The sequence below is a fragment of the Podarcis cretensis genome, assembly GCF_951804945.1.
Source record: "Podarcis cretensis genome assembly, chromosome: 6".
Taxonomy (NCBI): Eukaryota; Metazoa; Chordata; class Lepidosauria; order Squamata; family Lacertidae; genus Podarcis; species Podarcis cretensis.
Window position 1 is genome coordinate 7,424,313 of NC_137175.1, and position 72,089 is coordinate 7,496,401.

The following is a 72,089-nucleotide window of genomic DNA, read 5'->3' on the forward strand; positions in this document are numbered from 1 at the left end:
TTAGATGAACTCATGAAGGATGAGACTATCAGTGGCTTCTGTATCCAAGTTAGTGTGTTTTACCTTACTTTTGGATGCAGTATGCTTCTGAATACCAGTTGCTAGAAACCGCAGGAGGGGAGAGTTCTGTTGCACTCAGATCAAAGAATCATAGAATTGTAGATTTGGAAGAGACCGTCCAATTCCCTGCAATGCAAGAAACCTTTGCCCAATGTGGGGTTCGAACCCACAAGATCCTGCTTGCTAGTTTCCCACACACATGTGGTTGACCACTGTGAGAACTGATGGAATAAGGTTAGCAAAAACACACCTAAGAAGCTTAAATTGCATATATGACTGACACCCTTCTTTGGAAATTAAACCAATGTCCAGACTTTAACATTCAAAAACTTTTCTTGCAGAAACTCAGTGATAAATTAAAACATGTTTACAGTCACATGCTTCTCCAAACATGGGCTTACAGTCTGTTCTTCTAACTTCCAAACAGCTGTTGTTTGCTTTCCAGAGCTCAGCACTCAGGCTTCTGTATCTCAATTAGGCCATGTCTTGCAGCTCCTAGGCGATAATTTCACTTTTACCTTCTCCTACAGCTTTGCTCTCTTTCTTTCAAGCAAAGAAGCACTCCAGCACTCTATTCAGCCTAGCAGTGTTCACAGTGGATTCTAAAATACAGTCATCTTGCTTCACATAAAAAGGAACCTCTCCTTCACTAGTTACCTCCCATGTGACCAACATTAGCCAATCACATGAGAACTACTTTCTAGAATTCAGTTACCAACCAATCAAATTTAAACACATGGTAATGCATACAATGGGACGCAGGTGGCACTGTGGGTTAAACCACAGAGCCTAGGACTTGCCGATCAGAAGGTCAGCGGTTCGAATCCCTGCAACGGGGTGAGCTCCCATTGTTCGGTCCCTGCTCCTGCCAACCTAGAAGTTCGAAAGCACGTCAAAGTGCAAGTAGATAAATAGGTACTGCTCCAGCGGGAAGGTAAACAACGTTTCCATGCGCTGCTCTGGTTCGCCAGAAGCGGCTTAGCCATGCTGGCCACATGACCCGGAAGCTGTACGCTGGCTCCCTTGGCCAATAAAGCGAGATGAGCGCCACAACCCCAGAGTTGGTCACAACTGGACCTAATGGTCAGGGGTCCCTTTACCTTTAGCTTTAATGCATACAAGCATTTACAATTTCAGTGAATCAAATCACTACACTTAACAAGAGCAAGATGTTGGCCTGATCTAGCAAGTTCTTCGTTGTGGGATAATCTCAATTAAGGATGGGCCCTAAACTGGCAGTGGCCAACTAGGGAAGATACTTTGTAGTAGTGATGGATAGCATCAACTCAGTGAATGGTAGCAATAGAAAATGCCACACTCTGCACTAGAGATTATTAGGATTTGAAAATTAGATTGTCAGTATTGTCATAAAAAATATATGGTGCAGCCGCATATGGAATATTGTGTGCAGTGTTTTTCATTTGCAGATAAATGATTTGCTGTCTGATTTTCAACTGGAATTCTCAGAACAGAAATTTAAAAAAATGCAAACTGAAATAATAAAATACAGTGATAAAATGCAAAACACACACAGAAGGGCAGGTTCAAAGGCATGAGAGCCAGTACTGCTCCCAATAATATAACTTTAATTGTAAAATATCTGTCCATAAAAATTGTCTTAACTGCTTGAATAAAACTGCAATGGCAAGCTGTATCATAAATCCAGGAGGTTGTGTAATCTCAAAAGGGATACTGTAGATCTAGAAAAGTAGAAAGGGACAAAAATAAATAGGGTGCTGGAACACGCCAGAAAGGATAAAGCATATGTGATTCCTCTGAACATTGCTGGACTATAACTCTCAATGACTATGCTGGCTGGACTTGACAGGATTTGTAGGCCCAGAACGCCACTGCGGCAGTGCCGACACAACGCGACATCACGTTATGTCACGGGTGCCATCAGGCACTCATAATCTGTGGCCCAGGTCAGTGCCCCCGCCCTTCCGCCACCACTTTACCAAGGTGACCACTGTGTGTTATATTTACTCTTTGTAAGCAATGCTTACAGTGAGAGCTGGACCATAAAGAAGGCTGATTGCCGAAGAATTGATGCTTTTGAATTATGGTGCTGGAGGAGACTCTTGAGAGTCTCATGGACTGCAAGAAGATCAAACCTCTCCATTGTGAAGGAAATCAGCCCTGAGTGCTCACTGGAAGGACAGATCCTGAAGCTGAGGCTCCAAGACTTTGGCCACCTCATGAGAAGAGAAGGCTCCCTGGAGAAGACCCTGATGTTGGGAAAGATGGAGGGCACAAGGAGAAGGGGGCGACAGAGGACGAGATGGTTGGATAGTGTTTTCGAGGTTACCAGCATGAGTCTGACCAAGCTGCGGGGGGCAGTGGAGGACAGGAGTGCCTGGCGTGCTCTGGTCTAGGGGGTCACGAAGAGGGGGACACGACTAAACAACAACAACAAAGCAATGCTAGCAATGTGTGAGCAAGACAGAATGTGTGGTTGAGGGACTGGATAGATTCGTCTTCCGAGCTACTAACTCTGCTATCATCTACCTGTATAAACCAATCCAATTTTATTTTTTTAAATAAATAAATGATCTCCAAAATGATTTCCTTTTGCAAAGAAAAAGAGGTGGCAGCAGACACCCACAAGCCCTTGTGGGCTCTCCATTGCTCCCTTCCACTGCTCACCTTTCTATCCATCTGGTCCATGCTGATTAGCCCATTTCCCCCCATTGTTTGTTTGTTTACCTCCCCTATTATCCATCCAAACATTTGAATTTACTAGTCCTCCCCCCCATATGTCTCCCCTCTTCATCCTGCTCTGGCAGCCATTCTGCAGATCTTGCTCTCCGGGAACAGGCCTGTCACCATAGCCTGAAAGTGCCTTTCAGTGGGCGCTAATAGTGTAGATGCCTCTTGCAACCAGTTGCACTGACAACCAATGGGAGCAGGGGAAAACAAACATTCAGATGCAGGATTTTAACCATTCCTTTCAGGCACAGGTAGGGTGGAGGTGGGAATTGTGTGGGGAACAAGGTGGGAAGACCTCTCATGTTGCAAATCAGTGTACAGTTGCAGTAGTAGATTATCTCACATGTCAAAGTCACTGATGTGAATAAAATAAGTGAAATATATATACATGCATGACTAAAGTCGCTTTGGGGGCCCCTTTGGGATTAGGAGCCCTGAAGCTTAAGCTTCATTAATTCCACGGTAGATCCACCCCAGATCTTATGCTCTTATGCCCTATGGCACTACGTTTCCAAGCACACTTCAAAGTGTTGGTGATGACCTTTAAAGCCCTAAATGGCCTCGGTCCAATATATCTGAAGGAGCGTCTCCACCTCCATCGTTCTACCTGGAGGTCCGGCGCCAAGGGGCTTTTGGCAGTTCCCTCACTGTGAGAAGCCAAGTTACAGGGAACCAGGCAGAGGGCCTTCTCGGTAGTGGCACCCATCCTGTGGAACGCCCTCCCACCAGATGTCAAAGAGAAAAACAATTACCAGACTTTTAGAAGACATCTGAAGGCAGCCCTGTTTAGGGAATCTTTTAATGTTTAACAGGCCACTGTATTTTAATACTTTGTTGGAAGCTGCCCAGAGTGGCTGTGGAAACCCAGCCAGATGGGTGGGATATAAATAATAAATTATTATTATTATTATTATTATTATTATTATTATTATTATTCCTGCCCTGCAAAGCAGAAAATCTTGCGGTGTTAACCCTGTTTCATTGTGGGCTTAGTAAGCACCCAAAGTCCTGCTCCAATGTCCATATTCCCCATAGCTCACAGTTAGGGTTGCCAGATCAGGAGTATCCCAGACCCCGAGACATAGGGGCGATTCCTGATGAAGTCATGGGACTGAGCCTTGGAGATGCAGATTAATTGGGAGAGGCAAGAGGAAGAGGGCAGACCCCCCCACACACCAGGGGGTCTGTGCTATAGTTTGCAGGCAGCTCCTGCCAGGCTGAAACTTTCAAGCTATATGCACAGTCTTCTATATACATGTGTATGTGTATGTGTATGTATGTAATTAAATACATACTTTCACCCACCTGGATATTCAAGCGCTCCACCTGCCAACTGTAAGGGGTCCAGGCAAACATGGAGACTTCAGGCCAGACCTGGAGGTCTGGAAACCCCACCCAGAATGCTCTGTGTATTGTTGTCATTTAGTCGTTTAGTTGTGTCCGACTCTTTGTGACCCCATGGACCAGAGCACACCAGGCACTCCTGGCCACCACCAGTTAGCATAGCTATTGTTAGGGGAAGTGTCTTCAAATTTGAAAGTTTATTGTTATACCTTTCAACAGCTGCGTTAATTCTTGCTGGAGAAACATCCCTCAGTCTCAGCATCCAATATTATTGCATCTGTAGAAGACTACAAAGACTCCCCAGACAGTATTCATCTATTCACATAAGGATTACCAAGGCAGAATTGGTGAATAAATCAGAACCCCAGAACATATCTCCCAGGCAATTGTATTTTGTGGTCTTCTATTCTCCACTTCTACGCAGCTCCATAGAATCCAAATTTCAACAACATTCATGTACTTTAAGATTGCAAAGAGTGTTCCATCAGAAGTCTATTAATTTCTGCCACAAGTGACATTTCCTTTAATAAGTAGGTACAGGAGACCCTGGATAGACATGCTGAATAGCTTTTTATTTTTAATGTCACTGAATGTATAAGCATCCTCCTTTCTTAACCTAGAATCCTTTTCAAATATCATCAGTCAAGGAAGCAGGCTTCAAAACCATCACACTGAGTAGAAATGCTGACCTTTGCACCCACACCTCCTTATCAAAATGAAGACGTCGGGCATGTGAATGGAATTAGAGTCAGGTTATTAAGTACAATGCAGTATTTAGTACAAAGCAGTGAGAAACTTCAGAATAACACAAATAGCAGGCGGCCTCACTGAAGAAGATGGTAGGAAATGGTCCTCTTGACTTTCCCATAGGGCAGATCAACCCTGGCTTCCTTTCACTGGGTCCATGGAGTCATAGATCTGTGCTTCTCATAGCCTGCATCAATATACAATATATACAAGCACTTCTTCTCAGCTTCACCCCTCTGCACTGGTGACAAATCGGTGGGGCAAAGCATCAAGTACCTGAGGAAATCTTCCTTCCCTCGACTCTATTTCCACTGCCAGAATGCCTCCGAAAGCCAGTTGCCAGGAATCACAAGCCAAGAGGGCGTTGCTGTTGCACTCAGGCATCTGGCTGGCCACTGTGAAAATAGGATGAATACATGAAGAGTTTGGATTTGATATCCCGCTTTATCACTACCCGAAGGAGTCTCAAAGCGGCTAACATTCTCCTTTCCCTTCCTTCCCCACAACAAACACTCTGTGAAGTGAGTGAGGCTGAGAGACTTCAGAGAAGTGTGACTGGCCCAAGGTCACCCAGCAGCTGCATTTGGAGGAGCGGGGAAGCGAATCCGGTTCACCATATTATGAGTCCACCGCTCTTAACCACTACACCACACTGACTCCAAAGATGTGGCTTTGGTCTGATGTAGCAGGCTCTTCTTAGGTTATTTGGGCCAACCAGCAGTGACAAGTAGGTCAAGAAACTGTCCCCTCACCCGTACCCTCCAACATTTCTCCGATGAGGATAGGGATGTCCCATTCCATAATGATAATTTTACTATTTATACCCCACACATCTTACCGGGTTGCCCCAGCCACTCTGGGCAGCTTCCAACATATATAAAAACATAATAAAACATTAAACTTTTTTTTTTAAAAAAACACCTTCCCTATACAAAATTGCCTTCAGGTGGCTAGGGGGTCAGATAACTCCATACCCTCCAACATTTTGCCAATAAAAATAATAATTTATTATTTATACCCCGCCCAACTGGTTGGGTTTCCCCAGCCACTCTGGGCGGCTTCCAACAGAACACTAAAATACAACAACCTATTAAACATTAAAAGCTTCCCTAGACAAGCCTGCCTTCAGATGTCTTCTAAGAGTCTGGTAGTTGTTTTTCTCTTTGACATCTGGTGGGAGGGCGTTCCACAGGGTGGGTGCCACTGCCGAGAAGGCCCTCTGCCTGGTTCCCTGTAACTTGGCTTCTCGCAGCGAGGGAACTGCCAGAAGGCCCTCGGAGCTGGATCTCAGTGTCCGGGCAGAACGATGGAATGAAAATAGGGACATCCTAAGGAAAAGTGGGACATTCCGGGATCGAATCAGAAACTAGGATGGCTTCTCTAAAAGAGAGATGTTCCTGGAAAATAGGGACACCTGGAGGGTTTGTTCACCAAGCAGGTGCCTCTACCATATGAAGCAGGCAAAAAATTCCTGCTTGACCCCCAAGAAAGAGTGACAATTTTAAAGCACCAAGATAACTCGAGGTCTCTTGTCTTGTTCTGGTGCTATGAAAAAAACCATGATCTCAGCAAAAGTACCTGTGACAGGTGGCTCCCCTGCATTGGTCTGGCTCATGAACCAAATTAACTGGGACACGATTCCTCTCTGTTGGGCAGTGGACTCCTTGGAGTTGAACTGTTTGGCCAGAGATCGTCTCCCCAATCACATTTTCAGAATGGCAGCTTTGGGCAAACACTCTGGCTTCCAGAGCAGTAATGCTGGCAAGATAATGTGCTCTCATCCAACTGCTGTGGCCTTTAATACATTCAGATGCATTTCTCGTCTCTTTGTGCACAACCTTCAAGGGAGCTGCAGAGGATAGCCACACAAAAATGGGGCTTTTCCGTGTTGGCTCCCTGATTGTGGAGCACTGTCTCCAGAGACGTGGTGCCTGGCCATAGCTGTCAGCTTACAGATTTGAAAATAAGGGACCAGCAGCCTCAAAAATAAGGAATCAGCAGCCAAAATAAGGGATTTTCAGAGCACAGGGAGGTTCAACTTCTGAGCCCCTCCGAGCCAAAGGCAGAAAGCCCAGCCAGCAGCCAAACGAAGCCTCAAGCAGTGGTTCCCAGAGCGCAGCAACCCAGCAAAGGGGATGCAGCAAGGAAAACCACTGTCACCTCTCCGCTGGGAAGCGCTGAGCAAAGGCAAGTCCCCAGGCAATGCGGCCGATTTGATCAGCACAAGGCATGCAAGCTCCACCCCCCAGTTGTTCTTAGAATTCTTATTGGGTGAGCAACGCAGCCAAGCAACACAGCTGGAGCCTCCCTCCTCCCTGGCCGGCAGGGAGGGAGGGAGAGGAACTGCTTCCTTTGAAACCCGGGAAATTTAAGGGACATCATCAATAAGGGACAGCAGCGGGACACGGCGCTGGGATAAGGGACTGTCCCGCCAAATAAAGGACGCTTGACAGCTATGTGCCTGGAACCATCTTTAGCAGCTTTTGGGGGGCACCATGAGGTCACGGGATATGAAGACAGCCAAGCCTTTTAATAGGATAGGATTTGTCCTTTCATATTATTGCAGGATGGGCACTTTTAGTTAGGGGTGTGGGGGTGTGTGGGGGTGGGGGTGTTTTAAATTTTGCTTCATTTATGCATTTGTAATTGTAAGTGGCTTTGACACATTTAGTAATAAATGATGGATAAATGCTATTATTCCCCCCCCCAAAAAAAAACAACAATAACCAATATCCTGCAGAATTGAGGGGTAACCTATCTCCTTCCAGAGGTAGGACTGCCGTCATCCTCAGCCAGTGTCAAGACAACATCTGCAGGGCTCCAGGTTATCCACTGCAAAACAAACAATGCAAAGTCCTTGTGATTGCATTTTGCATCACCTAGCTACTAATGTTTGCTCATCTCTGGGAGCACCTAGATGAGGCAGGGATAACGATCACAATAGGCAAAATGAGAGGAGAGAAAAAGATTCGGGCATAGGATTATATACTCCTTCTATTGCATACCCCTGTCAGTTACTTTACAGTTCTTTATTTAAGCAGGTGTGTTGCGCAAGAGAACTGATCCGCTTTAACAGCGTGACCTGAACTTCCTGGTACCCAATGGGCATCCCATTTGGCAAATAGTGACAGTCTGGAAAAGGCCTTCTTAAACAGACACTGATTTGTCACTTATTTGTTTCCATCAGCATGGTAGAGAAATGCTGTGGGATTTTCTTTTTAGGCCATTGCTGAGACTGAGTTGTTGAAAGGAGTGGCCTGATTGCTGAGTGAGGCAAATCTGAAGATTGCTGCTCTGTCAAGCAAGCAGTATCCTAAAATTATATGGTAGAATTCAGTGTTACATTAGGGGATCATTCCACCGGTTCAAGCATTCCTACTTTCCAGACTGAACAATCTCCCTCTCTTCCCCTGTGGCTTTGGGAGTTCTCCCAACTCACCTGGCCAATTTTGGTGGGTGGGGGCAGGGGAAGGAGAGTGGGGGAGCTCAAGTGTGGTGGAGTCTCCTTCTTTGGAGGTCTTTAAGCAGAGGCTTGACAACCATATGTCAGGAGTGCTCTGATGGTGTTTCCTGCTTGGCAGGGGGTTGGACTCGATGGCCCTTGTGGTCTCTTCCAACTCTATGATTCTATGATTCTATAAGCCATATGCATTGTGCTGGCTCCCATCAGCACAACCATTTAGTCAAGTTATCTGGCCCGTTGGCAGAAGTGCCAAAGCTGTATTGCTTTCAGTGAATAAGCTGCCAACGCATTTCAGGAATTTCAATGCCATACATGTGCCATATTCCAGAAGCAACTTCATTCTCAGAGTTCTTAAACACATTAATCCCTAGTCCATCTGGGGGGGGAAAGAGCTAGAATGGGATGAGGCTGTAGCAGGAGTGGCTCACCTGGAGGGATTGGGGCCGCCCCCTGGTGGCAGCATCCTGATGGCAGCATCACTAACACTTCCTGAGAGAGTGTTGTGGAATGGATGTGTCAGGATGAAGAGGATGGAGGATTGGCTGAGGCCCCAGGGGAAGACTCCAGTGTGAAATGGGGGGCGGGTCTCTGCTGGGATTGGGGTAGCCCAATAGGAAGGGGGGGCTTCCTGAATCTGCTCTCTCTTCTACATCCCCTTGATGGGAGCTGCAAGCTCCTCTTCCCTCTCCAAACTTGGCAGAGGCTTTCTTGAACATGTCCACTCTGTTGCTGTCATATGCTGGGTGGAACTCTGTCTTCCCAGAGACCAAGGCAGATTTAGGGCAGCACAACCAGTTCTGCTGCACTGGGAGCTGAGCCTAGGGGGCGCTGTAGGGTGTCGTAACTATGACGTAGTGAATTGAGCTGAGTGAATGGAATACAAGAGACAGGGAGCTCAGAATTTTGGTCTCACACAGGGTGCTGCTGAAATTTGAAAGATCAAAGTCTGCCCTTGCCAAAGAGCAATGTTTCACCAGACTCAGCCACCTCTCAGGAGGAGTCAAAAGTGAAGAGAACAAGGGTTCTGCCTACAGAGACTGCAGAAACGCTTTCAGCCTTAAGATCATCCTGCCCCAAATATAGGATAGTGAATGGGTGTGACAGCATTAGATCAGCTTCCAATACTTTTGGCAGCTAGAGCACCAGACTTTGTTGTAGCTGCAATTTAGGATTAGCAGCATTTTCATACATTTGTCCTAGTGTGTCAGGGAACTGCCATCGGAGCCAGAGGCGGAGGGAAGGCTCCAGAGGGATGCTGGAGAGGGTCCCAGTAGGGAGAGAGGCAGCCCATCTGGTGGGGAAGGAAATCAGCGTAGCACCAGTGGAGAAGGGGGACAGATGGGGGAATCGGAGAGAAGGCTCCTGGAGACCAGAGACCAGTGGGGAGAGCACGGGTCCTCCGCTGCCCACACCCTCCCTGCGCAGAAGACTTCCGCGCAGGGAGAGTAGGAGGCGACTGGGCGTCAAAGAACTTCTTTGCTGGAAGAAGTTCAAGAAACACCCACTGATGGATTCTGCCAGCGTTTGAGACAGCCATGGATGGGTGGCTGTCCGGACAGAAAGGGTTCACCCAGGTGACTCAGCCAGGTGTGGCAACGACTTACGCACGAGCAACCCCCGAGAACCAATTCCCCCAGATTTGGGTCAGATTTGTACTGGCAATCATGAGCATAAATAGAGGATGCCGGGGTTGGAGTTGTAGACTCATAATTTGGTAAACCGGGTTTGCTTCCCCGCTCTTCCACATGCAGCTGCTGGGTGACCTTGGGCTAGTCACACTTCTCTGAAGTCTCTCAGCCTCACTCACCTCACAGAGTGTTTGTTGTGGGGGAAGAAGGGAAAGGAGATTGTTAGCTGCTTTGAGACTCCTTCGGGTAGTGATAAAGCAGGATATCAAATCCAGACTCTTCTTCTTCCCATCTGTTTTGCTTTCCCCATTATCGTGTTTTAAGAATTTGAGGAATTGCATCTGGCAAAATTCCTCATTCGTGTAATTATTAGGGTTCCGTAATGCTAGGGCAGAGCGAGGGAGAGAGAAATGAACTGGCAAAGCATGGATACCAAACTTGACTACAAACATCAGCAGATGACAGGCCTGATCCATGATCTCCTCAGCCTTCTTAACCCTTCTCATCTACAGCAGTGATCTTTCTCCCCACTGCAACCTACTACCCTGGTTGCATGGGAACCCAGGACAAAAAAAAGCAAATATTTGCAAAAAACGGGCTTCCAAAGAAAATCTTTCTTCCCCCACTGAAGCTGCCACAGTCAAGTTGGAACCTGGATTAGCACAGGCCCATAGATTCTCCTTTTGCAGCATCCTTTGATGACAGAGCCAAGCCTTCCCTCCCCATATCTTTGTTAGCAAGCTTGCTCTGTTCTTGTAAATCTTTGCTGGCATTATTATTTTGTTTGCAGGATGCGTGTTGCTTCTGAGTGCGAAAAGAAGGTGCCATCTTGCTCGAGGGGAAAGGACCGACAGGAGCAGCAGGCCTGGCCTTACCAGCTGGCAGTTTCCTACACATCCACGTGTAGCCACTGGTTCCAGGGCCAGCCAGGTGATGCATGATGCAAATAACACCTCAGCCTTGGGCATCCCATTTGACTGGCCTGTGTGGATGATGCCACTGTGAGCAGGGGAAATGAACTGAGAGCAAGAGCAAGAGCGAGAGAGATGCTAATGAGTGGATGGCCACTTTTGCAGGTCAAAGAGGCTATTTATTTATTTATTTATTTATTTATTTATTTATTTTGCAACCCCTTAAAACACATTAGAAGAGGCTGCAAGTCATCCCGAAGGAATTCACAATTCTGGTTCTCTGTCACCTGTGAGATTCTCTTTCTCCCCTCGAGGACCCAGGAAAAGCTGGGAAAACAACAACAGCCCACCCACCCTTCCTTATTTTGTCATATTTCAGAAGGTTCCAAAAGAATATTTCGGGGCATCCCTTGACACAACTTTGCCATGGGGGCGCACCCCTCCCTCGCTGGCTCCCTGCATCTCGGGGAGCCGAGCGCCAGTGATGTGACTCACCCCCTCCCTCGGCAAACATGAATTAACCAGGAATGTTCGAGAATTATCCCTGAATAATGCATGAACCTGAATTAATCATGCATTTTCCCCCCACACCACACCCCAGCCATGAATTATTCATGAATAACTCATGGAAATGCAAGGTTTATTCATGCTTTGCCGAAAGGGGGGAGGAGGAGGAGGAGGTGGAGAAGAAGCCCCTCTTCTCAGCCAAGATTTCATCCCCCCCTCTCTTTTTTTTTTTTGTCTTTTGCCAGGTTTTTCTGTTGTTTCTTCCCATAACGGAAGTGTTTGGGGTTTGGTGGGGGGGGGCTGGTTTGTAATAAAGCAAAAGACCTGTTTGTTTTGCAGCTGTGGGGGTGGAGGTCTGAGGAGGGCAGTGGGGCTGTAACTATATCTCAGGGTGGTGGGGTGGGATTTTGCTTGGGGCGGGCAGGGGGTTGCAAACAAAAGGAAGCCCATCAAAGAAAGGTGGTGATGAAAGGAGAAGGAGACCTGGAAGGCAACCTCCACTTCTACCCTCAGCGGACATTTTGAGAGAAGAAGACTCCGAAGGAAAGCAGGCAAGGACTTTGTATTTCTTACTTTTTTGATGGCCGTGGGACTTCTCCTCTCAATTCCCTCTCATCCCCCACCCACCCACCCACCCCTTCTCTCTCTCTCTCTCTCTCTCTCTCTCTCTCTCTCTCTCTTGGGTGTTGGGTGCATGACTTGGTTGGCTCATTGCTATCCTGAAACTAAAAACTGAACGGGGGGGGGGGGGGGGAAACTCCTCTGAGGGACTAGCACTCCAAACCACCTGATACCATCAAGAGATGGTTTTGTGGGAGCTGCCTGCCTGCTTCCTCACCCTCACCCCAACCCCACCGAAAGAAACCTTCTGGAAACAACTTCATTTCTGAAATTAGGGGCACCCAAGCTCAAACAACACTTATAGCCCGGGGGGCAGGAAAAGCTGGTTATGGCTTCTCAAGGCTGTGCAGTATCAACACACACACACACACACACACACACACACACACACACACGGCTGCCCTGGCATTCAATTCATAGACTTGTTCCTCCTCCCACCCAGCTCTTGTTTCTCATTTTGCCCAAAATAAAACCTGAAGCTTTCTACTTGGGCAGGTCATCTTCTAAGGCATAACTGAAAGGCAAGTTTGGATAACTCAAGAAAAGTAGTAGAGTGCAAAGGTCTGTCTGATCCAGTATTCTGTTCCCAGCAGTGGTCAGCCAGATGTCTCTAGGAAGCCCACAGGCAGGGCATAAAGGCAATAGTCCTCCTTTGGCATTTCCCCCTTGCAGCTGGTATTTGGTGGTACCCTACCTCTGAATTTGGAAGTTCCATTTAGCCACCATGACAAATAGACCTATCCTGAGAACTTGAGGACTTGAGAGGATCAGAGGCTCAATTTAGAAGTTTCCCCACATGTAACTAGGTGGCCTTCCTGAACATGGCGCCCTCTAGATGTTCCTAGACTAGAAATCCCATCATTCTGACCTTGGCCATGTTGCTTTGGTCTATTGAGCATTGTAGTCCAGCAACATGTGGTGGGACCTCCAGATGTTCCTGGACTACAACTCCCATTATCCTTGACCATTTGGCTCAAGGGAGTTGGAGTCCAGGAACATCTGGAAGGGAGCAGGGCTCCACCCATCCTGACCTTTGGACATCCAATGATGGTCTGAAAATAAAGTCTACAGGTGCCTGATAGTGTGACAGTCACACTGGGGGCAGGACCACAGGACATCCCCCTTCCATCTCCCTCCCTGTTTTAGCCGTAAGTATGAAATGCAACTTATGAAGGAGGACCAGAACATTTCAATGAGAATCACGTTTCTCAAGAGGGTGGGATTCTGCACATCCTGTTGTAAATATTTAGTGGGGCAGGGTTCTTTCCCTGCAACTAATGCATGATAGTCAAGACACCATTTGTATCATAAAATGCATGCAGTGTCTGGCAGGAAGAAAAAATCTCTCCCAGACTTGAAAAGCAAATGATGTCTCTGTTTATGGTAAATGTTGTGGCCTTGGGAAATGACTACACTCTTGGGAGCAAGGGACAGTTTGCAACCATCTGCTGAATGACCCCAACCAACTTTCTTAGGAAACATTTGCAAGCTCCAGCGCTGGCCTGGCGATATTTCTGCATCCTACAGAAAAGAACATGTGGGACGTGGTTGCCTAGCAACTGCCACTGTGGTGCTCTCCCTTCTCCTGGACCATTAATGAAGCATGGCTGCTGTCAGGAGGTAGCTGAGCACATCGGAAACATATGCTGTGGGCATCAGTTTACTTGTGTTTTTGATAGGTTCTGAGCTTGCTTTCTGATGGGCCCTGGTGAATCTAGGGCCCATTTCTGACCTTGAATTTGAGGGTTGGAGCATTCCACAGAATCCAAATCCTGCCTGGTGGAATTCTGAAATTGTTTTCTCCCCTACCCACCCACTCCAGGGCCAGGTTTGACAGGTGGGCAAGGGCACTCATCTGCCAATCCACTGATGTCACAATGAAGTGACAAGAAGGGCCAGAAGTTCAGAATTGAGCAGAAGCAACAAAGATGTCCCAACCAGTTTCCACACCCCATTTACCAAGCTTTTAAAGATGAGGTGTGGTGTGCTCGCTCACGAGGCTCACTCATCCTGCAAGAATGTAGGGGGCTGCAAAAGTGTGCTTCTTTGGGCTGGGTGGATCTGCTCCCTTATGCAAAGGTAGTGTCTGGTTTTAGGTGGCAAGACTGTCCTCTTCTGTTGAGGTTCCTCTTCAGTCATTGCCACCTCTGGTTCTGGCTCACCCCTTGGCTGCACAGAACCCTCCTGAGTCCCCCACTGAGGTTGTCCACTTTGCAGAAAAGCAAGGGAGGGAGAGCAAGCACCCTTGATTCCTCCTCGCAAGCAACTAAAGTCTGAGTAGAAAGTAGGAGTGCTCCCTTCTGCAGCTCAGCTCCTCACCATCCAGGCCTTCCCGCTGTTTTCCCCAGCTTCCACTCCTCTTGCATCAGGGCTTGTCAGCCCAAGCCTGACCCTAGTGTTGTTGTTGTTTAGTCGTTTAGTCGTGTCCGACTCTTCGTGACCCCATGGACCAGAGAACGCCAGGCACTCCTGTCCTCCACTGCCCCCCGCAGCTTGGTCAGACTCATGCTGGTAACCTCGAAAACACTATCCAACCATCTCGTCCTCTGTCGCCCCCTTCTCCTTGTGCCCTCCATCTTTCCCAACATCAGGGTCTTCTCCAGGGAGTCTTCTCTTCTCATGAGGTGGCCAAAGTACTGGAGCCTCAGCTTCACAATCTGTCCTTCCAGTGAGCACTCAGGGCTGGTTTCCTTCAGAATGGAGAGGTTTGATCTTCTTGCAGTCCATGGGACTCTCAAGAGTCTCCTCCAGCACCAGAATTCAAAAGCATCAATTCTTCGGCGATCAGCCTTCTTTATGGTCCAGCTCTCACTTCCATACATCACTACTGGGAAAACCATAGCTTTAACTATACGGACCTTTGTTGGCAAGGTGCTGACCCTAGTAGTACTGCAGAATTCGTGGCAAGAGTGCAGTGCAGTAATGCAGTCTTGAGGTTACTAATGCATGGACCATATTTATCCTGATCTAGATATGGACGGACATAGCTGGTATATCAGGTGAAACTGGCAAAAGACACTCATAGCTACTGAGGTCTTCTAATGGGAAGGGTGTGCCCAGGAGTTACATACCTGCTCCTTTGAAGGGTGTGCAATCCCACTCAGAACAAGCAAATGGCCCATCTTCCAGATATAGGAATTACCTACCCCAAAAACCTCCATATAAAATAGTTTCCTATGTTTCTAAGACAGCATCCCGGAGAGGCAAGAGCAGCCAGTGTAAAAGGAAATTGGGAAGAGAAAAAAAGTTCATAAAATCCTTTTAATTTGAATTCAGTCAGGATGGTGATGGGTCTGTCTCTGGAGGAGCAGGTGAAAGAGCTGGGTACGTTTAGCCTGGAGGAGAGAAGATTAAGTGGAGAACTGATAGCTGCCTTCAAATATCTGGAGAGCTGTCATGCAGAAGATGGAGTGGGCTTGATCTCTGTTGTTCCAGAAGGCAGGCTAGAAGAGATGGTTGAAACTGCAGGGAATCTGTTTTCAGCTGAGCATTTGGAGAAGATTCCTAGTGATAAGAGTTATTCTATAGGACATAGGTAGGGATCCTCAAACCTGAAAACCAAATGTGGCCCAATTTTTCTATAGCCTTCAGAGCCTTTCCCAGTCCACACACCCCTTTCCGATGCCCTTCAGGGTCCCTGCTCTGCTCCTTCCATGAATGCTTTTGCCTGGGTGGAATATGTAATAATGTTTCGTACCTGGATGGAGGCTGAGGTCTCTGGTGTCATGTCGGAGAACCCTACGATGATAATTCTGGATGACTTCAACATCCACACAGAGGCTGTCATTGGGCAGGCATGAAACTTCATGGCCTCCATGACAACTTTTGGGCTGTCTCAAATGGTCATTGATCCAACACCAGACTACCCTTGATGTTGTCTTTACCCCAAGTGATATGAGAGATGGAGTAGAGGTACATGCACTCCCTTGCCATGGTTGGACCATTATCTGTCAAAGTTTGGAGTGGTAGCAGCAATTCTCCCCTATAAGGGTGAGGGCCCATTTGGATGACGCACTCTCAGAGACTGGTGGAACCTGATGTATTCCTGCATGCTCTGGGGGATTTTGCAACAGAGAAAGCTGATGATCCCGTCAAAGTCCTGTTCTTGCTATGAAACGGCAAGATGAAATGGGATGGTGACGTTCTCTCTCTTGAGCACCCTCTCTTGTGGAGCCCAAGTGGTTCCTTGGTATCTGGGGGAGCTTTGGGCTATGAAGCAAGCTGGATAAAGATCAGAGCATAAGTAGCACGTGTCTCGCACCAAAGCAGACTGAACATTGGTTAGCGCACATAATCTTGTCCACCATGTGCAAGGATCATTTATCTCTCTTGTGTTCTGCTTTCAAACATTTGGGGGCCCTTGATTCACATGGAGATTTCAGCATCCTAGACCCTTCTAACCCACACTGAAGCAATAGGAGAAATACTGTTAACTACATATAAAATGGAGAAACTGAAATCTCAGTTTGGTACACTATTTACCTTGACAGCAGCATGGTCTTCCCTCGCCATCCATTTTCTTTGTTTCCTCAAAGCTACCCAATAATTTTCTCTTCCTTTGGGGACCCACAGAGTTTTAGGATTCTTTCCAAGTGTCAGTTAGCATTTTGATACAGGCAATCCAACAGACCATTGGTGGAGAACCTATGATTTTCCAGTTATTGCTGTACTGCATCTCCAATCAGTCTTCATCATTGACCATGCTGGCCGGGGCTGATGAACAACATCTGGAGGTTCACAAGTTGCCCATCCCTGTGGTAGATGTTATGTTTTTGGCCAAGTCCCTCATCAAAGGAAGTGAAATTAACAGTCATGGAATAAGAGAACAGGGCCTTTTATGAAATGGTGACTGGTTAAAAGCAGAAGGTTGGAATCAATAGGCAAATGGGGTCTTGAGTTTGAGGGGGAGCATTTTTTTCACCCTTCTAAATTTCCATGTAAAGCCAGAATTGGGGTCTTTGTGGATTGGATTGGTGGCCATGCAGCTTGCAAATGCATGGCTTGCAAATGCATTGCGTATGCACTGACACACAGCCTCCAGTTCCCAGAGCACACACAACCCACACAAATGAGGGCAGTGTGTAATTCAGGCAAGTAGTTTTAGAAGTTTTAAATCAGTATTTTAAAAAGATTTGCCATCTCAGCTGGAGGGTTTGGTTTGGGGCTTTCCTTTTGTGATTTCTATGAAATGGTGGTTGCACTGGTGCATTGATCCAGAGAAGAAAAGCTATTTGTTTGCAGGGTATATACTCCCAGTGGTTAATATTTCCTGTGGTCTGGGTCTAAAGATGCTTGAGCAAGAGCAGCTACTGCAAAATGCATAAACAGGAGCTTCAGGACCATCAGTTTGTGGCCGGGGGAGTGAGGGTATGTGCAGAATTTTAACATCTCCGTAACAAATGTTTCCTCATGGATGGTAATTAAAAGATTTTGTTGGAGCGGGACTGAGCAATGTTTAAATTAGATTGAGGCTTTTAATCAAGAAGGCTAATTTGAACAACATCAGACTCTAGAGAGTAGGAAAGGGAATGATCAGTTTCTGTCCTGCATCTCTTAGACCTGATGCCTGCAACGGTCTTCTCCCTGATAGCCCATCATGGCTGCCGGAAAAAGGGGAACAGGTAGATCGAGCCAGTGGAAGGGCGATGATCTGGGAGACTTGGGGGAGGAAAACAAAATGACTGGGAGGGAGGAAACAGCAGGGGAGAGAAAGTGGGGTGGCACAGAAGTTAGGAAGGAGGGAGGGATGTTCATGCACACACATTGGATCCAGTAAAATTGAACCTTCATGGGTTTTCCCCCAGAAGTTCATTCCCCAAATCTCCATCAGATCGCAGATCACATTTGTCTCTTTTGATTGAGCTGTAAACATAGTGGACCTTCTGCCTTCCAGCACTGTCATTGCTCAAAAATATCCTTATGCATCCCTGTAACCATATCAAAACATAGTTCATTTCTATGAGAGCCAGTGTGGTGTAGTGGTTAAGAGCGGTGGGCTTGTAATCTGGGGAACCGGGTTCGCGTCTCCGCTCCTCCACATGCAGCTGCTGGGTGACCTTGGGCCAGTCACACTTCTTTGAAGTCTCTCAGCCCCACTCACCTCACAGAGTGTTTGTTGTGAGAGAGGAAGGGAAAGAATGTTAGCCACTTTGAGACTCCTTCGGGTAGTGATAAAGCGGGATATCAAATCCAAACTCTTCTTCTTCTTCTTCTTCCTGCCTTCACACATGTGTCCTATGATTTGTTGATGGTTTCATTGTCCTGTGTAAAAAAACCACGAAGATCCATGAGATCTATGCCCTAGATCAACATTTCTGTGGCTTTAAGCTCAATCAAAATTAAGCAAAATAGAATTAAGCAGCCTCCATTAAGCCTGGTCCTTTCTTTAGGCAGAGTGAGGCAGCCTCCTCAGGCAGCTGATTTTGAGTGTCGCGAGAGGGCAGCAAAAAGTTGTTTTTTATTGTATATTTGTCTCCCAGGGAAAGGCATTTGTGAGCTTTTTCTGGCGCAGATACCAACATAACTTGGCCAGCTTATAGCACTCTACACTGATTGTGTGGTGAGAATCATTTAGATTTTCACATCTAATATCTATCATTGCTTAGGCCAGCCTTGAGAACAATAGAACATAGTACAGAAAACAGCAGCACTAAAATAGCAGCTTTAATGCAACCCATACAACCAGCAGGTTGTTAATAATGAAAAAAGCTTACCGTACCAAAGTGATGGACTATGCCAAAATGGCAAAGCTGACTGGAAAGCTCAGGTACCAAGAGGACAAAAACTTTAAAAAAGAATTGGGAAAAAATTATCATTTACTTAGGGGACCACTGTAAGCAGATGAAAACATTAGCAGGATTTTAATTTCACTTGTAATGTAGCAAATACTATGGATAATATGGATGGATACAAAATACAGATTATGAAATAAGATGTAGTTGAAAATGTTGACGATAGGAGGGGATGTGGGGGGAAGGCTCGAGATTCAGAGAAATGTATATGGATAGGTATTTGGTATTGATATAAACTTATATTTGTAAAATCCAATAAAAATGATTTCAAAATAAATGAACAAACAACCATGCAGGTAGTTTTTTAAAAAAATGAAAAAAGCTTGATTTCTTTTTCTGAAAAGATCTTCAGTGGATGCCTAGAGACAAAAAGAGGGGAAGCCTGGTGATTCTCCATCAGGAGGACATTCCACAGGTGCCACCACTGAAAAGGCCCAGTGTCTTGCAGCTGTCCATGACATCTCACATAGCAATGGGACAGAAGGTACGACTATTGATTTCAATGTTCATGCCAACCATATAATATCAGATGTGTCAGCAAATATGGTGTCTAGCCTTCTTTATTCAAGGATGTGGACCCTCAGGCCTGGTGGCCAAATGTGGCCCTCTAGCCCTTTCTACCTGGTTCTCAGGATTCTCCCCAGGTCACTCCCACTCCTCAGACACACCCCTTATCCCTGGGGCCACACCCCTCATTGGTACTGCTTCCCACCCTTAGCTGTTTTTGCCTGCCTGGAATGTGTCCTTGAACTCTTTTTAAAAAAAAATTATTAAATTTAATTAGATGTTACAAAAAAAAATACATAAAAACATTTAGCTACATAATTTTCCAGAGTGCAGACTAGAAAAGAAGAAAGACGAAAAATAGAAGAAAGAGACAAAAGAAGGAAGAAGAATGAAGAGAAAAAAATACTTTTCTTAATCAATAATTCCAAATTCATACTTCAAACATTACAATATATAAATCCTAGTTAAAATATTATAAAAGACTTCCACTGCATTCACCACACCTCTCTTGGTTATCTAATTCACCTTTACATCTGTTCTTCAGTCACTTCCTTTCCTTAAGTTCTTTCATAGTCCATCTAATCTTTGTATTCTCTGTACTCTTCACAAGGTTAGTCTAAGCACAACCAAACTTTCGTGTTTGATCCCTGTTTGTGTAAATATTCATTTAAGCATTCTCATTGTTTCTGTACCATAGTTTTAGATTTATGCCTTATTATATCCGTCAATTTTGCTAACTCCAGATATTCACTCCAGATATGCCCTTGAACTCTGATGATGATCACAGCTAATTTATTAGCTCCCAGTACATTTCTGAGCACAATTCAAAGTGTTGGTGCTGACCTTTAAAGCCCTAAACGGCCTCGGTCCTGTATACCTGAAGGAGCGTCTCCACCCCCATCATTCAGCCCGGACACTGAGATCCAGCGCCGAGGGCCTTCTGGTGGTTCCCTCATTGTGAGAAGTGAGGTTACAGGGAACCAGACAGAGGGCCTTCTCGGTAGTGGCGCCCACCCTGTGGAACACCCTCCCTTCAGATGTGAAAGGAATAAGTAGCTATCCTATTTTTAAAAGACATCTGAAGGCAGCCCTGTTCAGGGAAGTTTTTAATATTTAACGCTGTATTGTTTTTAATACTTGATTGGGAGCCGCCCAGAGTGGCTGGGGAAACCCAGCCAGATGGGTGGGGTATAAATAATAAATTATTATTATTATATTATTATTATTATTATTAATTGCCTTCTAAACCGCCATCTGAAGGCGATTCACACAGAGGATAATCAGAAGCAGTTAAAAATTCAAAACACAACATATACATTTAAAAACTGACAAAAACCGCTGGGAGGAGTGTAGAGAGAAGAAATGTCAAGGTGCGTCTGCAACAGCACAATCAGATGTCTTCATCTGCCCCGGCTGCAACAAAACATGTCTCTACAGCCACAGCAGGCACTGTAACTCTCCATTGGTTCAATTTCAAACTCTGTAGGCATGTGCCAATAGGTAAAGTGTTTGCTAGCCATTTACAGAAAGCTTAGAGTACCAACTCATGATGTATTAACAGGTGGTTTTCTTCCTTTCAAGAAAGAGACATGTGAATTGTTCCCTCAGATCTTCCCTGCCTCTTCTCCCTTATCTTAAGTGACCCAGCTGCCAATGGCTGCCAAGCTTTATGTTCTCATCAGCTGGCCAGACGGAAGCCGTGTTATCAACATTGAAAACATCAAGGAACCACGGAAACCTTTCCACCTCTATGAGGCTGGGGAGCAAGTTTTGGCCCGATGCCCAGGCTTCAGTGGTCTGTATTGGGGAATCGTGGAAGGAATAAGCGGTAAGCAGAACTCACTATATAGCTATGTTATTGTAAAAACAAACAAACACACTTCCATTAATGGGTGGTTTTTATGGAGGTAAAGGTAAAGGTAAAGGTACCCCTGCCCGAACGGGCCAGTCTTGACAGACTCTGGGGTTGTGCGCCCATCTCACTTAAGAGGCCAGGGGCCAGCGCTGTCCGGAGACACTTCCGGGTCACGTGGCCAGCGTGACATCGCTGCTCTGGCGAGCCAGAGCCGCACACGGAAACGCCGTTTACCTTCCCGCTGGTAAGCGGTCCCTATTTATCTACTTGCACCCGGAGGTGCTTTCGAACTGCTAGGTTGACAGGCGCTGGGACCGAGCAGCGGGAGCGCACCCCGCCGCAGGGATTCGAACCGCCGACCTTTCGATCGGCAAGCCCTAGGCGCTGAGGCTTTAACCCACAGCGCCACCTACTGCCTTGAAAATTTGTTCTATTCGCTCTCCAAGATCTCAGAAGTTCCTCCATTGTTCTGCTCAAAGAGGAAAAAACCCCAAAACTTTAAAACTCTTTTTCCAGGTCTTATCAACTTTGAACAGCCCAGGACTCTCAACAGGACATCCTGTGCCCATAAGGGATCAAAGGATGGCATCCACGAGGGATGCAGGATACGTTTGGTTTTAGCAATTTGCAGCATGTGAACCACAACACAACTATCTTTCAAAATCTGCACTTCTCCAATCATTGTAATGCTGTTCTCCAACACAAATAGGGAACAAAAAATGTGCACATTAAGGGAAAGTGTGCAGAACTTCATGGCAGTGTGCTTAGAGTGTGGGACTTGGACCTGGGAGACCAGAGTTCGAATCCCCACTCAGTCATGAAGCTCACTGGGTGACTTTGGGCCAGTCTCTGCCTCTCAGCCTAAGCTGCTTCAAACCTTGAGCCATCTTGAGTTCTTTGGAGGAAAGGCGGGATGTAAATGTAGTAAATAAAGAATAGTAATACACGTGTTAATATAAATAGTATACAAAATACATTATATCAGGAGGAAATTGCTTGCAAAAATAGATATATTAGGGAATATGAGGACAAAAATGCTGATTTTTTAATATTACAAACATGTACAAACGTGGTGAACTGAGCTTAAGTCTGGGAAAAATGGAGAGATAGCCATCTAAAAGATTTGTGCATCCCTTACATCCACAACACATCTTGACTAACAACCAGCATTCACTGCAGGCCCAGAAAAGTATGGCTCTGCCCCCCCCCCCCACATTAATCAAATGTTTTTTGCTTCCCTCAAAATCTGAGTAGAAATTTCCTAATTTATCCTTGAAGATAACTAGTGTCACAGAGTTATTTAAAATGGTGGTCCTGTACAAATGTACTTGGGAATAAGTCCTGTTGGACCTGGTAGGACTGAAGGTAAAGGTAAAGGGACGCCTGACCATTAGGTCCAGTCGTGGCCGACTCTGGAGTTCTGGCGCTCATCTCGCTTTCTTGGCTGAGGGAGCCGGTGTACAGCTTCTGGGTCATGTGGCCAGCATGACTAAGCTGCTTCTGGCAAACCAGAGCAGCGCACAGAAACGCCGTTTACCTTCCCACCGGAGTGGTCCCTATTTATCTACTTGCACTTTGACATGCTTTTGAACTGCTAGGTTGGCAGGAGCAGGGACCGAGCAACGGGAGCTCACCCCGTTGTGGGAATTCGAACCGCCGACCTTCTGATTGGGAAGCCCTAGGCTCTGTGGTTTAACCCACAGCGCCACCTGCATAGGACTTACTTCCAAGTAAATATTCATTAAACCTGGGCTGCAGAAGACCAACCATGAACCAGATCAGGAGGTCCTTAGTTCATATCTTGACACTGCTATGAGCTCACTGGATGGGCCTTTGGAATGCTTCTGTCTCTTGACTGTAGTCTGCTCATCTGCAAAATGGGCAGATTTCATGGCTGTTTTGAGGAATTCTGAAACAATGAATTGATCCAATGAAATCACTGTGCATATGGAATTTCCCATCCTTATAATTCTCCCTGTGCCTCAATCAACCAGAAATCTGCACCAATGAAGTGAGAAAACCCTCAGAGCAGATTTGGGGATGGGGGGGGGGGCTTAGAGGGTGCACCAGGGCCAGGGGTGGGAATGCAGAGAAAAAGGGGAAGTTTTGTTGGGCAAGCCAGAATTAGGCTCATGCAATGACTTGGAATCAATCCACTGTATATGAATTGCCTTGAGTATTCCAAAGCATTAGGTAAATGGCATGTATTGTTGTTGTCAAAATTTTGTGTTGGGCAAAAGTTGATGACAGTTCCACAGCGCAGTGGGTTGGATTTGCCTGCAACCCTCGTGGAGGTGAAAAATGAATATTAAAAGGCCTTTCTTCCAACAGAGCATAAATATATCCTGGAGAAAAAGCTACAAGAGGATAAAGAACTGCTGGAGATGTTGGGTAAGCAGAATCCCTAATTGTGCTTTGTAAGTGCAGCAGGGGCTCAGGGCAGTCCAGTATTACATTTTCAAAACATAATTCAAAAAGGATCTAAATTAGTATGGTTCCAAAACTTCCTTCTGCATTTTCCCTACCACGCTACACCAATAAATGAGAATGGATATTGCACTTGAAAATTGTATCAAAGGGGAGAGATAATTATCATAAAATGCTCATAGATGGGGCATCCCTACCTTATTTCCGAGGTGGCCAAAAGATTTTTGTGGCTGTCCTTTATTTCATTCCACAAATCATCCCGGCAGTGATCTTCATTCTGCAGCCTCCCTGGGTGCCTGCACTTCCTCAAAATCCCATGCTATTTTTGGTTGAGCTTCCCTATAAGCATGGGGAGATGGGGAGGCTGCCTACCATGTTCCTGACAGTATGAAGGGGAAGGGGAATAGATTTAGTTCCTAATAATAATAATAGTAATAGTAATAATAATAGTAATGGTTTTATTATTTATAGCCCACCCATCTGGCTGGATTTCCTCAGCCACTCTTGGTGGCTCCCAACAGAATAAAACTTCAAGCATTAAAAACCTCCCTAAACAGGGACTTAAATGTGGACTTACTCAATTTGCTGTTTTCAAAAGGAATATGTGAACACAGCCTTCAAAATTCAGTGCAATTCTTTGGCCAAGAAATGTCTACAAGGATGCAGGTATTTGGCTAATTTTTGCATATAAATGCATATAGTAGTGAAAGTATAAAAAATGCATTTAATTGGAGAAAATGGCTTTGCAGAAATGTGTATATTAAGAGAAGCACACACTAAAATGCTGATGAATTTTCATGAGGACTTTTTTTTTTAAATCACAAACTGAAGTGGAGATATGGAGAACTGAATTTAAGATTGGAAAAATGAGAAACTGGGAGAAACTAAAACTGGCATCTCTACCTGACAGCTGTGAACTGTTGTTTTTAAAAGAGTTTCCTTAGAAGAAAAATCAGCAGGCACACAAATGTCAGACACTTGTTACCCAGCCTTCCCACTTTCCTATAACTGAGATAAACTGGGGAAGATAACTTTTCCTTTGGCTTCTTTTTCATATCAGGAAGTGTGGGCAGCTAGGGAGGCTGCAGAGCTCTAGAGAAATGTCTAATGGAACGAAAACACACACACACACACACACACACACAATCACTTAGTGTGATGGTCAGAGTGTTGGACCAGGACCTAGGAGACCAGGGTTCTGGTCTTCACTAAGCCATGAAGCTCACTGGGTGACCTTGGGCCAGGCATTGTCTCTCAGCTTAACCAACCTCACAGGTTTGTTGCAAGGATAAATTGGGGAGCAAGAAAAGGTAGAGGAAAGGTAGAGTGCAAATGTAATAATCAATAAATGTTCTTCCTGGCCCCTCTCACACATGCTGCTCTGTACATGTGGAATGCTTGCTGGGCAGCTGGACCTGCTGCTGTCAGTCTGCACTGACAATATTTAGCTAGATCAACCAATGCTCTGACTCGGTGTCAGATACCATCCTACATTCCTAAAAAGTTTAGGAAGCAGATGCTGTAAAAGTTCCCTGCTCAAGTTCCTGGAAGGCCACTGCCCATCACAGTAGATGACAATGTGGGACAAGACAGACTAGTCTGTGTAAGGCAATTCTCAATATGGAATATTCTAATCATGCTAAACAGTGCAATTCTTTGGCCAACAAATCTGTACAGTGGTACCTCTGGTTACGTCCGCTTCATGTTACGTTCTTCCAGGTTACGTCCCGCGGCGACCCGGAAGTACCGGAAAGGGTTACTTCCAGGTTTCGCCACTCGCGCATGCACAGATGTGGAAAATGACATCACGCGCATGCGCATAAGCGGTGAATTATGACCCGCTCATGTGCAGACACACAGTTGCGGGTTGCGCTCTTTTCATGTTGCGAACGGGCCTCCAGAACGGATCCCATTCGTAACCAGAGGTACCACTGTAGAAGCAAGAATAACACACACAGTGTTATTGTTTGATGCACTTTTCCTGATTTCAGATGATCAGTCGGCAGTGCAGAATCTGGGGCCACCACAGCCAAAGAGGTCCAGAAAGTCCTTTCCCAAGTGGAACCCAGGGAATGGTTTGAAGAAATGCCCCAGTGATAAAGATGTCGAGACCACTGTGGAAGATGAAGAGACTGATCTCCAGCAAGATCCTGCAACCTCCTCTGGCCTTAGAGAGGTGCGCACCCTTGGTGTCATGATGAGGTCCCATTCCTCTGAGCCAACCGCTCCTCACTCTTCTACTCCCTTTCATGTATCACCTCCTTTCCTAACAATATCTTCTGCTGGGGCATTCCCAAGAGGGACAACGAGGCCAAGCCCAGCAACCAGAGGTAAAACATCTGTTATGATCAAAGAATGGAATGAGGGTGCAACAAGTGTACAGCAAATGTGAGATGATTACATTCATTTGTATTCCCAGCTTATGAGCCTGCTAATTCGTATGCCATGTGTTCTGAGTTGTGGGAAATTGCAGTCAAACATAACTATGCACAAGTGCTAGTTAGTGCATGAAAGAGCTGCAGGGGTCAGCAAACTTTTTCAGCAGGGGGCCGGTCCACTGGCCCTCAGACCTTGGGGGGGGGGCAGACTATATTTTGGAGAAATAAAAAAGAACGAATTCCTATGCCCCACAAATAACCCAGAGATGCATTTTAAATAAAAGGGCACATTCTACTCAAGTAAAAACATGGGACCGGACTGAGAAGGCGATTGGGCTGGATCTGGCCCCCGGGCCTTAGTTTGCCTACCCATGAGCTAAGGCAATAGAGCTGAAGTCCTAGGCTCAGATAGGTCACTCCCCCTTTTCTCCAATAAGGGAGGAATGTAACTGATCGAGGAAGACGTGCTCCAAGCTTAGAGCATGTGTTTGAAGCTACACTAGTGGCCAAAATTGTGGGAACCTTTTGGGGAAAGTGTATTTCTGAGGTTTGATGGCTCATAACAGCTGATTGGCTCTCTAAACACTCATGCTCATTGGCTACATTCAAATGAAATCAATCACCCTAAGCAAGTTGTGCTTCCTTTTTCTGGCTATTTGGCTATAACTTTTGATAGAAACATATAACTGAACAAACTTTGCTGCATTACATTCTTCAATAGATTATCTTTCCATTGATTTACAATTTTATGGTATTACTCAAAATGAAGTGGCGTTTTGAGCCATCAAACCTCAAGAAATACACTTTTCCCAAAAGGTTTCCACAAGAGTGTTCTGCCTGTGTTTTCCTTGCTGCTGCTTGGATAAATTCATGAATCTGACCTTTGGCGTGCTTTTAAATTTACTTTGCAGCTTGGTCTGTTCATTTTAAGCGGGTTAGAAGAAGAGGAGCGCTCTTTGCAAGTGGACTGATTGGGATAAAAAGATTTAACAGCCTACATTCCTAACGCTTAACAGTGCTGCTTAACTTTTAAGTGTTTAAACTCTGCTATTGGAGACTCTCTCCTGCTGGAGAGTGAGTTTAATCCCATGTTTTGAATCCAGGCACCCAGCTGATTCTTTTGCTATTCGCCCCACATGCATGGGTCACAAGGATCATATATTTTCCTCCCACATGAGTTGCATACAGAATTTCCTCCCATGCAAGGGCTTCCTTCCCAATGTGAAGGAGGAAACCCAAGGCATACAAAGGAATGACCTTGTGGCTCTTCTCCCTCCATTGAAATGACTGATAAATTGTGGGTTTGAGGGGCTTCCTGTGAGCATAGAAGCATATATGAGGTTCCTGAGCATGAAGATGCGTTTATCATTATTGAAAGATCTACATTGGCTCCCAGTACGTTTCTGAGCACAATTCAAAGTGTTGGTGCTGACCTTTAAAGCTCTAAACGGCCTCGGTCCTGTATACCTGAAGGAGCGTCTCCACCTCCATCATTCTGTCAGGACACTGAGGTCCAGCACCGAGGGCCTTCTGGCAGTTCCCTCACTGCAAGAAGCCAACTTACAGGGAACCAGGCAGAGGGACTTCTCGGGAGTGGCACCCATCCTGTGGAACACCCTCCCACCAGATGTCAAAGAGAAGAACAACTACCAGACTTTTAGAAGACATCTGAAGGCAGCCCTGTTTAGGGAAGCTTTTAATGTTTAACAGACCACTGTATTTTAATATTTGTTGGAAGCCACCCAGAGTGGCTGGGGAGACCCAGCCAGGTGGGCAGGGTATAAATAAATTGTTGTTGTTGTTGTTGTTGTTGTTGTTGTTACATTGAATTACATTTGGAGCCGACTCTACAGTAACATTAGACTGGATCTTCTCCTCAGTATCTCTGCCAAAGAAATCAGAAAACACATCAAAATGGGTACCTAAATGCTGTTGAATCCTTAGAAGGCCATCACTTTAATGTGGTGGTCATAAATGTATTGGTTGCACTTAGAACAACAAAGGGGTTTTCATCTGCCGTGTTTAATTTTACATAATCTTTCCTTATCCTATCTCCTTTTTTAGATTACAATAACATATCAACTAGGAGGAGGTCTGATGATCCTCTGGCCCAATGTCAGAAACATATCTTCATAAACAAGTAATGTATTCCCCCCAAAAAAAACCCAAATTGTACAAATGTGTCATGGTATACGGATCAAGCATTTTCATTTTCATTAAGAGTAGGGGTTGGGGAGAAGTTCAATTTGGTTCACGTTTAAAGGCCAAGCTATGTAATCCACATTTCCGAAACCCAGCCAACCTTTGAAATTTGCACTTCTCTGAATTTTGCAATGCCATTCTCTGTCCAAGTACAAAAATGCATATACTAGGGTAAAGTGTCCCTAAAAATGCATATATTAATGAAAGAACACAAAAATGCATTGTATAAGGGAAAACCGCTTTGAAGGAATGTATCTATTAGGCAAATTTTTCAAAGAAATGTGGAAACATTAACAGAGGAGAAATGAGAATCCAAAACTGACAGATTCACCCATCCCTAATTAGGAGTGCAATTCAATTCCTGACAAAATGTGTTAAGAGGATTTTAAGTTGAGCGGCGAATATGCATAATCACCAGCCATTGTGCACATTCACCAGCCCTCATGGAGAATGTGCACATAATCCTCCCATGGAGAGGTAATTGTGCACATTTCCTAGTTAATATACACAAACAGGCCTTGGAGGATGTGCATATGGTGAATGAATTTTGTTTACACTTGGGAGAAGAAGATGGTTACAGAATATTTTGCTCAGCTAGAGATGAAAGCAGGTGAGCTGCATAATGTGCAGGAGGGTTGTGCTAAGACACAGGTGGGGAACCTCAGACCCAGAAGCTGAAAGTGGTTCTGGCAGCCACTCTGTTTGGCCCTTGAGAGTTTCCCTAGGCCCCACACCCTTCCCAGGCCACATACCCTTCTCGCTCTGTTATGCAGCCTCCTTGGGTGTTTTTGACTGCTTGTAATGCATTAATAGAATCTGATATAATGTCTCATGCATGGAAAGATAAGTGTGTGTGTGTGTGTGTGTGTGTGCGTGTGTAGACACTAACCAAAAGGGAAAAAAATACATTTGCTTTTCTGCTCAAGTTTGCCTCCAGTTGCACCCATCAGTGTCAGCACTTCACACACACAAAATGAAACAAAACCATATAATCTTCTCTTGGTCTAAAGATAGTGGGTTGTTGCTGTTTTTAATGAACTCTGGAGTCACTTGTTTCAGCTATCTGTTTGTTCTTCTAGCTGTGACAAGTCAAAGGACACCAATTCTCTGGAAATGGATGGCTTTGAGGTGGCTCAGAAAGTCTTCAGTGCTTGTGAAATGGAAAGGTAATCTGGCAGAGAAGAGATCCATCTGCCCCTAATTGCATTTCTAGCAACTTGAGGGAATATAATGGGATATAGATTAGACATGCCTGGAAACCTAATAGCAATTTTCAGGCCCACAAACTCACCTGGCTTTTCCATTGGATGGATTCTAGCTGGAGTGTCCAGCATTGCTCGTGGTGGCAGAGAAGTGAAATATTTCAGAATCACATACCAGCCACTTACGAGGTGGGTTCCTAACCCAAATGCTATTGTTTTCCTTCTGGCTAGAACTACATAGGGCAGTTCCAGCAGTGGACTGTGACGCCCCTGTGTTTAATCCTTCATAACGCTTAGGCCAGGGTTGAGTAACCCTTTTCAGTCTCAGGGTCAAATCCTCAGCAGCAGATCTCAATAGGCAGGAAGTTTCAACGTGCAGGTGCTGCCACATTAAATGACTAAGTTTTTATACATGAGGAAAGGGTATTATGTAGCATGTGTAGTGGTGCCAATTCTGTTTATCAAGGTGGTTGAGTGGGCGCATGTGGGGTAAGGCGATATATAATTGACTTCCCCCTTTTTGTTAATGAAAGCTAAGGCTCTAGACCTCCAGCTGGAGGTAGCGGGGGGAGGGAATGAATGTGAAGATGAACCAGAAAGTGTTCAAAGTTCTACCCAAACATGAACGTCCTTCACCTTTAGTTCACCTGGCAATTATGAGGACTACTTCCAGAAGTAGCTCTGAGATTTTTGCATTACATTCAACTGAACTAGTTAATTTCAGACATCTAGAGGGCACAAGGTTCAGTAAAGCTGACTTAGATGGCTTGACAAAAATAGAAAGAGAGAGAGAGATGTTTTTGGACAATGGATCTGTCCATAGCTATTAGTGATGACAGCTGAATGGAACCTCCATTAGAAGCAAAATGTCACATTGTGTACCGGGTGCTGAGGACTGGAGACAAAGAATAAGAAAAGGCTGTCATGTTCATTCCCTGCCTGTGAGTGCCCCAGACATCTGATGTTCTAAATTGATGTTCTAAAAGGGAGTGCTAGACTGGTGGTCCTTTATCTGATTAATCAAGGCAGTTCTTAAGTGCTAAAAAGAGTTTGTTGCTATTGCTGCTATTGTTGTTGTTGTTTAGTCGTTTAGTTGTGTCTGGCTCTTCGTGACCCCATGGACCAGAGCACACCAGGCACTCCTGTCTTCCACTGCCTCCCGCAGTTTGGTCTGATAGCTTCATCATCCATGAAATTGTCTACCCTCCTATCCCCCCCCCCCTTTTTAAGCCATCCATGTTGTTGCTTGACTCCTCTAGGGAAGAAAAGATTGAGCAGCTTGAACAAATGGTCCTCAGCCTCCAGAGAGAAGTCCTCTCCTTGAAGCGGAAAGTGCAGTACCTGGAAGCCTCCTCCTTTAAAGAGCAAGAGCCCGCACGCCATCCCTGCGAGGCGTCCGAACTCTTCAATGGGTACACCAGGGGGCAACTCAAAGAGGCCATCCGGTTTGACCAGAAGATCAGCACCGCATGCAAAACGCTCCTCTACAAGCTTTTCAGTTCTGACTATATACAGAGCCATTCCATCACGGGGAGGCGGGGAAACACCTTCCGGGAGGCTAAGCCCATGATGGACGAGAGGTGCATCAAAATCATCAGGGTTTTGCTGAAGCAGAAGTTTGGGGACCATCTGAGTGACACGGTGATCACGGAGAAGATCCAGAACGTGCAGAAAGCTCTGAGGCAGAAATTCAAGACGGAATGTCTCTGAGATGCAACATCCCGTCTGTAGATGAGATGGGGGTTCCCTGCTATGTTCTCACCAGCGTTGATCGGGGCCTTGGAGATGAAAGACACCTACTGTTGACACCCCAGATCTTTGCTGTCTGATCTGGAAAGCCTTTCTGAAGCTGAAGCTGCTACCATCCTGTCATTGGGAATACAGATCTATTGCTTACCCTATGCAGAAGTGGAGCTAAGAGCTGTGAAGCAGGCAGTTTGCCATACACACCAGCTCATAAACTGATTTCCATATGCTAGGAGACAGATGAGATGTTAGGAAGCAGGACACCGCGTGAAGCTCAGCTGGTCATAAAGTGATATCCACATGCTGGGAGCCAGATGAGACTGGAACCTCTTATAGAACAGCAATACAGTCCCAAACAATCTTTTCTAGGAATAAGGTCCACTGAACTCAGTGGGTCTTCTGACTGGATAGGCATAGGATTATGCTTTCATTGATTTTGGATTGTGTTCATTGTTTTTGTTTGCACTACCAAATTAGCATTCTGCCTTCTCACTTTGTATGTCTTTTGCTCTCTCTCTCTCTCTCTCTCTCTCTCTCTCTCTCTCTCTCTCTTGCCTTCTCCATATTAATTGGCTCATAAATTTTCTATTTTATGTTGTTTTTTCTGTGTGTGTGTATGCAAAACAAGAGCCCATTTATTATGGAGGCCTCAAAGAGCAATACAGTTTTTTTAATACCATGAGTACAGCCTGTTCAGTAATTTTTATTTCTTTCCCCCCCGTAGGAGCAAATGGCAGCCATTCATTTATATGGCAGGAAGTCTAGAGGTGCACACAGAAAGCTCAATGGGTGGGGCTGGATGTGCTCCCTACCTCTGGAGAGATGCAGTATGTGGGATGAAGAACAGGGTTGCCTCTGCACTTGTGTGGTTAGGGATTTTAAAATTACATGTATATCCAATCTTTTCCTCCAAGGAGCTCTCCTTCTCCCCATTTAACCCTCACAACAACCGTGTGAGGTAGGTTAGGTTGTGAGGCAGTGACTGGCTCAAAGTCACGAAGTGGGGATTTGAATCTTGGCCTCCCAGGTCTTCGTCTGACACTCTAACTGCAACACCCCACTAGCTCCCTGGCTGTGGCAGGGAGTGGAAAACCTTAGCCCTGAATGTCAAATGTGACCCTGCAGGCAGCTGTGTATCATGAGATCCTGGTGCCTGGGGTGGGTGCAAACACGCCAGAGGGTGGGACATGGAGAACGGAGGGTGAAGGATCCAGCCACGGCACTCCAGCCCTCTCAGCCAACACCGCCAGAGCAACCCTCCCTTCAATGGAGCCAAGCGGGCCATGCTGCACCACCAGCCAGCCCATGCAGGGGGGAGCTTGGCCGGCCAACCCAGCACTTGGTGGGTGTGAACCAGGTGCCCCCAGCACAGCATGGTGTAGTGGTTAGGAGCAGTGGACTCATAATCTGGTGAACTGGGTTCGCTTCCCTGCTCCTCTACATGCAGCTGCTGGGTGACCTTGGGCTAGTCACACTTCTCTGAAGTCTCTCAGCACCACTAACCTCACAGAGTGTTTGTTGCGGGGGAGGAAGGTAAAGGAGATTGTTAGCTGCTTTGAGACTCCATAAGGCAGGCATGTCCAAAGTCCGTTTTGGGGGCTTAATTCAGCCCATTGGCTGCTTTATTACCTTGGGTTAAGAACTTTGCTTCAGGATGAGAACAGAAATCGTGCTCTGGTGGCACGGCGGCAGCAGGAGGCCCCATTAGCTAAAGTGGTGCTTCAGGTTAAGAACAGTTTCAGGTTAAGTACGGACCTCCGGAACGAATTAAGTACTTAACCTGAGGTACCACTGTACGCAACAACAGGGGCAAGGATTCTTTTTGCCCAGAAGTGGAAACAGCAAGAAACTCCGACAGTAGAAGAATGGCAGAATAAAATGATTGAATATACAGAGCTAGCAAGACTGTCCAGGAAAATCCAAGACTAGAGAGACCAACAGTTTGAAAAAGACTTTAGTAAATGTATTATTTATTTGAAAGAACATTGTAAACACTTAACAACACTAACAGGACTGGCTTAAAGGTTTGTCAGTTAAAATTAGAAACTTATTTACAATGATAAGGAATCTCAAAGTAAAAAAAGGAAAGGTAGATGTGGGGAATGAGAAATGCGGATGAAATTATAATTGGAAGTTAGAAAGTCAGTTGAGAGGGATGGGGTGAAGTCGTTGACTAGAGAGAGTCAGAATATAGGTAATGTAAAGGTAAAGGTAAAGGTACCCCTGCCCGTACGGGCCAGTCTTGACAGACTCTGGGGTTGTGCGCCCATCTCACTTAAGAGGCCAGGGGCCAGCGCTGTCCGGAGACACTTCCAGGTCACGTGGCCAGTGTGACAAAGCTGCATCTGGCGAGCCAGAGCCGCACACGGAAACGCCGTTTACCTTCCCGCTGGTAAGCGGTCCCTATTTATCTACTTGCACCCGGAGGTGCTTTTGAACTGCTAGGTTGGCAGGCGCTGGGACCGAGCAGCGGGAGCGCACCCCGCCGCAGGGATTCGAACCGCCGACCTTTCGATCGGCAAGTCCTAGGCGCTGAGGCTTTAACCCACAGCGCCACCTGCGTCCCTCATAGGTAATGTAAAGATATGTAAAATCACACATCATTTTTTGAAAATGAAATGAAATGATGCTTTTGAATTATGGTGCTGGAAGAGACTCTTGAGAGTCCCATGGACTGCAAGAAGATCAAACCTTTCTATTCTGAAGGAAATTGGCCCTGAGTGCTCACTGGAAGGACAGATCCTGAAGCTGAGGCTCCCAGACTTTGGCCACCTCATGAGAAGAGAAGACTCCCTGGAAAAGACCCTGATGTTGGGAAAGATGGAGGGCCCAAGGAGAAGGGGACGACAGAGGACGAGATGGTTGGACAGTGTTCTCGAAGCCACCAGCATGAGTTTGACCCAACTGCGGGAGGCAGCGGGAGACAGGAGTGCCTGGCGTGCTCTGGTCCATGGGGTCACGAAGAGTCGGACACGACTAAACAACAACAACAAAAGAGAAAAGTCAGAGTTACCGCCATTGCTTTTCCTACTTCTGTTTCTAGTCTCAACAAATACTAGTTTGTGGCCCCCAGAAGGTAGCTCAGGAAGGAATACGGCCTCCAGTCTTCCACCTACCTCTTTGTCCAATAGGATTTGAAGGGAGCCACTGAGAACTGACTCAGCCCTTATCTGCATGCCTTTGCATCTGCAGACCTCCACTCTGGTGGGCTTCTTGTGCACAAAGACATCTTGGGCTTTGAAAACATGACGGAGAGAGAGAGAGAGAGATGAAGCAGACAGAGACTGGGGCTAGTCTAAATGTCAGTTCATGGAGCTGAGAGTGACGCAGGAGAAGTGGGGGGGAAGAGAGCGGGGCCAAGCTCCAGACAAACAGAACTGAGCCTCATAAGGTGCTAAAAAACATTATTTATATTCTAGGGCCCTCCAGTTAGCTTAATGGATTTCAAGTGCCAGATAACCTTCTCCGGAAGCAACCAGAGAACACTTCAAAAAGATGTAATTTGATGGAAATTTATGCCATGACGCTATTTTGAAACAATAAGGGTGTTCTTGCACAACTACATCGTGCCATTTGTATCAGGACTGAGAACCTATGGCCCTCCAGATGATGTTCAGCTCCAGCTCCCATCAGCCCAGGTCAGCATGGCCAGTGGTCAAGGGTGATGTGAGATAGAGTCCGGCAACATCTGGAAGGCCATATGAGGTTCCCCCAACCTGGTGCCCTCCAGCTTTTTTGGCACTACAGCTTCCATCAGCCCCAGACAGCATGACACATGAACATTAAATGCATTATTATTTATTACTTTCTATAGTTCCCTTCATCTGAGGATCACAGGGCAGTTTACAATATAGAATCATAGAATTGTAGAGTTGGAAGGGACCATGAGGGTCATCTAGTCCAACCCCCTGCAGTGCAGGATTCTTTCCCTCAACATGGGGCTCAAACCAACAACAACAACAACAACAACAACAACAACAACAACAACAACAATTTATTATTTATACCCCACCCATCTGGCTGGGTCTCCCCAGCCCCCCTGGGCGGCTTCCAACAAAGTATTAAAATACAGTGGTTGTTAAACATTAAAAGATTCCCTAAACAGTGCTTCCTTCAGATGTCTTCTAAAAGTCTGGTAGTTGTTCTTCTCTTTGATATCTGGTGGGAGGGTGTTCCACAGGGCTGGTGCCACTACTGAGAAGGCCCTCTGCCTGGTTCCCTGTAACTTTGCTTCTTGCAGTTAAGGAACCGCCAGAAGGCCCTCAGTGCTGGACCTCAGTGTCCAGGCAGAACGATGGCAGTGGAGACGCTCCTTCAGGTATATTGGATCGAGATTAAGAATAAAATACATATCATAAAGTAAGAGTCTCATGCTCTATCAACTGAATACATTCTCTCTCTGTCTTATTCACTCTCTATCTAGAGACTGATGGGTGGAAAGGGAGTAAGGAGACATCATCTTCCATTCTGCCCTGTGTTTATCACATGCAGGACTGTTCATATACCACCATGGTTTGTCTTCTGCCAAAACGTACAACATTTGCCTCACTGCGCTGCAGTGAAATTACACAGCTCAGCGTAATTAGTTTCATAAATTATACTTTCATTGTGTTATTCCACTCCATTCATTTCCATGCAAAGGAAACACAATGTAAAAGGGGGAAGATATAAGCAATTGCGTCATCATTTGCGGACTGAAAGCAGCAACATGTGAACATCAATTGTGGAATGATCCACTGGATTAATTTCAGTCCTGGACATGGGATGACTAAGCGGACATCGTCAATTTCTGCTCCCATTTCCATTGGAAGTTCCCACCTCCCTTATATGCAAAATGTTAAAAAGAGATTCTTGATATAAAAGATGTATTATGACCAACAAAGCTTACTACAGATGTCCTATTCTTCCAACAGTGATCAGCCTTTTTATTGCTGAATAACCAGTGATCTCAAACAAGTATTGTGATGTTGGTCTAGTATGGTGTCTCACCCACTGAAATACTAATTCTGAATAATACTTGCACATTGCTTAAGCTAAGTAGCATCCACATCAAAATCACCATACATTCTTCTTCTTTGGTGATCATTCATAGCCGAGTGAGATTGTCTTCCATAAACATGGTTTTAACAGTGAGTCCATAAGTGACTGTGTAGGCCAATTCTGGATCCACACATCCTTCCACAGTGGGGACATAGATTTCCAGGCGGGAGTTGATCACGGTGAGGATTTGCCAAGCGTGCCTTCCTCTTAGCACGTTTCTCCCTTGCGTCCTGAGTTTGAGCATTTTCAAAGCCCATGACACCTTTGGTAAAGGCTGTTCTCCAACTGGAGCGCTCGCAGGTCAGTGTTTCCTAGTTGTCAGTGTTTATACTACATTTTTATTTTTATTTTAGATTTGCAGCAGCTCTCTCCCCCAGAACCAATCAAACTGCCGCCCAACAGCTGATCAGCCCGCTCAACAGCTGATTGCCCCCCCCAAGCCTCCCTTTGTCGGAGGGCTGCAAAGATTGCTGCGAACAGCCAAAGCGGGAAGTTCCGCTCTCCCAATCACCTCACGTGAGCGCTGCAGCAGCTCACGTTAATCTGCTGCCAGAAGGAAGGTCCAAACGGCGAAGGGCGGCAAAGAGAGGAGATGCGGCGCCCACGCTGGATCCGTGTCGGGCTTCCTCACAGCGAAGGAGAAAACCGCTCAGCTGTTGGGGCGAGGGGAAAAGAGGGCGGTTCCTGGGCGTGCCTGGCCTTAAGTAGCCCAGGCCGCGCCTCCCCTCGCCCACCGATTGGCGGGCTGGGTTGCAGGCACGCCCAGGGATTCCCCAACTCTCGCGGGGGCAAGGGAAGCCCCCGCGAATGTGGGAGGGTCCTGCTCGCAACGTCCTCTCCTCTCCATGCTCGGAAAGGGCTTTCTCCAACTGGAGTGCTCGCAGGTCAGTGTTTCCTAGTTGTCAGTGTTTATACTACATTTTTATTTTTATTTTAGATTTGCTTTGAGAGAGTCTTTAAAACTCTTTTGCTGACCACCAGCAGTACCCTCTCCATTTTTAAGTTTGGAATAGAGTACAGTGGTACCTCGGGTTAAGTACTTAATTCGTTCCGGAGGTCCGTTCTTAACCTGAAACTGTTCTTAACCTGAAAAACCACTTTAGCTAATGGGGCCTCCTGCTGCCACTGTGCCGCTGTTCTCATCCTGAAGCAAAGTTCTTAACCCAAGGTACTATTTCTTGGTTAGCGGAGCCTGTAACCTGAAGCTTATGTAACCTGAGATACCACTGTAGTTGCTTTGGAAGACGACAATCAGGCATCCGCACAACATGACCAGTCCAATGAAGTTGATGTTGAAGAATCATTGCTTCGACACTGGTGATCTTTGCTTCTTCCAGTACACTGGCATTAGTTCGCATGTCTTCCCAAGCGATGCATAAAAATTTTCGGAGACACCGTTGATGTAATCTTTTGAGGAGTTGGAGTTTACAATGTGGCCCAATTTAGCCACAGGGCTCATCCTCGTAGAAGCTTTACCTTACCTTAGGGGATGAGAATGCCATGGCCCCCCAGATGCTGCAATTGGACTGGTTACTACCTGGACCTTTTAGCAAGCCATCTGGGACATTCAGATAAGCATTGGGTCAGTTGGCTAAGACAAACTGCTGCTTTCATTCTGCAGACTGCCTGGCTCTCCACACATGGAGGCTCCTCAGAGCTTTCTGCCTCTCTATCTGTCTTGGAGAGCGGGAAATATGTTTAAGAGGCCGCTGCTGGCAGTTCCAGCCCAGGATTGTTCATTTCCCCAGGTTACCATGGTTCACAGACTGCTGGATTCAATTGGAAACATCATTGTCTGTGGACTTGCTTGGGCTCTGTTCCTGTGACCAGCTCTGGCTCACGTGTCGGGGGCTGAGTCCTGCCAACAGGCCACTGTGAGTGTGGTGTGCATTAAAACTTTATTTAGAGACTTACTCTTCTTCTTCTTCTTTGGCGATCACTCGTAGCTGAGTAAGATTGTCTTCCATAAACACGGATATAACAATGAGTCCGTAAGTGACTGTGGAGGCCAATTCTGGATCCACACGTCCTTCAGCAGTGGGGACATAGGTTTCTGGGCGGAAGTTGATCACGGTGTGGATTTGCCAAGTATACCTTCCTCTTAGCACATTTCTCCCTTTCGTCCTGAGTTCAAGTGTCTTCAAAGGCTAAGACACCTTGGTAAAGGCTGTTCTCCAATTGGAGCACTCGCAGGCCAGTGTTTCCCAGTTGTCGGTGTTTATTCTACATTTTTAAATATTTGCCTTGAAAGAGTCTTTGAACCTCTTTTGTTAATGACCAGCATTACACTTTCCATTTTTAAGTTTGGATTAGAGTAGTTGCTTTGGAAGATGATAATCAGGCATCCGCACAACATGACCAGTCCAATGAAGTTGATGTTGAAGAATCATTGCTTCGACACTGGTGATCTTTGCTTTTTCCAATACATGGGCATTAGTTTGCCGGTTTTCCCAAGTGATATGTAAAATTTTCGGAGACACCATTGATGGAATCTTTCAAGGAATTGGAGATGGCATTTATAAGTGGCCTGTAGTGGTAGTAGTAGTAGTAGTAGTAGTAGTAATAATAATAATAATAATAATAATAATAATAATAATTTACTTCTACCCCGCCCATCTGGCTGGGTTTCCCCAGCCACTCTGGGCAGCTTTCAACAGAATATTAAAAACAGAATAAAACTTCAAACATTAAAAACTTCCCTAAACAGGGTTGCCTTCAGATGTCTTCTAAAAGTTGGATAGTTGTTTATTTCTTTGACATCTGATGGGAGGGCGTTCCACAGGGCGGGCGCCACTACTGAGAAGGCCCTCTGCCTGCCATGTTTCACAAGCATACAGTAAGGTTGGTAGTACAATAGAGACTTGCACTGGTATAACAGCACTAGTGCAATGGAGGCAACAGGTCTCAGAATACCCCTCAACTGTCCTGATTAAATTGGGACTTTCTGTTTTGGGGCTCTGTGCTTTCGCATAAGAGCACGGTACCCCAAAACACGAAGGAGCACAGAGCTCAAAAACACACGAGATCACTGAACCAAAAAAGTGTGCTTTGGGGCATTGTACTCTCATTCAGGTCACGTGACTCACCTGGAAGCATGGCCCATGAGACACGTACCCCAGTTTTTTGATGCAACATGTTGGAGGGTATGAAATAATGTGACCACATCCTGTATGTGTGAAGCCTTTGAGACTGACCAACCAATGCAAAAGCCCCGTAGTCTGAATGAGACACCCCCTGCTACTCACTTTTTTTTTTCATTTTCTAGCAGGAGGGCAGCAGGAAGTGCTGGGAAGCAGAGGTTGTGTGGACCCCTAGACACCATTGAAGATGTGTGGTGCATATGGAGCTGAGGAAAATGTTAACCCGTTTTAAAATGGAAAGGGTGGGTGGGTATTACCTTTAGGGATTCAGTACGGAGGCTTAAACCAGAATCCCAATTAGTCACACTTTATTCAGAGTCCAAAAGAGTCTGTGAGAGCTTATCCATTAGAACACTCCCAATATAGAAAATATACATCATATTGGCTGTTTATTTTCTAGCCAACCATTGTCTGCTACCTTCTGCCGCCCCAACACCTCAAAGTCTCGTCATCCAACCACAGTCTTTGAAAACACTTATCCAACCCAAGCTTTTTGCTGTACTTGTAGAGCCCTTATTTATTTATTTAATTAGTATACCACCTTTCATCCATAGATCTCAGGGTGGTTCAGAAGTTATCTGGAGTTGTTCTTCCCTCTGACAGTCAATGTCAGGCTCCTCCTAAACTGGTTCTCACCAGTTTTGGGGTCAGGCTACACTCCTGCATTCATGATGCTGGTCTCACTTATAATGGCTTTTGCAGACTTTCTACCTCAGTAAATATGTGAAATACCTGCAAAAAGGGCAAGTGTGTCTTGTTTTTATGACTCCTTGAAGCAATAGTGTTGCCTCTCTGCTACACCTCTAGCAGAATTTTAGCTACTACCTCACATAGTGTGAGTTTACCTAACCTCTTCTTCTCTGGGTGCTTTCTAAAAGGAAGATTCTGAACAAACTCAGCAAACAGGGTTTTTGTTACTTACATCCTTTATGGCCTGATTTTTGGTTTCTGGGGTGCTATACAGAAGCACCCTGGCGTATTCTGGTCCATGAGGTCACGAAGAGTCGGATATGACTAAACGACTAAACAACAACATACAGAAGCAGCAGATCCACTTAGTGCATGAACCAAAGTTTCATTTTGAGAATCTACGGTGATCATGATGCCCAGACCAAAGGCTAGAGGAGCAGGACAGGTGCTGGCTAAGCATCATTGAATGCACAGATTATTCTTACTTCCATGCCAAATTTGAGATAAGCACAGGAATGGACCCTTTATCTTCCTCTGAAGATCATTGTCCGGATGGTCGATGCATCTTTGATGACTCTGTTTGCTTGAACTGGGAAGCAGGTGTTCATGGAAAACACCCCAGTTATAAACTAATTCCTCATTATGCCTCATTTCCTTAAAGGGTTGGAGGCAAAATTCTACACACACACACACACACACACACACACACACACACACACCACTTAAATGGTGTGTGTGCATTTTATCCACCTTTCAGGTTTACATTTGCCAGTGTTGATAATGCATCCTTTTGACAGCTAAGCATTTCATCAGATTCATGAAGGTAGAAACCTGTTCAGTCTTCTGGATTTCCATTTGTGACTGAAAGCAACAGCTGTGCTCATGAGGAAATTCTGTCTTTCTGTCTAGTGGTATTTGCATGTTTGATTGAAGATATGACAATTAATCACTGATCTTTTGTTAAAACAGTAAGTCATTTTGGCTTCACAATGATATTGGGCAGCTTAAAAAAATCTGTAAGATTGTTGTCAGTGTTAGAAGAAACTTCTGAAGGCATAGGGACGCAGGTGGCGCTGTGGCTTAAACCACTGAGCCACTTGAGCTTGCTGATCGGAAGGTTGGCAGTTCGAATCCCCACAACGGGGTGACCTCCTGTTGCTCTGTCCCAGCTCCTGCCAACCTACCAGATCGAAAGCACCCCAGTGCAAGTAGATAAATAGGTACCACTGCGGCGGGAAGGTAAACGGCGTTTCTGTGCACTCTGGCACTCGATCCTCTGTGTGCCAGTAGCGGTTTAGTCACGCTGGCCACATGAGCCAGAAAGCTGTCTGCAGACAAACGCCGGCTCCCTCGGCCTGAAAGCAAGATGAGCACCACAATTCCATAGTCGCCTTTGACTGGACTTAGCCGTCCAGGGGTCCTTTACCTTTCTAAAAGCATTGACCATTCCCTTTGTTAAGTCAGTAGGCATGGACATGTTTGTTAGGTATCTATTTACATGTCTAAGGAGCTGGTTGAGTACAGCTGTGTTGGCATGGGAAGAGCTGGGTGATGTTTTTTCAGGATGATGTAAGCCTTCCCCTCCTCACCTGGTTGGAGGACACATCATCTTGTAGGAAGGAGAGCAATATCCCAGGAGCTAAACTTTTGTTTTAGTCATGTCAGGAGCTGGAAGCAGGGATGATGAAGCTTGCTCTCTGAGCTGAGACTAAAGCTATGGCTTTCCAAAAAATCTATTTGGAAAGTGTGATACATTGGAGTGTAAATCCTATGAGCCTTGCTATCTTATACACAGGATGTAGATATGTTTAAATTAAACCACATATCCTAAAGACACGGACGCAGGTGGTGCTGTGGGTTAAACCACTGAGCCTAGGACTTGCTGATCAGAAGGTTGGCGGATCGAATCCCCATGACGGAGTGAGCTCCCGTTGCTCGGTCCCTGCTCCCGCCAACCTAGCAGTTCGAAAGCACCTCAAAGTACAAATAGATAAATAGGTACCGCTCTGGCGGGAAGGTAAACGGCATTTCCGTTCACTGCTCTGGTTTGCCAGAAGTGGCTTAGTCATGCTGGCCACATGACCCGGAAGCTGTACGCCGGCTCCCTCGGCCAATAAAGTGAGATGTGCGCCGCAACCCCAGAGTCATCTGTGACTGGACCTAATGGTCAGGGGTCCCTTTACCTTTACCTAAACTTTTGTTTTAGTTATGTCAGAAGCTGGAAGCAGGGAAGATGAAGCTTGCTCTCCGAGCTAAGACAAAAGCTGTGGCTTTCCTGAAAACCTGTTTGGAAAGCAGGATACATTGGAGTGTAAATGCTATGAGCCTGCTATCTTATACACAGGATGTAGATATGTTTAAATTAAACCACATATCCTAAAGACACCACAATCTCCAGTGACCTTGATTCCAAGGAAACCAAACCTTGGGTAAGTTCTTGAATCCCTGAAGTCTCTCGCTGCTCAGAGATTGGGGTGCACACGACAATGTTCTGTTAAGAAACCTCTGTTCCAGTGTAGCATGGCTGTGCAATGAGCATGTGGGAGAGCTACAGTTGGATTGTGAATGTAGACTGCAAAGCACATGGTGCAGTGCGAGTGATAAGTCCATGCACAAAGATATCCAGGGCCATTCAAACGTGAAATATGGTATGTATTCAGAGTGACCAAGAAGAATCTGAGATAAATTGTGTGGGTTACAGAGCAAGTTCTGGAGCATGAATCCACCTGAGTTAAATCTGGATTTCATCTTGAATTCTGTATTGCACCTCTATAGCGTGTTTCTGTCTTCATTTCCTCCCAAACACCACAATTCACTTCGAAATGCAATTTGCTACATTACTAATTCAGGCACCTTCTCTTGCTGGGGGGAGCAGAAGAAGCAGAAGAAGCAACTTCTGGAAAATTACATGCTATATTTCAATATTCCCCCCTCCTCAAAAGCATTTATAGCACCTGTCATAGGCACACACATTATATTTGTGGGGAAATAATTCATTCTATCCAGCAAAAGAATGTGCAGGAAGAAGGAGATTATCCTGACATTTTGGATTAGAATTTTTTCCCCCCTCGATGGCAGGTACCAAACAAGTGACAGCAAATTGCAGATTTCTCCCAGTACACGCCATTCCCCCGGGGAAACTTCAGATCAGAAAAAGCATAACTATAAAGCCAGCTCACAAATTTGTATTATCTAATACTAAGGAAAATAACCAATGTATTATAGGCTGAGGAATCTTCTTTCTATATGAAAATGTGGTTGCTCGACTATGACAGATCTCTGGAACTTACTACCCCTTAGGACTTCTTGTTGTTGTTTAGCTGCTAAGTCGTGTCCGACTCTTCGTGACCCCGTGGACCAGAGCAGGCCAGGCACTTCTGTCTTCCACTGCCTCCTGCAGTTTGGTCAAACTCATGCTGGTAGCTTCAAGAACACTGTCCAACCATCTCGTCCTCTGTCGTCCCCTTCTCCTTGTGTCCTCCATCTTTCCCAACATCAGGGTCTTTTCCAGGGAGTCTTCTCTTCTCATGAGGCAGCCAAAGTATTGGAGCCTCAGCTTCAGGATCTGTCCTTCCAGTGAGCACTCAGGGCTGATTTCCTTCAGAATGGATAGGTTTCTGTCCCCTTAGGACAGAAAGCATCATTTAGTATGGTACCATCTGTCCATGTAGCAGAGATGGGAAACCTGTGGTCCTTCAGATCTTGGTGACCTCCAGTGTCCACCATTTTACAGCCACTGGTTCACATATTGTTTCACAAACTGAGAATTAGGTATGTTTGTCTTTACATGTGAAGGTAACTGAATTTCTCCCCCATGTCTGTGCAATGATTATGGGGCAAGAAACTGGCATTCTCCTTTGCCCACGAAGCTTCCACCACTGGTTGGGGCAGCAACATCTACAGGGCAGAGGAAACCAGTCCCCTTCCAGACCCACCCAGCACATTCTCCCAGTTCCACTCTTTCTGACAACATCATAAACTTCTGGCAGGTTTTACTGAGTAACCTTGGGTTCTCCTACCTCTCAACCTAAAAGCAGGCCTCTCCTGGAGTTGCAAAGCACCATCTACAAAGTGTGCAATTGCTGACTTCCATCTAAGGGGGCGTCTTCCAGAGAGAGCCAGCGTGGTGTAATGGTTAAAAGCAGTGGACTCATAATCTGGTGAACCGGGTTCGATTCCCCGCTCCTCCACATGCAGCTGCTGGGTGACCTTGGGCCAGTCACACTTCTTTGAAGTCTCTCAGCCCCACTCACCTCACAGAGTGTTTGTTGTGGGGGAGGAAGGGAAAGGAGATTGTTAACTGCTTTGAGACTCCTTAAGGGGAGTGAGAGGCAGGATATCAAGTCCAAACTACTACTACTACTACTCTTCTGGGTCCAGGGAGGTCTTCTTAAGGAGGAGGTGAACTGCCAGCTCCTTCAAGGCAGTTGATACCATCCCCTTCACCGATGAAGTATTTATTGCTCCCTGGATCCACTTAGGGCTCCCTGGATCCCTACAGTTAGCTCGTAGAAGGCAAGATAGGTGAGGGTCAAGGAGACAGGTGGCCGGCTTCATTTCTCCAAGCAGCTTGTTAACATCCTCAGGCTGCAATTATCTAAACTGATCCAATACAGATGGAACAGGCAGTGCTCTAGACACCTCCACTGGACTAGCATCCAACTCTGTCTGAACCATAGAGCTAGGAGTTCGTATTTGATATTTGCCACCCAAATCCCCTGCAAAAATAAAAATAAAAAATAGAACTTTTGGAGTATTCTCCCCGCCTCCCAGCAAGTTCTACCTGGATGCAAGTTTTTGGACTCAGGTGGCGCTGTGGGTTAAACCACAGAGCCTAGGACTTGCCGATCAGAAGGTCAACGGTTCGAATCCCCGTGAAGGGGTGAGCTCCTGTTGTTCGGTCCCTGCTCCTGCCAACCTAGCAGTTCAAAAGCACGTCAAAGTGCAAGTAGATAAATAGGTACCACTCTGGTGGGAAGGTAAACGGCATTTCCGTGTGCTGCTCTGGTTCGCCAGAAGCGGCTTAGTCATGCTGGCCACATGACCTGGAAGCTGTACGCCGGCTCCCTCGGCCAACAAAGCGAGATGAGAGCTGCAACCCCAGAGTTGGCCACGACTGGACCTAATGGTCAGGGGTCCCTTTACCTTTACCTTTATACAGCTGCAAATAAAATGTTTGAAGTGTGTTTTAAGTGCAATATAAAATGTGACACTAGATGGCGATGGTGAGCCTTATGGAAAATTCAATGTGTTTTCAAAAACGCTTTTTTAAAAAAAGCATTTTCAGAACGGTTTTTATATGGGTATAGATTCCACCATAGAGTTGAGTCAAGCGATCCACCCTTCTTTATCTTATAAGCAATTTCGCCGTCAGGCTAACACTGCAGCACAAAGCACTGGCAAAGGCGAGTCGCAGCAAAGTACTTGTGATTCATTTAAACACAGAGAGCAATTTGTCAGAGCATGTAACAGAATGCTGCTTAGCTTTCCCTTGAGGATTTGCTAAGAGATCTGTTGCTTGTGCCTTGTGCCCCCGCAAAGGGAGCAACAGCTCATCAACATGACAATATGGCAGAGCCATTAGGAGGAATCAATGGGGGGGGGCGCGAGGGTGTCATTTTAAGTTCTTTCTGTAGGTGTCCATTAACACACTCCTCTCATCCTTTCTGGCGAGAAACAGATAGGAAGTTCATTACTTTAATTCACTTTTTACAGTACAGAATTGAAAACTAAATTAGAAGGAACTTGACTCTTGGAACACAGAATACTTTCAGTTCATTAGCGGATTGCCCCAGTCTGAATACACAGAAACAGGGCGGCATTCAACTGAATAATAATTGCGTGTGCAAAATGACTGCTGATTGTACAACAGGACTTGACCCCTTCTCCTCCCCCTGAGGCCATCCCAGATCTGTTCCAGAGGGTTGAGAGAACCCATAAAACAGGGGTGTCCAACCAGTAGATCGTGATCTACCAGTAGATCCCCAGCTGATCCTGGTGGATTGTGGGATCCTTATCATGTACAGTGGTACCTCAGGTAAAGAACTTAATTCATTCCGGAGGTCCATTCTTAACCTGAAACTGTTCTTAACCTGAAGCACCACTTTAGCTAATGGGGCCTCCTGCTGCCGCCGTGCTGCTGGAGCGTGATTTCTGTTCTCATCTTGAAGCAAAGGTCTTAACCCGAGGTACTATTTCTGGGTTGGCAGAGTTTGTAACCTGAAGCGTCTGTAACCTGAAGAATCTATAACCCGAGGTACTGTCAAGGCTAAAAATTGGCCACTGTTTCTTTAATGCTAAAAAAACTAAGTCAGGATGAGTCAGCGGCCTACAATGACTCATCCAACCTTTCACCAAATTGTACCTGTATATATAGAGTGGTCCAGATCGTGAAGCTGAGGCTCCAATACTTTGGCCACCTCATGAGAAGAGAAGACTCCCTGGAAAAGACCCTGATGCTGGGAAAGATGGAGGGCACAAGGAGAAGGGGATGACAGAGGACGAGATGGTTGGTCAGTGTTCTTGAAGCTACCAGCATGAGTTTGATCAAACTGCGGGAGGCAGTGGAAGACAGGAGTGCCTGGTGTGCTCTGGTCCATGGGGTCACGAAGAGTCGGACACAACTAAACAACAACAACAACATATAGAGTGGTCAATGTTAGTGTTGGGTGTGGGTTGGTTGGATGGTAGAAAGCTGGTTGTGTTTGATATGTATAAAGCTGTTGGCCGTGGTTGGAGAAGACGAATTTTAAGAATAAAAGCAGCATTCTGCAAAGGACTCTTTCTTAAGGACGCTTTGTGCCAACTAATGTCTGAGGACTAGGCAAAGGAGCAAAAAGGAGGTCAGAACCTTTTCTTTTTCAAACACTGACAGGTACCACAGTGCAAAACATTACGGGGGGGGGGCTAAAAAAACTGTGCAATCCTCCCCCCCCCAATCTCTGGGCACATCCCTCCTAAAAAAACCTCAGCAACTCTGGGCAATCCACACACACACCCCACGCACATTCCTCCTCCCTCCAGTGAAAATGGGTAGATCACTGCAAGTTTTTTTTTACACTGGGAGTAGATCACAGTCACTTGGGAGTTGGACATGCCTGCCCTAAATATATATATGGGGAGAAGTGCAGAGGGAGGAGGGGGAATACTGTTTCGTTGTGCAAGGAAAAATCTGTGCCTTGACAGAATGTTCCCTTTAGCACTGCTGAATTCCACCAACAGACCCAGGGATCTCCCCTCAGATCAAGATGGCTCACTGGTATCTCTCCAGTTGTTGTAGCCGTTCATAGCCTTATCCTACATGAAATTATTTTCTTTTCTTTCTGGCCTTTGCAAATCAGTCATATTTGACTTCTGCAGGGGTTTCCCCCCTCCCCTTGACAGTTCCATTGGTTTTATGCTTTAATACTGTGTTATGATCTGTATGATGTTTTATATTCTATTTCTGTACTTCAATTTGTTCAACTGTATTTTGTATTTTTATATTTTATTGCCAGGTGGTGTTGGTTTTTATTGGAGATAGTAAGCTGCATAGTAAGTTTCTCAGAAAGCAGTGAGGGGGGGAAGTATTTGATCCCCTGCTAAATTTGCCCGTTTGCCCTCTAACGAAGCAATGACCAGTCCATAATTTTAATTTTAATTGTTGGCAATTTGTTGGCAATTGAAAATGTGTCAAGGATTGGTATTCCAGCATGTTGTTGTTGTTGTTTAGTCGTTTAGTCGTGTCCGACTCTTCGTGACCCCATGGACCAGAGAACACCAGGCACTCCTGTCCTCCACTGCCCCCCGCAGCTTGGTTAGACTCATGCTGGTAACCTCGAAAACACTATCCAACCATCTCGTCCTCTGTCGCCCCCTTCTCCTTGTGCCCTCCATCTTTCCCAACATCAGGGTCTTCTCCAGGGAGTCTTCTCTTCTCATGAGGTGGCCAAAGTACTGGAGCCTTAGCTTCACAATCTGTCCTTCCAGTGAGCACTCAGGGCTGATTTCCTTCAGAATGGAGAGGTTTGATCTTCTTGCAGTCCATGGGACTCTCAAGAGTCTCCTCCAGCACCATAATTCAAAAGCATCAATTCTTCGGCGATCAGCCTTCTTTATGGTCCAGCTCTCACTTCCATACATCACTACTGGGAAAACCATAGCTTTAACTATACGGACCTTTGTTGGCAAGGTGATGTCTCTACTATTCCAGCATGACAATGACCCAAAACATACGGCCAAAGCAACAAATGAGTGGCTCAAGAAGAAGCACATTAAGGTCCTGGAGTGGCCTAGCCAGTCTCCAGACCTTAATCCTATCGAAAATCTGTGGAGGGAGCTGAAGGTTCAAGTAGCTACACATCAGGCTCAAAATCTTATTGACTTGGAGATGATCTGCAAAGAGGAGTGGGACAAAATACCTCCTGAGATGTGTGCAAACCTGGTGGTGGCCACCTACAAGAAACGTCTGACCTCTGTAATTGCCAACAAGGGTTTTTGCCACCAAGTACTAAGTCATCTTTTGCAAAGGGATCAAATACTCATTTCACTCATCAATCTCTGACTTTTGTCTTCTGAGTTTCTGGGGGTTTTCCTGTCGTTATTCTGTCTCTCACAGCTACAATAAACCTACCATTAAAATTATGGACTGGTCATTTCTTTGTCAGAGGCAAATTTAGCAGGGGATCAAATACTTTCCCCCCTCATTGTATATATACACATGAAAAAAGCAACTAAAACCTAAACTGGATGCCCACCCCTTTGTTTTAGTTCCAGTCTCTGCAAACATAAAGGTCAACAGGATATTGGGCAATATTGTGGCCCAGTAAAAGTGGTTTTTTTGGTGGACTGTAGAAATTACCTGCTACTGAAAATGGAGAGGTGATCAACCTCAGAAGGTTAAGTGTGGTCCCAAGGGACAGCAGGACAGAAAATCAATTGTTCTTTATTGCTTAATGGAGGTATAAGGAAGTGATAGACACAGAACATTTCTGCTAAAACACTAACAGTTATTAAACCTTTTGTGTTGTGTTTGGGGCAGGCGGGAAGGGGGAGGAAGAGAAGCTGAAATGTAACAGAAAACAAAAGGTTTTGCAGAAAAGTGAATTGCTCCATCAAAACATGTCTCGGGGAGTTTGGCAGGAATAGTCAAAATGATAACCGACTATCAAGGGAACAGAGCTACTAGAAATTTGCCGGTGCTCCGGGAATGGGGAGCGATAGATTTTTGTTCCATCTAGTGAGAGAAAGAAATTGAAAGTGAAATGTGTTGATTTTGAAAGGGTGCCAGGAAGAAAATTAAAATTGCTATCTTTCTTTCAAAATAAAAACAAACTAACAACTGCATCAGGGACTATTCTGCTGGATTTTGTTTTGCAAGTGGCAAGAAGTTAAAAAGAGCTCTCCTGAACTGGTCCAGTGATCTGGTAGTTTAACCATGTTCTGTGTGAAGAAGTGCTTTATTTTCTCTGCCCTGAAGTTAGTGGTGGCTTGGCTGGGCTCATTCCACCCAGCTACATTTGAAATTTTACCCAGATTGCCCCTGGGAATGATGCTGTGCACACACCCCTATCAGAATACGTGGATCCTCCTTCACCATCCTCAAGACTTCACGGCCAAAATGATGAAACTGAAGATCGAGAGGTGCAGTTCCCCTCTAGCAGCCCAATGTTCCTCATCCCATCTGGGTTACTCAGGAGGAGGTCCATGTATGCTCTACACTACATAGGGACCTGAAAATCCAGGAAGAGGCGAATCCAGTGCCTAGCTGCAAAGAGTAACACTCTATGGAGGAGCACCTCCCTTTGTTTTGCGGATCCAGCCCTAGCTACTTGGATTCTGCTGTGTAGCTCCAGACCTCCTTCCCACTGCTGCAGCCACTGGAGAACTCCTCAGCTGCCCCAGGTTTTCTGACTAAGATCTTGCGTATCAACATCACTATTTTATTATTTTATACCCCACTCACCTGGCTGGGTTTCCCCAACCACTCTGGGTAGCTTCCAGCAAAATATAAAAACATAATAAAATGTCAAACCTTAAAAACTTTCCGATACAGGGCTGCCTTCAGAGGTCTTCTAAGAGTTGTGTAGTTCTTTGTCTCTTTGACATCTGATAGGAGGGCGTTCCACAGGGAGTGTGCAACCACAGGGAAGGCCATCTGCCTGGTTCCCTGTAACCTCACTTTTCACAGTGAGAAAACCTCCAGAGGACCCTTGGAGCTGGAAATCAGTGTCCAGGATGCACAATGGATTCCACTCAGTCCTTCTTACCCAGGGGTGTCCAAACATTTTTTGAAGAGGGTCAAATTTCATGAAGTGAACATGCGTGAGGGCCGACCAAAGTTGTTGACCTTTTTTTAGTTTTAGGATTGAACTTCTTTTAGAATTTTACCCCAGGAAAAACTGCCACAGGGCCGGACTTTGAACATGCCTGCTCTTACCGGAAACCCTGGAGAGATATTCCCAGTTGGTCTTCAACAGGTGGGTCAGAAGCCACTAACCTAAAGTCACAACAGCAGCATGTTTGGGCTAAAGGCAAGTTCTGAACCTGCAAAGCTTGAAGACAACTGGTGTAGGCAATGATGAGCTAAATTGGCCAATGGACTCTGAGTAGTTATGAGGCAGGTTCCTATGTCCTTGAAGGACAGCTCCTCAGCTGATCCAGGCCTGCTACCCTATACTTGTTGTTCCCACTTGAGATCTTCCACCCCATTCAGAGTTGGCAGAGATGGACATTCAGCAGAGGATGTAGAATCAAGCATCGATTCTACATTCTGCATGCAGGAGTATTTTGCATGTTTATACCTTGGTTCTCAAACTTAATCCGTTCTGGAAGTCTGTTCTAGAACCAAAGTGTTCCAAAACCAAGGTACACTTTCCCACAGAAAGTAATGCAAAATGGATTAATCCGTTCCAAACTTTTAAAAACAACCCCTAAAACAGCAGCTTAACATGAATTTTACTATCTAACGAGACCATTGATCCATAAAACGAAAGCAATAAACAATGTACTGCAGTCACACAATCAATCCATCAGTAGCTGAACTGGTCACACAGTCACAAAAACAAAACAAAAAGAGCCGCAAAAACGAATACGCAAAATAAATAGCAAAAACAAACAGACCTCAGCGTAACACTCAAATCATCAGTGTGGCACTCAAATCGGAAGCATAACACTCAAAAAGGAGCACGTTCAGCTTCCGAAAAAAGTTCTCAACCCAAAACACTTACTTCCGGGTTTGCAGTGTTTGGGTTCCAAGTTGTTTGAGTACCAAGGTGTTTGAGAAGCAAGGTACCACTGTATACAGAATCATTGCCTGCAGCTCCAAGCTTGAAAAAAAAATGTGGAAAGAACTTTCCCCTTCAGGAAACCAGTTGCTGCTGTTGCCCTCAGCAAAGAGCACTGTCCATTGCAAGAAAAGTTCTTTCCTCAAATACCGAATTTTTTGCTCTATAAGACTCACTTTTTCCCTCCTAAAAAGTAAGGGGAAATGTGTGTGCATCCTATGGAGCGAATGCAAGCTGCACAACTATCCCAGAAGCCAGAACAGCAAGAGGGATTGCTGCTTTCACTGCACAGCGATCCCTCTTGCTGTTCTGGCTTCTGAGATTCAGAATATTTTTTTTCTTGTTTTCCTGCTCCAAAAAGTCTTGTGCTCTGGTGCGTCTTATAGAGCGAAAAATACAGTAGATAAGAATGTATGGAAGCTGCTTAACACTGAGTCAGAAGGAGACCCACCTAGCACACTATGGGTGATGCTGATCGGCAGGCGCTGTCCAGGGTTTTAGGCAGGGATCTCTCCAAGTCCAACCTGGGGATGCCTGGATTTGAACCTGTGACCGTCTGCATACAAGGCAGAGATGCTTGACCACTGAGCTAGGGCCTTTCCTCCATTACTTCCCAGAACCACTTGCGCAAGAGTTCCACTCCTCAGAAACAACTTGCATTTTCTGCCATCAGCTTATTTTTGTTGTGCACCTGGTAAAGGGAGGTTTGGAGAAGGGAGAGAGCTTATTTTCCAGTATGCTCAGGGTTAATAATACGTAGCTTGGGAATACCGCATATTAACAGGATGAATCACCTAAGTGCATGGCATTATTATATTTTCAATTTCCAGGTTGTTGTTGTGTTTTTAGTAGAGGGAACTTATAGAAAGCTGAGCATCTAATTTATTTGTCCTAATCAGGAACATGACATGGAAAGGTACATATATTCCCCTTCGGGAGCTAATACCACCTCTTGTTCATGCCTGATATTTCAGACCTATGGATTATACTTTAAGGGTAAGTGCCCACTCTTTGCCTGAAGCAAACCAGAGAGGGGCATTTACAACATGCACAAACACAGGTAAGTGCCATCCCAACAAATCTCATTACTGCAAACATCAGAGCCCAATTTAGAAATTATGCAGAAGTAGGGAGGCAGAGGACCATTAAGTGTGATGATGACAACAGTGATTAGAGACTTCACTACTTATCCATCAGTGATACTTATTTGTGCTGCTGCCACAAACTTCACAGAGTGGTGATTGTAGGTTTGGGTTCCCTTAGGTCAAATAAACTCAGTCACTTCTCCTCTTCAGAGTCCAGATAAACTTGATTGGTACAATGTGTTTATGATTTGCTAGATATATTAGTGAAGCAATATCAGTGCCAGATTTATGTATAAGCTAAACAAACTATAGCTTAGGGCCCCACTCTCTTGGCCCCCCCACCCAAAATATACTACTTCTTAATTGTATTTCACTATTAATATACTTCTTAATTGTATTTCACTATTAATATACTTCTTAATTGTATTTCAGTTCAACAATTACTTTGATAAAATACATATTTTGTTATGTGCAAATGACTTGAGATACCTATTAGGTCCGTAAATTACCATATAGCATATATTCAATGCAAAAAACAGTGACATTTTGTTGTTGACAAAGGGCAGCTGGACATATAAAGGGCCCCATTGCCTTCAGTAGCTTAGGGCCTCATCAAACCTAAATCTGGCCCTGAGCAATATACGTATAACAGTCTCATTTTTACTTAATTACTTTAATATGTGTAGTTATGACTAATGAATGTGTTATGGAAAGTAGTCCTTTATATATATATGTCTGGTGGTGGTTGCTAATTGAATTTATATACCGCCCTTCATCCGAAGATCACAGGGTGATTCACAGCATAAAATACAAAATAAGAACACAAAATACATAATAAAATGAACACAAACCAACAACCCCCTTCCCACAAACACTTTTAAAAGGTCATAGAATATAAATCGACCAAAGGCCTAGTTATAGAGAAACATTTCTGTTTCTGTTTACAATTTATTGCACAAAACTTGCAATAACCATTTGGTAATTTTTTTAAAAAAAAGAAGCCCAAAGAAAAAAATAAAAGGAAGATAGTCCATTCATCTTTCTTGTTCCCAAAGTTTCAAAATATACACCTCTGGGTACTTTTTCTTCCTTTCAATGTTGCTTTATCAAGGCCCCGTTGTTTCATTTCCTCCTTTGATTTATGGCCAAGCTGTACATGGGAAGGCTCCATCCTCCAGCCCGCCTTTCAAATGCTGTTTAATCTTATCTGAGAAGCCCAGACATGGCTGAACAAACAATGGTCCCTTGATCTTCTGGCCGCAGCCTAATACAATTGCAGCCAGCAGACTAGAATTAAGAATAGAAAGCCAAGGAAAAAAAGAACGATAAGTAGGATTTTTAAAAAGAAGACGGAAGAATAGCAGCTACCAGGAGAAATGAGATAAATTTAATTTCCATCGTGTCTTAGAGCACCCAGGGCTGGGGGGTAGAGGCAGGAATCGCCCAGAAGCACACTGTGGTTTTCTTGTGTGAGTGTGTTTACCTGAACTGGACCCTCAAAGGCAGGAACCGGCTATTAGATAATTTGCTTCTTGTGTCAAAGACCACAGGTTCAATTCCTTACTGGGGAAATCTGAAGAAGATTAATAAAAAGCCTATGCAAGGCTGTGGCAGCAGCTCCCCAGGGGAGCATTTAACGTGTTGCTTTAAAGTGCAGAGAGAGAACACTTTGAACCTTTGCATAAGTGTTTTTTGTTCCTGACTGCTAGTAACATCAGGAAGGTATGCCTCTGTGTTTCTCAGTGTGATTTGGAGATCTTGGTTCATGTTTCCAGAACATCCATGGTTCATTACTGCCTATGCTTCCCCCTTGAGTCTCTCAGGTAAAAATCCTTTGGGGAAACAACAAAAAATGACTCTAGAAGAAACCATATATCCTAAGCTTCCCTCAGTTATAGTTAATTATTAGTATCAATTTATTAGTATTAGTTATAGTTATTTATTAGTATTACTATTTATCTACTTGCACTTTGATGTGCTTTCGAACTGCTAGGTTGGCAGGAGCAGGGACCGAGCAACGGGAGCTCACCCCGTTGCAGGGATTCGAACCGCCGACCTTCTGATCGGCAAGTCCTAGGCTCTGTGGTTTAACCCACAGCGCCACCCATGTCCCTATTTATTACCGTAGTATTATTTATTAAATTTGTATGCCACCCTTCATCCGAGGATCACTGGGCGCACACACACAATACAAAATGAGAACACAAAATGCAGAATAAAACAAAAACAAACTAATAATAATAATAAGAAGAAGAAGAAGAAGAAGAAGAAGAAGAAGAAGAAGAAGAGTTTGGATTTGATACCCCGCCTTTCACTCCCTTTAAAGAGTCTCAAAGCGGCTAACATTCTCCTTTCCCTTCCTCCCCCACAACAAACACTCTGTGAGGTGAGTGGGGCTGAGAGACTTCAAAGAAGTGTGACTAGCCCAAGGTCACCTAGCAGCTGCATGTGGAGGAGCGGAGACGCGAACCCAGTTCCCCAAATTACGAGACCACCGGTCTTAACCACTACACCACACTGGCAAACACACACACCCCACAAGCACATTTAAAAGGCCATAGATTGTTTAATCAGCCCAAGAACTGGGTTCCACACAGTCACAAAACAAATTAACCGAAAAAGACTCAAAAACACAAAATAAATAGCAAAAACAGAAGTACCAAACTTAATCCATTCCAGAAGTTCGTTTGACTTCCAAAATATTCGAAAACCAAGGCGCAGCTTCTGATTGATGCAGGTGCCCCGGAAACAATAGCCGACAATCGCGTCGGATGTTCGGCTTCCGAAAAACATTCAAAAACCGGAACACTTCCTTCTGGGTTTTCAGCGTTTGAGAACCAAGGCGTTTGAGGACAAAGGTACCACTGTGATCCAACCTAGAGGTTATCAGAGAACAGACAACAGGACTTAGGCTATCTCTGTCCAGACAGGGGCACAGCTGGGCCAACATTTGAACCTAATGGAAGGCACTCTGTGCCGTCGAGGCCACCTGAGTCTCACGCATCGAACCAGAAGTGCCCCCTGGTTGGATTGTGCATATTCTTGCTGATAATTTTTTTTAAAAAGCTTCACTCTGGCCTTTCCTGATACCAGGCTTTTGATGAAACTTACGATGAGAGGCTTAGAATGTTGCCTACAGATTTCTGAAGTGATCAGGAGGGTTGGTTTCATTAAAGCAAAGCAACATAAAAATTAAATGAAGCTTTCAACTAAAATAAAAACAAAAACTCACTGCTGTGCTTTAACAAAACAAAACAGATGCTAGCACTTCAAGGCTCTGCAAGTGACATTTGAGACAAACTTGCTTCTTCTTTCTTCCTTTCTTTCTTTTAATAAAAAAAATGCTCCTATTGAATTTTTGTATTTTGTATGGGAAAACAACTACAACTACAATTCCATGGAACTAAGGGAACATAAAGATATAGGAAACCACAGAGCTATAAGATCAGAAAAGGATACAAGACAATGAAATAAGAATATGGAGGGGTCCCTTCAAGGGGTTCAGTTTCTTAAGGAAGACTGGACCTTCAGAGAGAGCGTATCTTTTAAGGCTCAAACTGGTTGGTGGATTTTTGTCGTTGTCCTGTTGGGCTGTGTATGTGATAAAAGGGAGCCATACCGGGGTGAACGTGTCTTCTTCTATTTGTCCCCGTGTCAGTTTCTGTTTATTGGTTAGTTTTTCTTATAAGGCTGTTCCCCATACTATTTGATACCATTGGTCCATGCTTACTCCTGACAGGTCTCTCCAGTGTCTGGCTATGATGTTCTTGGATGCTGAGAGTAGGTGGGTTATGAGCTCTTTATGTGAGTGGGCATTCTTATCTTGGAAGATGTTTAGTAGGGCCAGTTCTGGGGTGATTTCTAATACTTGCTTAGTTATTTTGCATATTTCTTGTATGATTGTTGTCCAGAATAGTTGGATTTGGGGGCATTCCCACCACATGTGCATCCTCTCCAGCATTTTGGTGAGGTTCCTGGGCGTATTAGCACTAGTGGGCCTCTCATAGTGGGCATGGTGTAGTGGTTAAGAGCGGCAGTCTCGTAATCTGGTGAACCGGGTTCGCGTCTCCACTCCTCCACATGCAGCTGCTGGGTGACCTTGGGCCAGTCACACTTCTCTGGAGTCTCTGAGCCTCACTCACTTCACAGAGTGTTTGTTGTGGGGGGGGAGGGGAAAGGAGATTCTTGGCCGCTTTGAGACTCCGGAAGGGGAGTGAAAGGCAGGATATCAAGTCCAAACTCCTCCTCCTCCTCTGTCATGGTCTGGTTCACGGGCAACCGAAGTCCTGGCTGGGGACGTCAGGACCAGGGGCAAGATGGCGGGGTGGGAGGAGGAATGGGAGTCCAGAAGGCAGGAGTTGGGAAGCCAAGAGTCTGAGGGTCAGAGAGCTGGGAGTCAAGAAGCCAAGGGTCCAAGGGTCAGGAAGCAAGGTGTCACGAAGGCAGGGGTCCGAGGATCAAGGTGCAAGTTGTCGCGAAGGCAGGGGTCCGAGGATCAAGGAGCAAAGAGTCACAAAGGCAGGGGAGCAAGGAGTCAAGGAAACAAACGCAGCAAGGCAGGGAACATGCTGCTGTGGCAAAGAGCTGAACGGAAATGCTGACCTTATATCCCTTCCCAGCTCTTGCCACCAGGTGCTGTGAGTTACCAATCGGCCTCACCTGTGAGGCCACGCCTTGCCTCTTCAGAACAAACTTAGGAAGGCCCCAGTCCTGGTCACAGGGCCTGGCTCCTCCACGCACACCTGACTACTTCTTCTTCTTCTTCTTCTTCTTCTTCTTCTTCTTCTTCTTCTTCTTCTTCTCCCTCCCCATATTGTTGAAAAGCACAAATAAGCTCTCTCTCTGTGTGTGTGTGTGTGTGTGTGCGCGCGCGCGCGCGCGTGTGTGTGTGTGTTGGACATCCCATGTTTTGAGTGCCAGATACCTGCCCCTGGATATATACCCAAGCCCACATTTCCATACCCCAGTGAAGCGGAAGGCTTGGCCAATCCACACTGCCCACCAATCACAGAAGCTGGTGCTGTATGTCCCTATCACCTCCAGGGTTTAAAGGGGACTACCTCCATGTTCTACCTCCACTGTCAAAGGTGATATGCCGGGAATCACAAGCAATGAGTGCACTCTGCTTTCAGGCTCCCAGAGGCATCTGGTTGGCTTATGTCAGGATGCTGGGCTAGAAGGATCATTGGCCACAGGCATCTGGCTGCTTAACTGTGAGAAAGCCACTTCCGAACTGGCGAGGAGGTGGGGTCGCGGGCCCACACCCTCCCCACACCTGCGGGGGCTGGCTTCCAGCCCCTGCGAGATTGAGGGAATCCTCGGGCGTGTCAGCTCCCTGCCTAGCCAATCAGCTGGTCAGGGAGGCATGGCCTGGGCTATTTATGCCCGGCGCGCCCGAGGTCCGCCCTCTCTTCGCCTCTCCAGCTGATCAGGTTTGGTTTGTATTGTGGTGTGTGCGTCTGTCGGAAGGAAGTGCCATCACCATCCCCCAAAGCAAAGGGTAGTCCGGTAAAGGATTCTGGGGGGCGTTGCCTTGTCCGAAGCCTATGGAGGTGTGGGCCTAAGGCACGCCCCCAAGCGGTGACCCCGGGGGAGCTCCTAGTTGACGTGCATCAGCAGGACTCCCCCTACTGGTGGTTAACCCTCACCGGTTAGCTGATAGGACCAATGCCTAAGCCAATACCACTCAATTCCTGCAATTTCTGCAATCAATAAAGTTGTGGCCATTTTCTGCCCATTAACCTTATATACCGTGTCCTGTGTCTTTATTTCTCATGGGGGGAGGGGGACTTGCCATGGAACACAATACTGGAACCAGACAGGCCATTGGCCTGAGCTCTTATGTTCATAGGAGGCCTGCATGCCCATCATTTCAAGCAGACAATTTGTCTTTAAGCTTCAGCGTCCCTGATAACAAGTTGCCTTTTCCCTTTGCATAGAGCAATCTGTGCCTGCTCATTAGCATAACTACCAATTATATGCTTTGCACTGATATTAACATCTGGCATCTTTCGAGTCTTCTGTGCAAATTAAAACCTCGCTGCTTCCCCAAAGTTCCTCCTGCTTCTGCCACCACCTCACGTCCCACTTGCTGCCGGGGTACATGATCCTGCAACTTCTCGATCTGTCTCCCCAGCCTGGGGGCGGCTGATTATGACTGTCGTTATCAGCACTCTAGTGGATATAATGATATAATTACACTAACTAATTTACTGTAAGGCTGCGATATGCTTGGCTGATCAGTCCTTATTCTAGGAAAATAGATTAATACCAGTTTTGCATTCCTAATATGCAGGGAGAAAACACAACCTAACTTTCAGGTGAAACCCATGCTGCGAGGGCAGTGAGGCTGTTGTTGTTTTTTTGGAGTGTGGGACTGCTTCCAATTGTTGTTAAATGATACACGTTCACTTGGATTTTTGGATTTGTGGGCTGGAGTATTACGTAGGGGCTTTTGATCTTAATAAAAATATATTTTTTTAAAAAAAGAGTATTACTTAGGGGCTTTTGTTGGGGAGTGTGTTGTTTATTAGTGTGTATACATTAGTATTGTTAATTGTTTTGATTATTATTATTCCATTTTGATTACTTTTGCTTTTATTATGTTTTGATTACTTTTATTAAGTAATTTCTGCTTTGATTATTTTTATTATATATTTTGAGCTTTGTATATTGTGTATACAGTGCTACCTCGGTTTACATACGCTTCAGGTTACAGACGCTTCAGGTTACAGACTCCGCTAACCCAGAAATAGTACCTCAGGTTTAGAACTTTGCTTCAGGATGAGAACAGAAATTGTGCTCAGGCAGCACGGCAGTAGCAGGAGGCCCCATTAGCTAAAGTGGTGCTTCAGGTTAAGAACAGTTTCAGGTTAAGTACGGACCTCTGGAACGAATTAAGTACTTAACCTGAGGTACCACTGTGTGCACACACACACACATATATATATTTGATTTTACAAGTGAAGAGTGATAACAATACCAAATACATATCTATGTTTAGAGATTTCTCCAAATCGCATGATTTCCCACCTTCCCCTCCCTGGGTCCTATTGTTAACATTTTGAACTTCCTATCATTTCATCATCCGTATTTTATATCTCTCCGTATTTTCCATAGCATTTGTTACATTGCAAGTGTTATTAGAATCCTGCTAATGTTTTCATCTGCTTACAATGGCCTCCTAAATAAATTATAGATTTTTCCCATTCTTTCTTGAAGTTCCTGAGCTTTCCGGACAGTTTTGCTATTTTGGCGTACTCCAACAGCTTAATTTGCCATTCTTCTCTGGTAGGGAGTTTATCTTCTTTCCATCTCTGGGCTAGTAACATCCGTGTGGCAGTCGATGCATAGATGAAAAGTCTTTTCTGCTCTTTTGGGATCTCGGTACCTACAATTCCTAATAAAAATGCTTCTGGTTTCTTTATAAAAGTTATTTTAAACATTTTCCCCCATTTCATCATATATCATTTCCCAGAATGTTTTTCTTGCCTTACACATCCACCACATATGATAAAAGGTACCTTCTTTTTCTTTACATTTCCAACAGATATTTGTACTTATACATTTTTGCTAGCTTACTAGGACTCACTGAACTTTGTATATTGTAACTTTGTGTTGTGAAATGCCCTGAGACCCATGGGTATAGGGTGGTATACAAATGTAATAAATACTACTACTACTGTGGTGTAAACCATTGAACCTCTGGGCTTGCTGATCGGAAGGTCGGCGGTTCAAATCCCCGCAACAGGGTGAGCTCCCGTTGCTCGGTCCCTGCTCCTGCCAACCTAGCAGTTCGAAGGCACACAGTGCAAGTAGATAAATAGATACCACTCCAGCAGGAAGGTAAACGGTGTTTCCATGCACTGCTCTGGTTTCGCCAGAAGCGGCTTAGTCATGCTGGCCACATGACCCAGAAAAACTGTCTGCAGATAAACGTCAGCTCCCTTGGACAGTAAAGCGAGATGAGCGCCGCAACCCCAGAGTCATCCGCGACTGGACTTATTTGTCAGTTGTCCTTTACCTTTACCTTTTTACTACTACTACTACTACTACTTTTTATCACCTGACAATAGATGAGACACTTAAGTGATGCCCCTTTCACTCCCTTTCTTCAAATTCCTACATAAAAAAAACTCTTATTCTATGGAAGGGCGGGACTCATTTCAGGATACTCACTATACTTATCCCAGTTCTGCTCACTTCCTTCAAAATTATTTGGATGTTTTTGCCTGAAGGGAACCTTGAAATTTTCTTCAGAAATTTTCTTTGGGTGAAACGCGATAGTCACTGAGGCCAGTTTTGCATCTCGCATTTGTTGCACTATGATACCATTTTAATCATGGCTTCCCCCAAGTGGGAACTGTAATTTGCTATGGGTGCTGAGAGTTGTTTAGGAGGACCCACCCAAATTCTCCTCACAGAGTTACAATTCCCAGAGTGGTTTAACAATCAACGACTATATATAACATGCAAAAAAAAAAAAAAAAAAAGGATTATTTTAGAGAAAGCTGCTTGCAAATCTGGAGAAATTCCCGCTAAATCCATAGGGATACGCAAATCGGGTTCTCTCCATTTCTCTGCTCTTAAGTCCGGTTCTCCACATTTCCACACCTGTTTGCGAAAATTCATAGAAATTCAGCGGGAATTTAGCGGGAATTTCTACAGATTTGCAAAGCAGCTTTCTCTTTGCGTATCCCTATGGCAAACATCATAGGGACGCAGGTGGCGCTGTGGGTTAAAGCCTCAGCGCCTAGGACTTGCCGATCGAAAGGTCGGCGGTTCGAATCCCTGCGGCGGGGTGCGCTCCCGCTGCTCGGTCCCAGCGCCTGCCAACCTAGCAGTTCGAAAGCACCTCCGGGTGCAAGTAGATAAATAGGGACCGCTTACCAGCGGGAAGGTAAACGGCGTTTCCGTGTGCGGCTCTGGCTCGCCAGAGCAGCGATGTCACGCTGGCCACGTGACCCGGAAGTGTCTTCGGACAGCGCTGGCCCCTGGCCTCTTAAGTGAGATGGGCGCACAACCCCAGAGTCTGTCAAGACTGGCCCGTACGGGCAGGGGTACCTTTACCTTTACCTTTATGGCAAACATCAGAATCATTTTGAGGAAAGAAGCATGTGATCTTACAATCTTCTCACTTTTTACGCTCTTACTTCCTTTGGTTCTAATTTAGAGCAGCAGCAGAAATAATGTTTGCAATCAATGAGAGGCTTATATTTCCCGCTCCTGTCTCCAACGATGGCACTCACAGACCTCTTTGCAGCATTGTTTATGTTTTAGATAATTAAAAGTGTGGATTAATTTGGCCTGTGGCCAGGAATGAGATTGAGGCAGCCAGCAACACATTAGAGGCTTGCCTGCTTTCAGTCGGCCCCTGCCTCTAGCCATAAACACCTTGTCATTAAGACAGAGAGAGACCTTGAGGTAATTGTTTTGGAAGACAACTGGTGAGCTTTAAGACCACACTTTGGGTTATTTTAATCCCATTTTCTTTAAAACCACAAGCTAGCCACCTTCCTCCTTGAAGTGCTTGACAAAAGAGAAATTTGTGACATTATTATTAAACATGAAAGGCTCACAGACAATTGGCCTACTCAGGAAATCTGGGACCGCACAACCTTTTTCCGATAACGATTAAATTGGGTTTTATTATTGCCGTTATTATTTAGATGTTTTTCCCTGTAAGAGCTGTCAGTTTATGATCGCAATGCTGCAGGGCTAACAATTATTACCAAAGACAAGAATAGCTCAGACAAAAATATTCCTCATGTTTGCCTTTTCACCTCTTCTGGCTAGGTGGGACTTCTGTGCACATTGAAATTGCTTACTGGAGGTGTAGAGATTGCAGTGAATGTTCTGTCCAGCGCTGGTAGGGTAGAGTCTTCAAGAAGGTCTTGGTAAGCCATGCCTGGTGTGCACAAGGAATCGAGGAGAGCTCTCAGCATCTCTAAGCACCGTTTGGTGGAAAGGTGGGATACACAGTTGACAAAGAAACATTTAAATAAACCCAGAGGTCACATACGTTGTGCAATGCGACGGGTCCACTCATAACAGTGAAACATCAGGGCAACCATGAGGAATGTTAAGGAAGATGGACAAGCTGGACCCCTGAAAGGTTCAAAATGTTCAACAGCATGGCTTGCATGTAAAAGATCCAGACTTTGCTTAGAGTCACGTATAACCTTCAGTCTAGTCGCCATGGATCATAGATCTTACTGCCTTCAGGCTCTGTTTTATTGGAGCACAATTATAGTCTTTGTAATGAGAATGTTGGAATAAGGGCTCTTTTAGCGCAAAGGTTTTGGCCAACTGTTAAAAATAATAATGTTGGAATGGAATGCGAGGGAAATAATAAAAGTGGGCTGGTGGCAACCAAGGTTCCTTCAGTCTGAAAAAAGTAGGATCCATTTGCCCCCTCACCCGGAAAGAAGGCTCATAAGACAGAAACGGAATAAAGGGTTAAACCACAGAGCCTAGGCCTTGCCGATCAGAAGGTCGGTGGTTCGAATCCCTGCGACGGGGTGAGCTCCCGTTGCTTGGTCCCTGCTCCTGCCAACCTAGCAGTTCAAAAGCACAAAAGTGCAAATAGATAAATAGCTACTGCTCCAGCGGGAAGGTAAACGGCATTTCTGTGCACTGCTCTGGTTCGCCAGAAGCAGCTCAGTCATGCTGACCACATGACCTGGAAGCTGTACGCCGGCTCCCTCAGCCAATAAAGTGAGATGAGCACCGCAACCCCAGAGTTGTCCGCGACTGGACCTAATGGTCAGGGGTCCCTTTACGTTTTTACCTAAAGCCGGAAGGCACCAGAATGAGGAAGGTTCAGCTTGTGAGCAGAGCCGTAGCTAAGTGATCTTGCGCCCCTGGCAGAGCCGTCCAGATTGCGCCCCCTAGTATGGATAAATTAGCTCTTCTTTCCAACTCTCCTCCAACCCCCACCCATTCAATTCACCCTCTATTTAAAACCTTTTCTTATGAGGCAATAATCAATATTTTTATTTATCGACAGATTTATGGACATATTTTTAGCTGATTTTAGCCCCCTCGCCTGCACCCCTGGCGGGGGCCCACCTCACCATCTCCGAGCCACGGCCCTGTTTGTGAGTTACCTTCCATACGGAGGTGGTGAGAAATGTATTTATACCAGATAATTGAGGGTTCGGCCCCACCTACATATTCATCACACAATCTTAGTTACAACACTTTGCATTTCAGAGTGCCTGAAGTGTTTCACGTGCTTTATTGCAGGAGTCCTTACAAAACATGAGTATCTAAATATTACAGGTGGGGGGCTGGGGGCGGAGGATGTAGCTTGTTTAAGTACGTCTAATGAATTTGAGAAGAAGTGAGATTTGAACCCAGGGGTTCCTGGTTCACAGCTTTCACTTTAATTATTAGGTTATACCAGCTCTCATTATTGGATGCTTAATGCTTGGGGACCTGGTTCACACAAGCATGCTCATGTCTGATGAATCCAAAAGTAATTTGTGTGTGTTAATGAGGCGACAATGATCAAACAGCTGCAACTGAAACATTTATATCTTTTCACCAATTCAAATATGAACCTCAGAACACAAAAAGGTGGCACTGGAAGGTGCAGGGTGCGGAACAATTCCTGCTTCTTCCCAGAGGTGGAAGAGATGTGTAGAATGAAAACAATAAAAATAAAAATCTTATTACCTGGAAAAAGGGTCTGAAACTAAGACTTGGGAGGAATGGTTGAGGAGGTATGTATGTTTAACCTGCATAACAGGTGACAGAGAGGAGATACAAAGGCCATCTTCAAATATCTGAAGGGCTATCACATGGACCAAGCTTGTTTTCTCCTGCTCCAGAGGCTAGGACCCAAACTAATGGATTTGTGATGGCCTGGGACTCGGGCTCAGACTTGGAACCAGAGGAGTCTGCACCGGATCCTTTGCCTCAGGCATCATCTGAACCAAGTCTGGGGCCTGGGCCTGAAGAGTTCCAGTCTGCACAGGTTCCCCTGCAACAAACACCAGCTGGGCCGAATCAGGGGCCGGAGCCTGCCCTGGCTCCAGATGCGGGGATTACCTCACTGCCTTCAGCTGGGCCATCACTTACAGCTGCTCCACTACCGGCTTGGTCAGGGGAGGCTGAGGCGGCCCCTGGGTTTAGTAACCCACCGACATCTCCTGAGCTGCAGAGACTAAGGTCTGAGAGAAGGAGAGACCTGAGTACTCGCAGGAGGAGTGCTTGCCTTCAGGCGAAACAGGGAGGTGAGTCGCTGGGGGATCAGGACCGGCCGCTACCCCGACAAAGATAAAAGGCTGTTGGACCCTGCCCCAGGTTGTGGGAGCAACATTGCTGTATGCTAGATCCTGCCTGAGATCCTGTACCTGTCCTTGCCTGGTGTCCTGCCTTGGCCCTGTTGGACTAACTCCTAGTGGAACCTTCGGATTCTGGTCTGGTCCTGGACCGCGTTTCATGGGTTATCCCTGGGCCCAGCACAGGATTCAAGTTACAACAAAGGAGATTCCAACTAAACATCAGGAATAACTTTCTGACAGTATGAGCTATCCAACAGTGAAATGGACTCCCTTGGGAGGTGGTAGCCTCTCCTTCCTTGGAAGTTTTTAAGCAGACAGTGGATGGCCATCTGTCACGGATACTTTGGCTGAGATTCCTGCACTGGAGGACTAGATGCCTATCAGAGTCGCTTCGAGCTCTACAATTCTATGATTCTCTGCTTTCTTATGGAGGCAGTTCATACATTCAGTAGAGATTAAACAAGTTTTGGATAATCAACATATATTTATTGGAGGAGCTGGAGTCTTCATGGCTACCATCACGACCAGTGGAGGATGCCCCCCTCTGTATCTCAGTCAAGCCACTCACTGGGTTTCATGTTCTACTCCATTGAGAGGAGACTAGTTTGGCAAAAGAGGATGCTTAAAATTGTCATTCACCAACCATTATCTGGTAACATTTAAGTGGTCTCAAAAGTGGAAGAACCAGTGACTGGTTGTATGGTTGGAGACTGTTCATTTCTGATATGTCCTCAATAACCTCTCCTGTACTACTGATGATTTTGTCACAACTGGGGGAGTTTGCAAGCAAAGATAGGAACATCAGAAGCTGCCTTATTCTGAGTCAGACCTGTCAGTTTGCATTTCTTAGTACAGAAAGCATTGATCTGAGGTGTAGAGATCTTTCCTGTTCTAATTAATTCAAGACAGTTCTGGAAGCCTCTCTGTGTGAAAGAAACAAGCAGAAGGTTCATGATGTTTGGGTTATACCCTCAGAGAAGCTGAGTACGGCTGCTATAAACTGGTTCTCTTATCTCTTCTGTCAAGGTCATGCTATGATAATAAGGCTAGAAGGAGCCTGAGTTTCACTTTCTCTTTTTATCTCTTTTCCTTCTGGTGTGGTGTATATAGTGTTAAGGTTTAGACTTATTAGAAGTTATTGTAAGTTTACAGCTCAAATGATATTACACTGACCATGGCAGAGTTTCTTTTGAAGGTCGCAAGAAACAAAGATCATCACGCTCTAGACATAACAAAATGACTACCTCACTCTTTTTCACTTGTTGTTTGGTTGTCTTAACTGTATCTTGTTTTGAAACTGTATCTTGTTTTGTGGGTCTATGGACTGCAATAAAGATATATATTGTAAGTTTAAGTTAGGTCTGCTGCAACTGGATTTCTTATGGACAGTGCCAATCCTGAATGTATTGGATTTGTGACCATGCTGCTCATTTGCCTTCAGCAGCAGTAAAGCTCTGCTGGATAAAATTAATTGCCTCTGGTCTATTTTTGGGGAATCCTGCAACGTGTTTAAGTTTTGGCTCTGCTAACTATATATCATGGAAGTGAGAGGTGGACCATAAAGAAGGCTAATCACCGAAGAATTGATGCTTTTGAATTATGGTGCTGGAGTAGACTCTTGAGAGTCCCATGGGCTCCAAGAAGATCAAACCTATCCATTCTTAAGGAAATCAGCCCTGAGTGCTCACTGGAAGGACAGATCCTGGAGCTGAGGCTCCAGTACTTTGGCCACCTAATGAGAAGAGAAGACTCCCTGGAAAAGACCCTGATGTTGGGAAAGATGGAGGGCACAAGGAGAAGGGGACGACAGAGGATGAGATGGTGGGACAGTGTTCTCGAAGCTACCAGCATGAGTTTGACCAAACTGCGGGAGGCAGTGGAAGACAGAAGTGCCTGGCGTGCTCTGGTCCATGGGGTCACGAAGAGTAGGACACGACTAAACGACTAAACAACAACAACTATACATTGGAGTTCTGCTCTGGATCAATATTGAGTAGAATTTCATGACCAAGACCATTGGTCTGCCTTACTCAGTTTTCTACACTGAGTGGCAGCACCTCTCCCAGGCTTCCAACAAGGAGTCTTTCCCAGCCCTACCTGGAGCTGCCAGGGATTGAACCTGCGGACTTCTGTGTGGCTCTTCTGCTGAGCTACAGCCCTTCTACTAAGATATAATATGCTTTAATATGCTTTATGTTTTAACATGATTTTTTAAAAAGTAATTACTAATTTTACTAATTACAATTCTTAAAGAGTCGTGATTTTTTAAAAAGTTAGTTCATGTATATTCTGCTATCTGATTTCAATGTTCTCTCGCTTTGCTTTGTGCTGCAATAAAAGCGATTCTGCATGCAAGAGGTTCAACCTTCGGCATCTCCACTTACGACAAGAAGGACCCATTCTGAGACCCAGGAGAGACACTGCCGCTCAGTGTAGGTACTGAACTAGGCAAGTCAATGGTCTGATTCAGTATGAAGAGGAGCATGGGCAGGAAAATCTTGCTCAGGTAATAGACATTATCACTCCCAAGGGTGTCTTTCCACCATCAGGAACTTGATCAGCTCCTTGGCTTAATAGAAACTGTTGGCGAGGATGTAGGAAAGATAATAGACCTATGGGGAATAAGGTCCAAGATGCTTCATTCTCCTCATCTAAATGTTTCCCTTTCTTGGGAGACATTACTTGGTCTGTTTATTAAAGTTAACCAATGTATTGAGAGTTCTTTTAATTGCCAGACTATGTTCAAAGAACTCTGCATGTACAGTTTGCTCCAGTTCCTTTCGTGAACTGGAGCACCTCTACGTTATGTAGGTGCATAATATGTCCATGGATAAGACACTACCCAAAAAACAAGTGGTCATGTAGCTGCAGCTATGTAAGGTTGCATTGAGATTATGCTGGTGTGGTGTTTTACCAATGTGCAAAAGCACTTGTGCAAACCTACACACACACACAAGCATGCAAACTTGATGCAGTTATACCTACTGTTTTATCAGTAGTCTTTGTGCATGTTTTGCACATTAGTACAACTCAAGGCACAAAGAGAACGCTGATGGACCAATGCAGGTGTTCTCATCAAGAGTCTTGTTGTTTTTGCAAAGTTCTGTTGATGCACATATGCACAACAGTAATAGAGAGATGGAGCGCCCATGCAAACACATTTGCTATGTGCGTGGAGGACTGTTTTGATGCACAGATCTCATGATGAATCAAGACATCTGATTTCAATGAGTTGATGTGTTGTTTAATGCAGAACTGGGAAAATCAGAATCAGTATATTACTGAGGTGGACAGCATTCCCCCCCCCCCCCCGAGCTGCTGGCAATCTCTCTTGGATATTCATTGAATATTTCAAATACGATCTATATTCTATATATTCAACCCTCATTGACAAATATCTTTCAGCATTTGGTAGCCTACTGGAAGCGTAACTGGAAGATGAAACAATTGCAAATAGCAAGGGGAATGCCACTCATGGGCAAATACAATTGCAGCGGAAGCCTTGCTTGTTCGGCAGCCAATTGCGGTCTGCCAGCATTGCAGTTAATGATCTTTAATAGCACGTAATCTCATGCAGTCAGATGGTGTCTTTTACAAAGCTCCCCAATGAAGGAGAAGCCAGCAGCCCCTGAAACAAGGCAAACAGCCTCCCAGCCCAGCCAACTGCTTCTCAGCTCAAGAGCAGTTGGATTTTACCAATATTTTCAAACTCTGTTGTTAAAAAGCCTCATTTCAGTCAGTTGGCATTTATGGCAGGGGGTGGGGGGTGAAGTCCAAGGCACACAATGGGTGACTTAGGTATTGGAGGTGGAGACGGAACTACAATTACCCAAGACCTCCATTTTTCATATAAAAATCGATGGCAATTGTTTCAGGCTCTGGGTGCTGTTCCCGGAAGAAGGCAAAACAAAATCGACAGTTCTTAGTAGCTTTTGAGGATACAAAGCAAAAACAATTTCGGCTCTAACATTTCCTGTGTATTCCTTTAAAAGAAAAACAAAAAGAAAGCACTGACCTTGAGAGATGCAAAAAAAAACAAAACAAAAAAAAACCAAAACACCCAGAGGAAGAAAGATCCTTGCAGCAGATTTGATAAATCTAGCCCATGGCAGATTTGGTCTTCCATCTATGAGACTTTGCCTCGGCCAAGTCCATGCTATGTTCCTGATAAAAGTGCAAGAAGAACCCTGCCAGATCAGATCACCCGGTGCTATACCAGCTGCACTGGCTCCTGGTGGAGTACAGGATCAGGTTTAAGGTGATGGATTTAACCTTTAAAGCCCTATACGGCCTAGGACCCTCGTACCTACAGGACCGCCCCTCCTGGTATGTCCCACAGAGGACCTTATAGTATTCAAATAAAAACATCTTGGAGATCCTGGGCCACAAGGAGGTTAGGCTGGCCTCGACCAGAGCCAGGGCTTTTTCGGCTGTGGCCCCAATCTGGTGGAACGCTCTGTCACAAGAGACTAGGGCCCTGCGGTACTTGACATCTTTCCGCAGGGCCTGCAAGACAGAGCTGTTCCACCAGGCCTTTGGCCAAGGCACAGTCTGACCCCCTCCTTTGGTAATCCCCATAGAACTCTAGCCCAATGCTTGCCATTCATTTGATTCAGAATTGATTTTAGAACGAATTGAATTTAGAATGTATTTCAATTAATTGATTGTGATTTTATGTAAACCGTGTTACTTTTACTGTTAGCCGCTCTGAGCCTGGCTTTGGCTGGGGAGGGCAGGATATAAATAATTTATTATTATTTTTAAATTATTAATATTTATTATCAATGACCTGTCTAGTCCAGCATCTGGTTCTCACAGTGGCCAGCCAGATTACGGTGGAAAATCTGAAAGGAGGACATAATCACAGCAGCGTTCTCCCTACTTGCAATCCCCAGCAATTGCCATATTCCTCCGAAAGTGGAGGTAGACTGTAGCCTTCCTGACTGATTTTCCACTACAGCACCCATGGGCCTCTGCACATCTTCCCAGAATCCTCTAGGTGGCTGAGAGTGTCCATGATGTCATTGCCACATGCTGCCTCCTAAAGTTGAGGATCCAATCCCTCCCATGCTCCTACAAAGGTATGAATGCTTCCAAAATTATACTCCACAAGGGGGTGCTTTAAGACACCTTAACTCAAGCTCAGAACAAAATAGCAAAGCAGTGGCACTGGTACGAGCTTAAAAAGATTTCAGGAATGTAGGCAATTACAAGCCTGAACGTGAGTCAGCAGCGTGGTGTGGCAGCAAAATAAGAATAAGATTTGAACATGTTCAGATGAGGGCAAAGAAGGTGGAAAGTACAGTGGTACCTTGGTTCTCAAACTTAATCCGTTCCAGAAGTCCATTCTAAAACCAAAGCGTTCCAAAACCAAGGCACACTTTCCCATAGAAAGTAATGCAAAATGGATTAATCCGTTCCAGACTTTTAAAAACAACCCCTAAAACGGCAATTTAACATGAATTTTACTATCTAACGAGACCACTGATCCATAAAATGAAAGCAATAAACAATGTACTGAAGTCACACAATCAATCCATCAGTAGCTGAACTGGGTTCCGCACAGTCACAAAAAACAAAACAAAAAAGCCGCAAAAACGAAAACGCAAAATAAATAGCAAAAACAGACAGACCTCAGCGTAACACTCAAATCATCAGTGTGGCACTCGAATTGGAAGTGTAACTGTCAAAACAGAGCATGTTCAGCTTCTTAAAAAAGTTTGCAAACCGGAACACTTACTTCCAGGTTTGCAGTGTTTGGGTTCCAAGTTGTTTAAGTACTAACATGTTTGAGAACCAAGGTACCACTCTATTGATGTAGTAAGCCTTAGAGGGCCTACCCATCTCTGCTAATATCCCGCCTCCACCAACATATGGTAGCTTTCTGGATCAACTGACACCTTAAAACAATAATCCAGGCTTTAGGATAAATGGACATTTCTAGCATTCAAGTCCTGCAATGAATCAGGGCCATATTCCTGACTGAGTGGTGAAGGGTTAAGGCCCAATTTCCCCAAGCACCATGGTTTCAGTCTTCTACAGATAAGATTCCAGAACTCCCTTTGCAAAAGAAAAAACAAAATAATAAAAATAAACAAGTGAGCTTCCAAAGTCCAGCTAAATAGCCTGCAGTACTTGAAATTTTGCTCTTGATATTGATTCACTCAGAACTGGTCTTTTCAGTAAATCTCCCCTCGTGTGTCTAAATAGATTCTCCTTGTCTCCACTGACAATTGGACCATTCCCAACACTTCAGCACCTGCTTCCTGGTGTGGCAAAAACACATTTTATTTGCAGAGGGCATATGTATTGTCCCCTGAGCTACTAGATTTGGAGAAACAACAACAACACGCACATATATATAAGGAAACAACCCACCAACTCCCATTTCTATTTTTCCTTTGAAACGGCTAATGAAAGATCTAACCAGAGGGTGCTTTGATAGCCTCAGGAATGTTTCCTTTTGTTTCTCTAATAACATATAAAGTGAAATAAAATATCTGTGTGAAAAACAAGGACGCTGGAACCTCTCAAAGGCATTCATTAAAAGTGGAGTGCTCAAACACCTTTCCTCCAGCTCTGGGGTTATTTGATTCTGGCAAACATGCAAGTGGATAAAAATGATTCTTTGGCCACATTTATGAGGAACGGCTAAGGGAGCTGGGCATGTTTAGCCTGGAGAAGAGGAGGTTAAGGGGTGATATGATAGCCATGTTCAAATATATAAAAGGATGTCACATAGAGGAGGGAGAAAGGTTGTTTTCTGCTGCTCCAGAGAAGCGGACATGGAGCAATGGCTCCAAACTACAAGAAAGAAGATTCCACCTAAACATTAGGAAGAACTTCCTGACAGTAAGAGCTGTTCGACAGTGGAATTTGCTGCCAAGGAGTGTGGTGGAGTCTCCTTCTTTGGAGGTCTTTAAGCAGAAGCTTGACAACCATATGTCAGGAGTGCTCTGATGGTGTTTCCTGCTTGGCAGGGGGTTGGACTCGATGGCCCTTGTGGTCTCTTCCAACTCTATGATTCTATGATTCTATGATTCTATCTCTGCTCTGATTTAAAGCAATGGCAAGGGGGAACAACGCTTCTCAATATCAGTTTCTGGAAACCACTGGAGGGGAGGGGGCTCTTATGCTCACTCAAGTATTGCTTGCAGGTTTCCTGTAGCCATCTGGTTGGCCACTGTGAGAACAAGTGTAAAATGGCTCAGGACCGCAATACCTCAAGGACCGCTTCTTTCCATCTGAACCTAACCAGACCCTGAGATCAACTTTTGAGGCCCTCCTTCGAGGGCCTCCTGCTCGAGAGGTCTGGAAGGTGGCAACACGAGAACGGGGCCTTCTCTGCAGTGGCTCCCCATCTATGGAATGCTCTTTCCAGGGAAGTTCGCCTGGAACCTTCATTGTACACCTTTAGTGTGCTTTCAAACTGCTAGGTTGGCAGGAGCTGGGACAGAGCAACGGGAGTTCACTCTGGTTTTC

At 45.3% G+C, this 72,089-nt stretch overlaps 1 protein-coding gene across 2 annotated transcripts; it reads left to right on the forward strand.

The window, feature by feature from the left end:
* The first annotated feature begins 19,129 nt into the window (after positions 1–19,129).
* LOC307217806 (uncharacterized protein) lies at positions 19,130–31,627 on the forward strand. Of its 2 annotated transcripts, XM_079979732.1 has the most exons (7): positions 19,130–19,265; positions 20,928–21,116; positions 23,475–23,534; positions 25,562–25,900; positions 28,013–28,088; positions 29,230–29,316; positions 30,612–31,627. In XM_079979732.1, exons 2-7 carry the CDS (start codon positions 20,942–20,944, stop codon positions 31,060–31,062), a joined length of 1,188 nt encoding a protein of 395 aa, XP_079835858.1. In that variant the 5' UTR covers positions 19,130–19,265; positions 20,928–20,941; the 3' UTR covers positions 31,063–31,627. The 2 variants fall into 2 exon arrangements, with proteins under 2 accessions (XP_079835858.1, XP_079835859.1); XM_079979733.1 differs by lacking the exon at positions 20,928–21,116.
* The last annotated feature ends 40,462 nt before the right edge of the window (positions 31,628–72,089 follow it).

Bases quoted from the DNA above. Each gene is read 5' to 3' on its own strand.
- LOC307217806 (XM_079979732.1), top strand. From the start codon at position 20,942: ATGGCTGCCAAGCTTTATGTTCTCATCAGCTGGCCAGACGGAAGCCGT. The intron at 23,535-25,561 runs GTAAGCAGAATC...TCCTGATTTCAG, and splicing joins AGAACTGCTGGAGATGTTGG to ATGATCAGTCGGCAGTGCAG. The intron at 29,317-30,611 runs GTAATCTGGCAG...TGACTCCTCTAG, and splicing joins AGTGCTTGTGAAATGGAAAG to GGAAGAAAAGATTGAGCAGC.